Below are 72089 nucleotides of genomic sequence, written 5' to 3'. Positions count from 1 at the left end.
AGGGTGGAGGTGCTGGGGGAAGATGGAGGGGCCAGATGTGAAGACCAAGCAGGAAAGGCAGGATTTGCTTGCAATGTAGTGAGCCTTGCCAGACATTTGGGCTGAGTTTTGTTACAGGGTTGAAGATTCTGTGTTCCCCGTATGGTGATAAACTCACACAAGCAGCAGTGAAGGCACTGGAATATGTCTGCTCTTCTTATTTCCTTTATACTATATGTCCCTTCCCATTAGACATGAGAGGATCCCATTTGCAGCTTAGGATGCATGAGTGAGAACAAGGACAGAAAGATAAGAGAATTGTGCAAAGCCTCATCCCTCTGGTTTTTATTACCCTTGTCATCTATCAAGAGACTGACTGCTTCTCTTGCTTTTGCTTTTTTTTTTTTTTTCCCCTCCAGCATATTTGTAAATGTTATTTACTTATTGTCACTAGCTCCTTTGGGCTGTCTACTTTAATTTTATATCACAAATTGTGACCGGCAGCATTTTGTTGCTGCTGCTTTCTTTATTAATTTGTATCTTACTGCTCCAGCAACAATAAACAGTCTTCAGCCCTCCCATAATTTGCGCTCCATTTTGGACCAAAATCTCACAGGAATATTTATAGTATTCCAACCCCAGCAAGGTTTGGAACGAACCACGGACATTGCTATGGCATATCCACACTTGTGATTCGCAGCCTGGTCCCTTTTACATGGAGGAAAAAATTAGGCAGGAATATCATTATCAGCACTTCCACATTTCTCTTTGCATCACTAAGCATCACCATGAGCCTGCTACTAAAAGATACTACATTTTGCTAGCATTTAGAGTCTCCATGGTTCAGTATGTTATATACAACTAAAAATAATGCTTCACCCTTAAAGCACTTCAAACTCAAAATTTTTTCTGAGTCTTTAGCAGTTCAGCAACTCTTTCTTGAGCCAATTCTACACACAGAATTTCTGCCATCAGAATTAATATTCTACTCATGTGAATGGCCTCGCCAAGTTCCTCTAGAGTCAACATGTCAGTATTTTATGTGCCACTGAATTTGCTATTTTTGATCTGTGAATATTGTAATGGAATTAGAGGCTTGACTCTTTCCCTGTCTACTTAATACTCCCTTTCTGACAGTCATCATTCTCAATTCTCTTAATTTGGACCATCACACTATCTCCAACCAGACTGTAAACCAGAATGTGATGGTCTGATTATTAAAAATTATTGAAATCATCTTCTCTTTCCACACTTGATCTTCTTTAAATACCCATGTCTCACCATAAATAAAATTTGTGAGAACAATTGTTAGTCCAGTCTTTGTGCAATAATGCTAATAAAACCAATAAAAAGTATTTTTTCTGTCATGACAAACTTGTTTATGTGTGCAGAGTAGGTATTTAACTATATTATGGTACATTTAATCATGTTTCTTACCAGGGATGATGCAGAAGCTATATCCTATGAAGGGAAGTTCTCCAGACACATTTGGCTATGGGCATCCCCAGAAGGCACATGGTATTGCAGCAGTTCTGGGTTTCTATTCTTTTTCACTAGCATAAATTGAAACTACTGCCTCTACAGTGCAATATATTACATTAAAATGTAAAACAGATATAACTGAAGGGAATAAGAGGAAGGAAGAAAGGCCAGAAATCTGTGATATTAGCCAGGATGAATAAACTTGTTTTCAAATGTGTTTAATTCCTGTAGGCTTAAGTTACCATGTTTTAAAGCACCACTCATTTTCTTAAAGGTATTAGTTGGGGTACAGCACTGCGAGATAAAAATAAGGTTGGATAAATCTGTGTCTGTGGCTTAGATCAACATCCGTTAAGCAAGAAGCTGCCTGTCATTGTGTCTGCTTTGTATGCCATCACTGTTGATCCCCGAGTGCAAGGATTCATGGCATTATCACAGCTTCCTTCTCTAGACCTAAATGCTGGCTTCAAAACCATTTGGTTTTTTATTATTATATAGTAGGAAAATTGAATGACTCACACTGCCCACACACACTGGCTCGTGCATTTGTACGCAGCGGTCAGAGCCAAGGGTTGTCTAAACGATACACAGAGTGATGCTTTGAAAATTCACGTTAAAATCAGATCCCCCTCTCATTTCTAAATTACTGTTCTTCCTACTTGCAAATGCATATGAAGCATCCACACTAGGAAATGAGCCATTTTGCTATACCAGGGCTGATTATTCGAGTGAGGACTTTTTTTTCCCCCATCAAGTCATCAATTTAAAGAGAAATATATCCCTCTCTGTAGGATTTGTTGCTCTAGAAATATATAGTGAAAACATCATAAAAAGGCTATTAATGACTATTGTTTAATTCTTAGGGGGATTAGAGTAATTTCTGTAAAATGCTATTACATTTTTATTGAACTTGTTCAGGGTTTTTAATAGATTTTAAGGCTAGAAGGGACCACTGAATCATTTAATCTGACCTCCTGTATTGCTGATAAAATAGCATCCAGTTAGTCCTGTCTTGAGCCCTTTGCATTTGTTTGAGTCACACACATCTTTTAGTTTCAGCTCATTCATTCTAACGGATCCCTGGGTAGAATTGCCTTTCAAAAATACGGATGGAAGTCACATTTGAATTGGAAAGAAAGGAATCCTAGCTCTCCTTTCCCAAAGAGAAAAAAAGACAGAACTTGTAAGAAATACAATTCCTGTAAAAAGTACTGCAAAACAGGGGAATATTGATTACCGAGATTCCTCTTAATAAGTAAAGCTATAAATAGCCAACTGTTGTCCCCGAAGCCTAAACAGCCTGTTCCCTGGCCTGAACTAATTTTAGTGACCTAATTAGATCACTGATTTTGAAACTTCCAGGTCTCAACACCTCTTGTATGTTTGAGGTATCTACTCTGGTATAAAATAAATTGCATCCCAGAAGTGCCCAGTTTTCTTCATTAATTAATGAAGGAAGGTGATTAGCTCAGCTACAGACAGCTGCATTTGGACAGATGAGTCTCATTCACAATGACTTGGTATTTAGCTGTCAAAAGAAACAAAAATTAGAAGACCATTATATAGCATTTCTCTGCTTCACATAAAGCTCATAGGATCTTCAATACAGTGAGTATGAGATCCTGGGGTAAGCTCCAAACATAACCTGTTAAAGGGGTCTGACAGGTATTGCTGTCCTGCCTAGAAGAGGAAGTCATCACGAGGAATAGGCTAAAACAGTTGCTTATTTCAGGGTTAGAAGCACCTAACAAGTACTAATGAGAAAAATGCTTGTCCGTCGACAGACTTCTTAAAAACAGAGTTCTGCAAGAAACAATTCTCTCTCAAGGTCTTGTCAGCATCTACACGCAGCCATGAAATGGTGGGGTCAGGTGATACGGACTAAAAAGCCGACAATCCAGCAATGACATACAGCTCTGCATAGTCTTCATTATCCCCCACCTTTGCTCAAATCACAGCTGCACATGAGTGATGGTTGAGCCCACTGACTATCCCCAAAATGGTAATGAGCCACGCATCACCATAAAGTATAAAAGATGCCATAAGTGGCAACGCCTTTGCTACTGTTAAGGCAAAAAGTTGGGGAGAAGGGGAGGGTGAACCTACTGGCATCACCACATGAGCCAAAAGTAGCTCATATTTGAAAAATGACTGCACAACCTGGAACTTGTGAGACACGGAGATTATGTTGGAGGCTCTGCAGCAGACTTCAAAAAGTTTATAGTCACTGTGCAATATCCTTTCTTTGACACTGCATGCCCACAGTATTTAGTTTAGGTTTGGATTTCTCATTCACACCAAGCTCCCAAGGAGCCATATCCATCGCTAATGCTTTCTTTTATCTCTGATTGGTTAAAAGACTCCATCCTAAGCAAGTCCATCTTAGTTATATATGCCATCATTAACTCCCATCTGGATTGTAACAGTGCATTTTATTTGAACATGAAGCAATCAGACCTTCAGAGACACCTACTAGCTGATTACAGTGAACAAATTATATTACTTTCTCCACTGACTCCGCAAAATATTGAATTAAGCTCAAGATTGCAGTGTTTATATTCAAAGTACTCCCCGGACCTTGGAAAGCTCTGTCACAATGAAGCCTTACAGGGTAAGAAGAAAAGTTATTTGCCTGAGGAAGAACTGCCTTGTGATCCAGTGTGCAGCTCCTTAATCCCACAGAGCATCCCACTGCTTCCTCCAAGGTGTGTTTTATACCTATGTAAAAAATTAAAGATTCTACAAAAACCAAAGCTCATGAGCAGCCCCCCCCTCTTCCCCAGGGGCGAACTGGGAGAATAAACCCCAAGTGACAAACAGTACTTGTGGCAGTAAATACTTTATGATTTTGATGGCAGTAAAACTGCTACTACAGTGGACACATTCTAGATGTTGCCATCTCTGATAAAAATTGTCATGTTCAGATGGATTAATAATCATAGGAATTATAATAATTCTCCTGCCTTTGCTACATATTATTCAGCTATTCTTTTCCTGACTTTTATTGCAGTTCCAGCTATGGGGTGGACCAGAGAAAGTATATGCAAAGTAATTCCTTCTTCCCATAATGAAGTAAAAAGGCAATATATACTGTGACTAACTTGCTTCTATCAGAAGTCACAATTCTTCAGGCAGACACATGAAGGGCAGATTTTGCCCAGTTTACCTCTGCTCAGGAAGGACTCACTTCTCCCCTTTCTCCGCCAGACCACTCCTGAGGTTTATTACTAACTGAAAGATTATATCTGTAATAATATTATTTTTCTACAAGGTAGTGCCCACCAGGAATAACAGATTAAATAGTGTTCTAGCTTAGACAATTGTTAACACACACCACATGAATTCTTTCCTGCCAGCTTCAATGATTCTGCCTGAGTGTTTACAGAGCCTGTTTCACAAAAGTGCTTACTTCCTTTGCAAACCTTTCGCATATAGGAAACTGGGGGGGGGGGGGGAGAGAGAGCGAGTGAAAAAATAATTTGCCCTACACAGAAGGATGAAAAAAGACATAAAAATTTTACTGTCTGTAAGGGACTGGTACTAGTTGTGAATAGTGATTTGGGGGAGATCTCAGTGATTTGCAGGATCCTCTCCCCCAAACATAGAATCTGTTTTGGGGGAGATTAAAATCCATGGGTTCTTCTTTAAAGGCTCACTTAAATAACCACCACTTCAAACAATTACTTCTTTCTTTCTCTCTTCATTAGTAATCCCCTCACATGCTCTTTGCTACAGTGTTGTTTCATCTTGTGTTTGTTTGTCCTAACTAATTTAGATATTAAGTCCTTGGTGACTGACAATGTGTCTATCTATGCAAAGCACACTTAAATAAATAAATTTAATAATAATTAATAATAAATATGCCAGCTGAAAGCTGTGCATCTGAGCTAGCAAGGACGACACTGACATTGATGCATTTGGTTTCAGGAGCAGTTCTTGCTGTTCCTCTGCCACGGCTCCTTGGGAAGCGCTGTTAATGGCTGCTGCACTCTCAGGGGTGCCAGGTCCCCCTCTCACAGTCCTCCCCACCGGAGAGTCACTCTGCCTTGACCCTCGTCACTCGCCAATTTGAAATCCAGCCTTCGGAGCTAACAGTCTCCTAAAGATGGTCAATATGACCATTACGATAGTCTAGGCCAACCATTTTATATGATACAAAAAGCAGGCTGCAATGTCAAAACGGACACCCACTGAAATATTTCAGTCTAGGTCTTGAACCCACTTCACAGGTGGGATTCATTTCCAAGTCTTACTGCTTATTTCCCTGATTTTTTTTGCTTCCTCATGAATGGAAAAAAAGATTCAGAAAATGAGGGCAAAGAGGTTTTCCTGATACAGGAGAAGAAGGGATGCAGACAGTGAAGCACAGCAAGGAGAAAGGAGAAGGCGAGGGAACACAGCAAGAAGGGGATGGCCCAGAGGGACCATTCAGAGGGAATCAGAGTATGCACACTCGGGTGAGAAAGATGCAGGGTGTTCCCAGGGTACGTAGCCTTACAGGCTTTTAGTGAGCTTACTATTAAAAGGGCTGCAGGTAGAAAGCTAGTTCCAGAATTAGTAATATATGTTTAGAGTAGCTGAAAAGGATAACACTTGTATCAGCAAAGCACCACTAGATAAAGAGAGAAGGAATGAGTAGGACATGAAGGCCAAATGTGGTCTAAAATGTCTTTGGCTCTTTAATAAAGAAAGGCTTTTACCTGAGGTCTTTTTCATTTCCAGATAGAACAGATCAGCAATTTATATCATTTATTAGATAAACCAGAATCCATTCTTCAGTGGGTGACTAGAATATATGTTTGAATTCTTAAAAAAAAATCATAAAGCAGTAGAAGAGGAAAGTACGTGGACTCCCAAGCTTTGAGGGTCAGCTACTTCACCCCAGGGCATCACATAGACGTACCTGGCAAAAACAACTGACAAAGAAATTACAGGAGAATAAGGGACTTTCCAAAGGTCATTTTCTTGGATCTATTACCTCTTAAGTGCATTCTTAAAAGATTTCTTATAATCTTGATCCTGCTGTCCCCTTTGGTAGGTATCTCAAATTGGTGACCCTTAATTTTCTTTCTGTAATACCAAAGCTGTGCTTTAGTAGAGGTTCCCTAAAGCCCAAAATGGCTCATAAATCACTGGGGTTTCTGGTTGCTTTACATCAGAGTCTGCAGATGTTTCACAGTGCATGTGAGCTAAGTCTGGCCTGTGAAGAGGTGAGTCCAGCTTAACAGTTTCCTTAGGCTTCAGAGAAAGAGCATTTAGGAACAGAAACAAAAGCTGGAAGCCACAGGGCAAATATTTTCAGTGTCTGCTACTCTTTGTGTGATATTCCTCTGCCTTCAGAAGTACAATTCTTAAAATTGTCTTGTATGGCTTCGATTCAATCTCTGAAGTGCATTTTTATAACAAAGAAATACTGTTACCGGGATCCAGTGTCATGGGAAACAAGATTCTCAGTTTATAGGGCATACACACACCTCCCTTTCCCGCTTGTAGCTATGTAGCTCACTTTTCCCCCTGCAAAGATGACTTGTGGCACCAACAGCAAATTCTGACATGGAAAAATGATGTCGGAGAAGCATTTAATCTCTTTTCACCTGTTTTTTATGAACTCTAAGTCCTGGAAACAAGAACCATACCCATGTTACTAAATATCCCTACCAGCCATCCTATCTATGTACTACTGGCAAACCACTTCACTGTCATTCCTTCAAGCATATTTCTCCAATCCTGCAGTCTCAAGAGCCTGCCTAAGACACATGCTTATTCTTCTTTGTTAGATCTCCAACACATTTGAGACATTGCTCCCAGGTCCAGAACACCTTCCCAGGGCATTGGATATATTTTTCTCTCATATAGAATTAATATTCTTAATTATCTCCATCAAGAAAAAAATGGAAATCATGTAAAAGGACCCACAGAAAGTGTAATTTTAGGCATGCACATTTGCAGGAAATTCCCAGGATTCGGGGGACTTCTTTGTAATGGGGGAAAACAGTAGGAAGAAAGAAGCCTTTATCAACAATAATAGATGGAGATTGCCCAAAAGCAGAGCCAAAAGCTGAAGATGCTATTATGTCATTTTCTGGTTAGGGTGTACAGGCATTTAATAGACCATAGCTTTATGCTTTGAGAAGATACAGTCATAGAGAAATTCTTTGCTTGGGATCCGATGCCTAAAGAAAGGGTTCCCATTTGTAGAGTGTACAGAAAGTCTGAGTAGAAGTGTCTTGTGTAGCTCTTCCTATCCCACCCTTATGTTACCACCAGCATAATAATATGACCATAATATTGACAACAGATCCCACTGATCTGCTTTGCAAGCATTACTTGCCAGGTGACTAGTGGCCTTTCGGCTCTTCTCTTAGCCCCTATCTCCTCTTCCCATGCCTCCCACATCCTCACCTCAGTGTTGGGAAGTCACATATTCCTAAAAAGACGAGGATTTTCTGTCCCGTTTTCACCCCAGCAGGACCAGCTCTATCCTCTGACCTAGAGGCCATGAAGGGAACATTAGCAAACAAGGACATTAGCAAACAAGGCCTGCTAGACTGCTTGTGGGCTCAAGGCATTCACTCTGCCTTGATAAAGGATTATATGGTACCACAAGGATGCACCCCCTTACTTTGGGACTTGCTTGGAGTCTCTATCACTTGCCTGATGCACATTGTAGTCCCTGGCCTGCCATGAAACGCAAGAACCTGGAGTGGGATGCTATTTGAAAGGAAGATTTGAAAGGCAATAGCCACACTCAGCTCTCAAATGTATTTCTTCCACTCATGAACAGTATATAGAAAACCTACAAAAAACTAAATAACTTATTTTTTAAAAAGCTATTAGATATCACCAAATAAGGCATAGACTACTGTTTTCTAATGTCATAATTTTTTTAAATAACAGTTAAATGTGAGCCTCCAAATGCATTTAAAAACTTAATTTTATATAACTGGAGCCTATTTTGATGTGTGTTTCCCCCCCCGCTTTTAACTATAGATTGTGACGATGCTTCATATCTTGTATGACCAGCATCTGTACAGTAACTGTTTTTTCAAGCTGTCTATGGTATATCCATGTACATGGGATGAATAGAAACAGCCCACACACAGAAAAATAATGGATGTAAAAGCTAGATCATAAAAATAGGAGTTCATGTTTCTAAAACTGAGCAGCCCCAAACCTACCCAAGTACATGCTTAGCTTTGAGCACAAGCATGACTCAGTGGGTCCTAGTGGCTACACTGATACTGGTGAGTAAAATGGACCAGGGCCTGTCCTCTGGTGTTGAGACCAATAATCACTGCACAGCCTGCATCAATATAGCTTAACTCTCTTCCCTGTAAAGCACAGGCTACGGTCAAACCCTGATAAACTCTGTCTGGGGGAGTACTTGGTGTCCTGGGCCTGCCAAGGACTATGCTGACCATTTAACAGCATGCAAACCCCCAGACTAGTGCTCAGGCCTCTACCGTAGTAGCCTTATTCCATTTCCTAATATAAGCTATAAACTACAGTAGTGTAGTAGTATAGACGCGACCACAAAAGTTATGCAAGTTCTCAAATGTGATGGTGGGTGTACAAACACATGGAGCTGTTCACAATAGATCTTACGCACCTCCGCAAGCGACTGGAAGAACCCCATGTACTGCCACAGTGGTTGATTTAAGCAATTAATTATGTTTTGTTTCTGTGCTTGATAGTGGTTAGGTCTGTTTTCAGGGGGAAAACTGCATTCTCCTGAATATTTAATGTTTTTAATTTATTTTCATTTCTATAATTAGTTGTAGGTGTCTCTTTACCTACATGTAACTAAAGGGGAAAAAATAAATTAATTTCTGAATAAACTTACAACAGCTATTGTTTTAGTTTGAAAAACAAGGGAGTCTGAAATAGACTAATTAGATTTAAAAAATGCAATAAAAGGTGAAAAAGTCCAAACAGCAATAATGGAATTTTTCTGACAATCACAACTTGCAGTAAAATCTATTTTTAATGAGACAAAAAGTTAGGAAAAGAAAGCACACCAAAAAAGAGTCTTACGACCATTCTGCTAAGAAATTTGATTCTAACACTGCAACTGTCTTCTTCGCAGACAAAAATCTGTCTTTAAAACATCTGCAGAGGGTTACAGAAATAAATCAACTATAGCCAAAACAAAAGTTCTATAGTCAGTACGACAGTACCACCTTGTGGGGAAATAAAAATGGCCTCAGTATTGACTTCTTCCACTGCACAGTTTCAGGAAATACCCATCACATAAAAATAAAATTGTAACTAAGACAAATGAAATAGACTCGGGCACCAGCAACATATGCAATGCATGATTTCTTCCAGTGTCAAATTACTTTTTTTGAAGAATCCATGTTCCAGCCAAAATCTTTCAGAAGCCTAATGTAAAAACTTCCTGGAAGAAAAATGTCTCCTTTTACATTTGCTTGCATTCCTTTCTTGACTTCCATTTGCTGCAGATTTATTTCTCTAGTTACACTGACTCAAGAGAACAATTGCATCAGGCATGTCAAATTCCACTCCCACAAAATGCTTCATAAAGTTAAAGGCTATGACATAAACAAACTAATGCCAGGATCTTTGAGATGACTTTTTTTATTGCTTTTCTGTAACTGATGTAGAGATTAGAGACAGTAATATTCCTCAGTACTTTTAAAGAAATAAGGTTATCAAATCTTCTGATGCCCAAAGGGAACTATCACCTGCTTTTCTCCATTTCTTTCACACAGTGAAAGAAATTTGTATGATTAAGTAATTGCTGGCTGTCAGAAGAAACAGTCACCCAGTCGTCATGTTTTAAGAGCTCTATTAAATGCGATTTTCACACTTTCAAATGTAAGTTCTTACAGGCATCTCTGAATTTAATGCCCCTAATAAAGCAGAGTAACTAGTTCTTTCTTCCCTAAGCGGGTTGAGTGTCAGACAAACCAACAGGCAGTCTTCCCTCTCTATTTTACCAGTGGGCAGCACTATTAACATTAGCTCTTCCTGACATTTCATTTTGGGGTATTCTTTGCTGGAGACCAACAGTCGGGTCAAATTGGGATAAACTGTGCCAAAGCATGGATAACAGTCTTTAATATAATGTTGTCAGGGGAGGGTGAGGAGTATTATTTTGGGAGATTTTTGCTTGGTTAGTGGTTGGGGGTTTTTTCCAATACAAAAATAAAGTTTCAACCTGTTTGCATTCATGCTGTGGAAAACCTTCCATTAATGGAAACAGTGCAGGATCAAACCCACAAGAAATAAAACAAATTGTATTCAGGTTTACTCTTCACACAAAGCTAGGCTGTGAATTTAGATGTCGAGTTCAGGGGCTGGTCCACCTGCAGCTGTATTCCACTGAGAGACTGACACTGGCTTTAGCTGGGTGAGGTCAGATCCCAATGCTAGGGTTCCTCTCACCTCACTTGAAGTAACCAGAAATTAGGCAATCAGTCCAATTGCCCATACATACCTATCTAGTGTCATCTTGGATTCCGCAGGATATGCTTCCTGGACCTTCAGCTTGTGACCTATGTCACATTTACCACCCCATGCAGAGGTCTCAGAAATCTTTAGGGGCCTCCAAAGTCACTATATGGCCATGAGTGGGAAGCTGAATCAAGCCCTAGGTGTCTAACTGAAGTTTGTCATATAGGCTCCATCTACAGTCAGTAGAGAAAGAGACATCTCCAACAGTAATTCGCAATGTCCTAACATAAATGTCTATGACAGATGGGAAGAAATACCCTCTGAAGATGCCTATCCCTCCTTACTGACCAATGAAGGCACTTGGAAACCAGATGTCTAACTCTCAGGTGATCACATTCTGCTGAGATGAATCCAAAACCTAATGTACAACAGACTATAGACCTTCTCCCTATTTTTGCCTCCTGATAATACACCCCAGGCTGCACATTGTATATACGACTTGGATAACGTGATCTGAACTATACTGTATACATTGTGCCACAAGCCTCAGAAGAAGGATACCACACAGTCAGCTCAGGTCCCATCGTTAGCGGTGGCAGTGAGTGTGGCTTTCAGCAGCAGCCGGAGCAGCAATTCTGGTCTGATTGCCAGGTAGTGTTCATATCCAGGAGCAAAGCGTCTGCACCCACCTGCTCTTTTAGGATCCCATGCTCTACAGACCCACCTTCCTTCCGCGCTCTCTTCCCAATGCAGGCAGCACCTCTTTTCTCCAAACACGCATTTCAACTGGCAAAAAGACTTCAAAACCAATGCCTGCTGTGTGCTTCCCTCTCGCCACACTCTCCACCTCCACAAGCCAACACCTTGAAGACATGGCCTCCCCCGAATTCCCCAAATTCAACCTTCACATCCCTAGTGTCTATCAGGGTGGATCTGTCACACATCCCAGGAGTAGATATTGTTCTACAAAATGCAGAGCTATGGCTGCTGCCATCACCTGGCACATCTCTGAGTGCTTACTGTGCCACTAGCCATAGATGCTCCAAAGTCTGGGAGGTCAAGAGCGTTTCTCAGAAAGAATACACAAGTCTCAAAGTTCCTGTTTCGGGCTGGCTGTGAATCTAGACATCAGCTATGTTTGGAATTTTCCCCCACAATCATGAGATCTATGTATTTAATTTTTTTACAAAAGTTCATATTCCTTCCTCTTCAAAAGTAGGGGGCAACACATTTATATTCCCAAGAGGGCATAAGCCTCCATGCCTCATCAAAGTAAATGAATTAGATATAAGGAAGCAATTTTTTATGATGAGGGTGGTGAAACACTGGAACAGGTTGCCCAGGGAGGTTGTAGATGCCCCATCCCTGGAAATATTCAGGGTCAGGTTGGTTGGGGTTCTGAGCTGCCTGATCTAATTGAAGGTGTCCCTGCTCACTGCAGGGGGGTGGACTAGATGACCTTTAAGGGTCCCTTCCGACCCAAACCATACTATGATGATTCTATGAATTAGACAATGAAATGCCTTTGAGAATTTGATCTATCTGACTCCAGAAGGAAGTGATGTGGGCAGTGGCATTTTGTTGCATTTCAATGCAGACTCTTCCTAGATGCAAGAGGAGAAGAGCTGCAGAGTGCCACGTAGCCACAGCAGCAGCAAAGGGGCTTTGCAGCTGCACCTCCACTCCTCCATCACACGACACGAAGCAGTACAAGCTTCTCAACTTGACAAATTAGCCACTGATCTGAAATATTTGCATGCGGTGTTATTTTCAGCTTTTAAATTCCTTATCTTTAATGTTCTGGTTTAAGGCTTTTGCAAGAAAATCAAACCAAATTCTGTGCTGGACTGACCAACGGGAGATAGAAGAGAAGCAAGTATCGCTGTTAGAAGCCCTTCTTATCCAATAGTTCAGTCATTGTGCAACAGACCACCATTCACATCCTTCCTCTGCCTGAGGGGATTCAAACATTCATCTCCCAAAGATGTCATTAAATATTATTTTTAGGGCATTATAAATTCAGCGTTCTTCATCTTGTCTTGTTCCGCTTTGCATAAAATACTTAAAAATCAATCAAATCAAGGAGTAACTACACATTCTTTAGACTCCATCCTTTGCTCCAGTGAATGGCAGATTACATGGGGTGGGAGACCATCAAGGGGAATGGCTGTGAGCACCTCCCACATAAAACATTCAGTGTCTTTGGGGCTGGATTCTCCACTAGAAGGCAGCATGTATAGGTTAAAATTCTCTCAAATTTTAAAGAAATTGAGCCTTGTAGCAGGTAGTAAATTTGTGAACTACTAGGTATGAAATATAATACTGATTTTACATTCAGCAGCTTGACCTTCACTGAGAAGAAATTCTCTAAAGTGTCATTAACATCTACCCTAGTGGTCTGATACCAAGAGATAGATATATTTGTGCTCACTGAAGAATGATACGCTTAGATACTAAAACTTGTTGAGGTTATGCCAAAAATTAGGCCTTAGCAAGTTAATTGGCTCAGCTGTTACATTGATCTGGCTGCTGGAAGTAATGGCTACAGTAATGGCCTGAAGAACCACTGCCTTTTTGAAACACTCGGTTACTGACAGTGGTCAAGTACGACCTGACTGGAAGTTTCTAGGGGGGACAGGAAAATTTCTGGTCATTTGTCACTTTCAGCTTTACTGTGACTTTTGGTCCTATCTGATCTCATTTAATTGGGAGCATCACATGTCTTGCACTCCCAGTAAAACAGAAGACAACGTTCATATTTCATTACCAAACAAGTGATACAATGATATAAACCACTTACTTCCTCCTTCTGTAATTGTATTTGCTTTATTCTTCCACTGGTGAGAACATCTTGATTAGATGATTTTGACAGACCATTTTTTAAGATACCTTCTAGAAAAATACACCATCCTAATGACATATGGCAAAGCACATTAACAAGAACCTGGTTAAGAGCCAGATCTTTGTGATTTGTATTCTGCATTACAAAACACTGACTTTCAGCGTACTGGTTATATAACATGTGAATCGGGTATCAATTAGAAATATGACTATTTTGTGGCGTCTTTGGGTCCTCCACATGCACACACAGGCTGTTTGCCAAACGCACATCCACAAGCAACCAGAAGGCAGAGCCATGCACAAGGCACGCCACATTTGGCACTCGTGCCGTTGGCTATTGTGAAGAGCACAAGAATCAGGCTGCCATCTGCGGAGATGTTTCTAGCCTGCTAGCATATTTCCTAGAAACATGGAACAGCCCAGGTTGGAAGGCACCTCACAAGACCATCTGGTTCAACCTTGTGTGGGAAGGGGAGGCTAGATGAGATTAACCAGCACCCTGTTCAGTCACGTCTTGAAAACCTCCAGCGATGGGGACTCCAGCACACCCCTGGGGAGGTTGTTCCAGTCATTGATTACTCTCACTGTAAAGTATTTCTTTCTTATATCAAGATGAAACCTCTCCGGGTGCAACTTGTACCCATCGTTCCTTGTCTTCTCCCTGTGGCTCTTTATAAAGAGAGAGCCTCCATCCTCTTTGTAGCCACCCTTTAAGCACTGGAATACTGTGATGAGGTTCTCTCCTGAACCTTCTTTTCTCCAGGGAGAAAAGACCTAAATCCTTCAGACTTTCCTCACAGGGCAGGTTCTCCATTTGACTTATAGCTCTACATGTTCCTTGTTTCTGTCAGTTCTAGCTGGTATGCAACCAGAAACTAAGCACACAGAGCACATATTCCTGTTTCTCATTTAAATAGCAGAATAGATCTTCTAGAATAGAAAGACTTTGAAGACAAGTTCCCCATCCACTGAAGCCTCAGTGTACATGCACTCAGGCTACATTCATTGTTATCCTCATTATGTGATAAAAAGTCATGAACAGTCTCCCCTCCTACTTCCAGACCACTGCTCCAGCACTTTGTGGTACTCCATCCGCCCATGTGTCTTACGTAAAACATACAAGGCTGTCATCTCCCTTTTCTAATATTGTTTAAAAAATCATACCTGCAAGAATTCCCTCCACTTGCTCCAATTCACAAATGTGAAGCTTTAAAAGATGAAAAGAGATTGATATTCCTTCTCCAAGAAATAAAAAACAAAAATCCCCCCTCCCTCCAAACTTCACCTCATACTTCACAACAAGGCCTTAACTCATGTACTTCTATCAATATAATTTTTACTTCATCTGAAGAACATACCAGTTCATTTCAATATATACTCCGCTAAAGAAAGACCATGATAAGAGGTCATTATATTATTTACACTTTTAATAGCACTTGTTTGGCCAACATACAATTGGAAGAAACCTCCTTAGGCAACAAATACAGTACTATGCTCTCACAGAGAGTTAGGACAAATAAATGATTTATTTCATCAGGCACCATCCAGTGAAGCGACTTTTGCCCTGATGGCAAGAAACCTTTTTCAGGTTTCTAATCTGCATGTGTTAACAGGATTCTTGTGTCGAAAGAAGTTTCCTTTTGCTTGAACATCACTTTTCCATCAGTACTGCCTACCTCCCCAGTATCTTTATCTTTCCAATCTCTTTAAAAAGAGGCAACATATATCCTCTCTGTCTTTGCTTTGCAGGATTAAACATGCCAAGTTTTTTTATTTTCCCTTCTGTGGTAAGCCCTCTCTTATCTTGACCATCTTGGTAGCTTTTCTCTGCAACTAGTTAGGCCTCAATTCATTTTTCTTGGAAAGCAGATAACCAACACTGTAGAGTCTTTCAGATGAGGTCTGCATATAGCTTTATTGAATATATCATACAGGATATATAAGCTTGCACTTTTTTCTAGGCACATTATCTACGAGACTCATAGTCCTCCTAAAACTAGTTAAAACATTCAAGTTGTATTCTTCTTTGTCTCTTCCCAATAAGGCTGTTATAGGATAACAAGACATTATGAGTTCTCAAATTAATTCACGAACTTGCACTCTAATATTTTAAATATTAGCCACTTTATTTCTCTTGTCCTTGGAGTCGTCTAATTTTTCCCATTTGATATTCTTATCCTCCTCTCCATTAACTATGCTGTCTAAACTTGTGTAACCAGAATCACTGTCAGTCTCCTAATTCTCTTATCAAAATCATTAATGAAATTAAGATTAACAAGGTTGCTCTCAAAATTGAATCTTAGAAAAAAAAAACTATTAGTAACTTCATTCCAATACTTCCTTTTTGATAGTCCCCATTGTCCTCTGACTACTCCCCCACTCTCCTTACCCACTTTCAATTTTTTTAATGATTCTTATCATGTCCAACTTAATTAATAATTTCCCACAAGGCAGTATATCAAATACAATCAAGATAGAATAGTTCTATCCATTCCCTTTGCCTAAAAATACCACAGAATTTATCAAAAATGATCTTTCGTTAATCTGAGATAATCTACCTTTGATTAAAAAGATGTGACATTTCATTTACCTCCATGTATTATTCTCTCCACATTTTATTTTAAAGCCTACTGAGAGCAGACCAACACATACTTAGATGCCTGGATCAGTTTTTGTACCTTTCTAGAATACCTTTGCTACTTTATAGTTACCTGGTAACACTTCTGTCTTTCTCTAACACATCTTCTATCAGAAATTTCACATACCATGTTTTTCAGACCTCTCAGTTGAAGATAGGCCAGTCTATTGCCATCTGTCTCTCCTTCTCTCTGTGTTAAATTCTTTAGTATCTTTTTCCCACTGGCCATTTAGTCAGTCAGCCAACCCCAGCTGCTGATAGCTGCAACAGGGGAAACACGTTAGTTTGGTTTCAGGACTGCATCTAGATTCTCTCTCACCTTTACTTTGCCCTTACTGCACAGTGGCTGCATTACATCTCTTTCTTAGCTCTCTTGGGGGTTTAGGCTGCTGGAAAACTTTGAGAGATCTAACATGCCTCAGATTAGGAGGCAAAATAAGGTTCAGAAACAATTCTGACCATTTGAGTTCCTGTAACATTCATACAAAAGAACTTTTTACCGAAATGAATACAGTTCCTTGCATACAGTTGTGTTTGGTATTTAGCAAAGCAGCTCATGCATTTATTTTGCAAGGCTTTTTTTTTTTTTTTAATATATGCATTTTATTACAAATGATAAGGCACACCACAATTGAAGGAATTCATAGCTTTTTAGAAGACTTTATATACTGTGAGGAAGTCTTCCCAGAAAGGGAAAGTAGTAAGAAAGCATGAAGCGTGTTGGGGCTGCTATCTCAGTGTATTTGGCAGAAGACACCCTCATGCTGCTTTGCAGGAGTTTGCAAACCACTAATGCAAGACAGAATTGGTGAAATCATCGAGATTCATAGTGAAATCTGACACACAAAATTTTGCAACCTGCTCTTGGGAAACCTGAACACAAAGAGCCAAAGGAGCTACACGAGAAGAGCGGATTAGGCAACAACTCTGCCATGCTGAGCAACAGAAATCTTTCAGTATCATCATGGTGATTTGTAGTCCGGAGATATTTTCACTGTACCTGCATTGGAAGAAGTGGGCTTCTCCAGGGTCCCTCCTGGCTGGGACCTGAATTTGTATGGCACGTGTTTTATGGTGTGCTCCAAACTACTGGTCACCAGAGACCTGCTCTGGCCTCACCCTTGCAAGGCAATGTACAAGACAGTTCATCCACCAGTTCTTGTCACTCAGTCATCCGGGCTAATTCCTCTCCTTTTAATTCCTGCAGGTTTCCTATGAATAGCGTGCATCCAGACACCTTCCAACACACATGTGAGATGAGGCTGATGACTCACAATCAGTTCTACAGCTAGTATCAAGGTCTTTAATCACACAGGGTTCCCACGAACTGAAGTGACATAACTTCATATTTACAAGACCATATTTAACAAGAAAAAAACAGTCAAGTCTTGTCAGAAGCCTGAACTATTCCTGTGCTTAAAGCTAAAAGGGAACCTTTCTTGTTGTAAGTATGCCAGTTGTTGAGACCATCCAACACCTTCCACCACTACTTTCTAGTATCATTCTTCCATTGCTTAAAATGAGACATTTTAACCAACTTAAAAAAAATTGCGTATACCGAAAATACAACACAAGTTGAAATCTTCTGAGAGAAGAAATCACTTAGCTTTTTCCTAAACTAAGTTAGAGAAGAATAATGCTGGTTTGCTCCTCTTAAAAAACTCCCACAACTGTTACGTGGAGTAATTTTAAGGGAGCTGGACAGAGGGTAGCCAGGATAATATATCCGCACCTTTGTCTGTACTCATGAAAATGTGCCCAAATTCTAAGCTGCAAGATTCTGTATATGTTGGATTAATTCTAGCTAAGATATCTAGATGTTTGGACTAAGTCTCAGGTCTGTTAAGTTGGCCCTGTAAACTTAATTTATATTTCGCATAAGACCTACTGCCTAATCTTTTGAAAAAATATAGCTCTTAAACCTGCTCTATGACACGAGCTCCACAGCAGTTACCTCAGGTTTGAGCATTTGTGTGTGCTCTGACCACAGCATCCTGAGAATTCCAACAATATTTAAGCGCACACCTTCCCAGCAGTGTAACCTCTTTCTGATGTTAGAGACAGGTGAGTGAGAGCCAGAACACGGGCTTCCCAGGTTCTACGTTTTTCTCCTTAACACAAAATCCACTTTCCTCCCAGATAAACACAGCCTGTGGAGGATGCAACTCTTCTTTTCCTTCACCCTTCAAATGTGTTTGTTGAATAAATATTTAAAATGTCCTATTTTGGGGGTGTACAAGTTATACCCAGTCCCCAACACACAGCTAATTAAGACTGTGTCAGTCAGAAAACAAAAAGAAGTAACATCACAATTACCACACCCTTAAAACCCTACCTGATCTTCAAAACAGTGACATTTTGATAATGATGATGACTCTGCCTTCACAAAGAGAGAACTCATTATTTTTGAGATACATATTTCTACATCAATTTCTGAAAGGAAATGAACCCTACAAGCAAATATAATTGGAATGCTCTCCTCTGCGCTCTTAATTCTCATCAACAAAAAAAAAATAAAGGTAACAGAAAAAATCTCACCACTAACATATAAAAGACTGCAACTGTCACTTGCCTGATATATATCCTCAAGAGAGGTCTGTGAAGCCTAACAAAAAGACAAATATTCAGTTATTTTTACTAGAGATCACCAACTGCCACCTAAAGGACCACCAACTCCCTAGCCCGCTTTCCAAAAAGCACTGAGGTAGTTCACCTTCCCCAGTGCAGAGCATATGTGTCCAAATAAAATATTTTTTTTAAAGTTTCAAGTTCAGAATTCTGCCTGACACCACGCTCAGGATTGCAACTAGGTACCAAGACCAGCAGTGACAGATTTTCACACATCCTTTTTTTTCATTCACTCCTGTTCCTTGGCTTGGGTTGACTTTATGTGTTTGCTGTCTTGAATCCCAGTCTTAAAAGTGTTTAGAGAACTGAAGCAATTCATCCAGCACTACGAATTTATCTGAGAGGAGTCTGGTTTTGATCTGATCTGCACCTTCTCAATACCTCAGAAATCCATATTCTTCAACTTCCAAAAACCAATAGATTGCACACTCTGCAGCTGAGGCAGTAGCAGCTGCTTATACAAAAGTGATACACTTTCCTTTAAGATGTTGTCAGGTCCGGGTACAAACGTGATACTTTGTGACTCCATGTCACAGTATGATCAAGATGTGTACTAATGGTGGCTTTCATTAAAACAAAACTCAAATGCACCTCTGGATATATGCCGGCGCTAGATCTGAATCATCTGGAGGCTATGTCTCTGGAGAGCACCAGGGTCAATATGAACATCCAAACCTGTGTACAACCTGAAAAACTAGGGGCTCTGAATAATCCCATTGCTGGATGAAGAAGATATTAGTCAGATTTCGTGATACCTGGAACCCTTCTGTGTCTAGCAAAAGCCTCTTTAGATCCTTCTAGACCAAGTCACATCAGAAAATCAAAAAGCAACAGGAACTCAACCCATTCAGGATACGAGTCTGCTCCCCGCGTGCACACAGATGGCTTGCACAATGTAATCACACCAACCCAACCTGTTCAGGAGGCTAGTTTCAACTTGCATGCCACACAGTCTGCCCGTCCACACACTATGTCTGCTTGACTGGGATTTCTGGATTGCTAGACATCTCGAAATCCTGGACAAATTACTAAGGCTGACAGAAAAGGGCAAGAGGGGAGCAAACAGCCCAAAGTGACAGCCTGTCACAAGGCGCAGTAGCTCTGACAGAGGCACTTTCACTTTAGTTTTTCTAACAACAGCTGAGCCATCGTGACAGTAGGTCACTGCCCATATTCATCCTTGATCCTCCCTCTCCTAGTTAATTGCTTAAGCGGCTTTCTCAGGCTAGCTCTGTAAACCAGCTCTATCTCCTATTTACGAGACTCCACTGTGAGGGACAGACATTCATTAGCATTTTAGCAGAGGAAGATCTAGGAAAGCTTACCAGATCTACTAAAATTACAATACTATTAATAGTAGTGTACAATAACATAACTTTTTATATATAGCCCCGAGGCTAAACATATCAAAACGAAGCACAGCTGTTTCAGTGAAACACAGCAGCTACATCCACTCATCCCAGCACCGATTTCACACTGTGGGTCACCCTGAAGCCTCAGCATGGGAGATTTACCGCCGAAACGCTGATGTGTTGCTCCAGCCAAAAGCAGAAGCAGGCACTAGCTGTCGGAAGAGCGGGCCGAGATTCCCATTAGCTGGGGACTGGAGAGGGAGCGGTTAAGGTATACCTTCACTCCCGAGTCCCCTTATCGCTATATGTTTACATCATTCGCTTAATTACCCCCTGCTCCCCAGCCATCCTCCTACACACACGCTCCCCCCCCCCCCCGCCCGAGAGCACAGCCCAGCCAGCGCTGCGCTTCTGCCTTCAGAGAAAGATGTCCCGGGACGCATGTCCCCCATACGCACACCTCTTCCCCTGGGGAAAAACTACACGTGTTCGGAAAGGGTATAAAAATCCGGCACTCGAGGCACGCTGCCCCGCGCTCGCACGCCGCTAACGCGCGGCGGGCCCGGGCCTGGGCCTAGGCCTCGGCCTCTGCCCCCGCCGGCCCCCTGCGGAGCAGCGGCGCCCCGGGGCGGGGTGCGCGGGGCCTGGCAGCTGCCCGCAGCCCGGAGAGTTCCGCCCGCCCCTGCCCCTCCAGCCGCAGCCGAGACCCGCCGCCGAGACGGCGACGTCGGCGCTGCCCGCCCCGGCCGCCGGCGGCGCCGGCCGCGGCGGCAGGAAGAGGAAGCGGGGCCGGCGCCGCGGCGGCTCCCCCTGGCGGAGGCGGGCGGCGGGGCGGGGCGGGGGCGGGGCCTCGCCTCACGGCCAGGCCGCGGCCCCGCCTCAGCGCCAGGCCGTGGCCCCCGCCGCGGCCGCCCGAGCAGCCGCCGCTGCCGGCGCGTTTCCCCTTCCCGCCCCCTCCCGCGGCGCTGCCTCTCGCCCGCCTCCCCGGCCGGGGCAGCAGGAAGCGGCTCTGATGTCAGCGCCGGCGGCCGCGCCGCGGCTCTGAGCGGCTCCCCACGACCCCGCCGCGGCCCCCCTCGCCCGCCGCCGCCGCCGGGGCTGGCGGAGGCGGCCAGCTTCGGCCCCGGGGGCGCCCCCTCCTCTCCGCCGGGGACGCGCGGCCGAGGCGGCTCCCGGGCTGGGCAGAGGCCGCGGGCCTAGGGCAGCCGGCGCGGCGCTCCGCGGGGGGTGCGGGAGGGCGCGGGATGCGGAGCGGCGCCGCCGCCGCCGCCTTGGCCGGCGGGGCCGCCGCCCGCCGCCGCTGAGGCCCGCGGCCGCCGCGGATGCGGCCTCGCCCCGCGCGGCGGCCCAGGCGGCGCCTCGGCCAGGCCCTCGCCGACCCGCGCCCGCGCGGAGGGCGGGAGCCGCCGCCGCGCCCCGCGTAGCCCCGGCCCAGGCCCTCGGCCGCCCGGCGCCGGGCCCCCCGCCCCCGGCCTGCCCTGGCCTCTCCTCCCCCAGGTGAAAGAGGAGGCATGTCCGCTGCCGCCTCCGCTGAAATGATTGAAACCCCCCCGGTCCTCAACTTCGAAGAAATCGACTACAAAGAGATCGAGGTGGAAGAGGTGAGTGCGGGCCCCGCCGCCGGGCGGCCTCTCCCCCCCCCCCACACACACCCCCGCTCCCCGGGCGCGGCCTGCCGGCGGGCCGGGGGGGAGAGCAGCCTGGCCCCCGCGGGCCGCCGGGGTTGCCGTCCCGGCGCTGGCGGAAGGGGCCGCGGGGGCTTCCAGGGTCTGTCGGGACACCCCCTCCCCACCGCAGTGTACCTGCACCGGGGGTTGTTGCCTTCTCCGCTGGATGCTGCAGCGGCTGGCACCGGAGGACAAAGGCGGTGTGGCTGGGAGCGGAGGTGCCAGCTTACTTCTGCCAACCCTGGTGCTGGTGCTGTACTGGGCGGGGGGGGGGGTACTTAAGCGGGATAGATTTGCTGAGGACTTTAAAGTTTCGCCGCCCATTTTGCCACCCAGCTTTAGTACGGGTGGCAAACACCGTTGTCAAACGCTGTCACAAGAGGCAACTGTTAATTCTGATGTTCCTTTCGGATCTCTGCTTCTGTATGCCGCTGCTTTCTCCATCTGCCACCGAACTGAACCGCCGTATATATAATCATCGTACCAGTGTTAATTATTTGCTAAATTCACAGCTCTGTTAGCTGTAAGGACGTACAGATCTCTCTTTACTATTTTCTCTTAACGTGGGCTAGTGATGTTGCACTCGTGGATCTGTAACATTTCATTTGTGACCTGTGCGTGTTACCCAGGAAGTGACATTCGGTTGTGGTGTAACGTAGCTGGAAGCAAGTATTTCCCCTTCTTCTGTAGAAAGTTATATAGTAAAATGATGTTATTTAAGTTCTTTGAGGCTGGAATGGGATGGATAAAGTACAGAATTTCATATGTACCTTTCGTCTGTCTGGATTTCCTGTAAAAGTAGGATGGGTGTGATCTAGGATAGCTTACGTGCTTTATTAAAGGGCTCAGTAGTATGTATATACCACAGTGTTGTTTAACTCTCAGAATCGCACAAAAATATTGCCACTGTTAGATTATTTTTTTTTTTCCTCCCCTGCTAACGTCTTTACAGGACTGAAGTTGCTTCATGCAGATCCGTGCTGAATTTGATGAGGCCAGCTTGGACCTAGCAGAAACCCAAGACTGTTGAAAACAGTCTTTGTGCTTTTATTCATAAATTAACATCTTTCTCTTTCAGTAATAATTACCCTCCTTTTCTTAAAAAGTTTATGCGGAAGTGAATTTAGTTTTGTGTAGTAGCTTTTATAGATATGACAACCAGTGTCTCACGTTTTTAAAGTGGTTTGCTAGCTACTGGTTTGTTCATAATTATTACGGTGGGCTCACGTGGCCTGGGAGAGTTCACAGAACATAAAACCTGCAGTATTTTCTTAGAACACCAGGGCACTTTCTGCTGTATTCAGGTAGTGTTGTGGTGACTTTGGCTTTCATCATAGCAGAGACTGGAAATTCTCAGAAGATAGTATCTTCCAAAAGATTCCCTTTTCCCCTTTCTCTGAATGTGGCAATCATGAAGATTTTTGACTCTGTAAGTCTAATAGTTCCTCTTCCCTTTATGCATTTAACTGTTCTGAAGTGAGAAAATTTTACGGTGTTTGGGAACTGAAAGTATTTTTGCATCTGATAATATGCTGATGTTTTTCAACACTTACTAATGGACAGGGATCAAATCATCTGCTTGGGGAGAAATAGCTTTTCTCGCCCAAAGAAGACAATAAAGTTGATAGGAATTTATCCATCATAAAAAGGTGTCCTGTGATGGCTCCTAGAAGTGAGTAGCACATCTAATATGTTACACATAGCACTTTGAATTAATAAAATGCTATACAAATCTTTAATCCTCACAACACCCTGGGGAAGGCTGTTAGCAAGGATTATATCGCTATTTTACATATAGGAAATGTGGAGCTGCATAGTGTATAATTGGCGTAACTAGCATTTATCATTCTAAGGTTTAGTGTTCAGAGCTTGTATGTGTCCTGTGTACCTGCCTAGCACCCGCAGAGACAGGACTACATGCAGAAAAACGTATGTAGAGATGATGCCTAAGCAGTAATTTGTGCTTTATTTAATGTAGTTGTTGCATTATCCACAAAGTAGTATCTCTGTTGGAGATGACGAAACTCATGTGATGTAAGCAGGGCAAGCTCTCCTGAAGTCATCTCTCTGTGAGAAAATCTGATGCCGATGACATCTGGTGTAGCATTTTGAGTTACGCTCAGTGTACCTGTCCTACCAGAAATTCTTACAGGCAGTGGGGCTACCATAGTGCTGAACACGGTCTAAATATCATTGCACAGAGGAAGAAATAAGATCTACTTTATGATAACACAGGTGAATTAGAGACCATACTTAGATGTTGCTTTTCTCAACTGTGGGTATTGACCTCTTACTCAGGATGCAGTTTCAGCACAAATAGTCAACTTTGCAGTCGTAACAAAACATACATTGTTACTGAGGATTTTCTGTGCTCTCGCTTCAGGCTCAGAAGTTTTCAAGAATTTTCAAATGGCTGTAAGGACTCAAAATGGTCAGATCTTAATATGCTTGGCAAACTTCACATGTTTCAAAATGGAGTGTCAACAGATCTACACTGGGAACTCAAATGAATGCTTGTATAATCATAGCTTTGCTGTTGTATTATCAAGGCTGTCTTGTCAGCAGATAGCAGTCCCACTCTGCCACTGGTTTATTAATAGATATTGAAGTTCTGGAATACTTGCAGGCCCTGAGTCCTTGCTAATAAATGTGAGATCTATAAGTGTGCTTTCGTTTAGGTTTGGCTGAACTCTACTGGATAATACCAAGAATATACCATATTTTGTTTTAGCTACCACGCACATGACTAACTGTACTGTAGTGTTACTTCCCACCAACATGTCAAACATGTCTCCAACTTCAAACTGCCTTTTCATTATTTAAAGTGATTAGATTGAAGTAAAATATAGAGATAATTATTATGAATGAGTTGGAGTCAAATCAAAATTGATGTGACACAGTGGGAGTATCTGCAAAACTAGATGGGGAAAAACAACGTAAAACTTGGGTTCAACAGAAATGTTCCCTACTTTACCATGCAAATTTTTGGCTGTGAGAATGTCCCTTCTTAAGTTTTCAGGTAGTAGATGGACAAATCATTAGAAACTGAATAAATAAAACTACAGAATTTATCTGAAAACTTAATGTAACTGAAATCAAGTCAACAATAGCCTAATAGCCCTATTTTAAAATCTCATATTTAAATCTAGCCTAAATACTGCTGTCTCTTCTTCCCAGAGGTGCTTTCACATCTAAGCAATCAACAGACCTTGGTTTTGAATTGTTCTGGCAATCTGCTCCCTGCCACTCTTTCCTGAAAATCCCACAGCCCTTCCTCCATCATGTAACTTGATAACAGTCCCATACATGACCAAAACGCAGACCTCTTCATCACATGATGTGTGTATGCCTTGGATTGCACAGCCAAAGGATGCGTGTCTGGTCATGTATGCTGTTGGCCCTGCCCAGTCACTGTCTGATGTAGCCAGGCTGAAAACCTTTGCCGTATTTGCATGGTTGCAAGTTACTGTCAAACAGCCTGAAAGTGTAAATTATTTGGAAACTTGTTTAATGCTCTGCTGGTATACTGTAGTATCCACTGAAGTTTATTTTCAGCGGTCTATTTGGGCAACAGCAGTTAATTCTAAGGGGATTTAGGGTAATGTTTTCTTTAAGATGAACAGGTAAGCTTTCTAAATATTTATTTTTAAAAACCTACTTAAGGTGCCAGCAGCTAAGGAGATGCAATTTATGGCATGTGCACCTACCTTAGACGTTTTTGAAAGAGTTGAATAATGTCATTTACTGTCCGAGAAGTGTGCTGAGAACTGCATGTGTTCCTTGCAGTTATGGAGCAGAGTAGCTCAGAGACAAGAGGATGAGGAATACAGCAAGACAACTGAGTTCTGCTCCCCTTTATAGTAAACTTTTTAAAAGTTAATGAGATGCAGTGACTGATTATGTCTATTACACTACAAGGTAAAGCGGATTTGCATGAGCTCCCACTGAACGTGGAGTTGTTACTACCTCCATTGTTTTTATCTCCTGGGGGATTCTGTCCAATTGTAGAACACCAATCTGCAAAATTGGAAGAAGTTTAGATGACAACTGCAGGTGTGATCTGAGATGTGAACAATATTCTTGGATATCTGACATGAGTACAAAAAGTTTGGTTCTCAAGAGCCAAGGGTGGTAGTTAGGAATCTGTTTGAAGTCAGTCGCATCTACAGTTTCTCTGCCTTTTTCAGAAAGTAAGCCTTCAAGGTGCAAAGCTGGGCATCCAGAAGCAAAGGCAAAAAATTAGTACATGGTGAAAACGTACACCAGAATTTTCTGTGATTTTACTCTAAATACATTTCTGATATAATTCAAATCACTATTTAAATTTTGTTTAGTTATACCAGTGGAAGATTTTCTTCATTCATCTACATAAGAAAATAGCTGAAGTGTCAGCTGGAGTGTGAGTTTATAGTGGAAGTTACACAACACCAATTTCACGTGGATGAAATTTAGGGTGCAGCAAATGTTAGGAGGTGGCTAATAAGCTAGTTAAACTGTTAATGTAAGACTTTACACTTATTTCTACACATGCAGATTTATTTAATGAATCAATTTGCATCCTGTAAAATAAACTTCTATTTTACTCTCCTAAAGAATGCGTGGGAAAGAAACCTCACAGGTTGTTCTATTCCAGTGATGAAAGCAAGATGCGCATTTGAGATAGTAATAAAGTTCCGTGTCTAATGCAGCAGCTAAGGTCACAACTGACAGTGTAACTGCTATCAGGAATTGGGGCGGGGGGAAGGCCTTTCCCAAAGCAAAAGGTGAAAACAACAGAAAAAGCTTCACGTATCCCTTATTTATCCCACCCAGTGGATTCTAGCAGTATTTTACTGACTGCAGAATGATTATTTGTTTTTCAAAGACCAGTAATTTTAGATTGTGCCAGCCCAGCAAGCCCAACTCATGTTGGAGCACTTTACCCCAAGTGCCTCATTTCACAGCATTTTGCTTATAAAACTAGAATCTCCTGTCTGGGGTGCTGGAACAGGACAAACTGATTCATACTAGAACATCAGACAAGTGTTTTGTTAATGTGTTTAAATTACTGGTAATTAAAATGAGTTCAGTTCTTGAGACATGCATAAAAGGCTATCAGTATGTAAAAAGCTGGAATTAAAGTATAACCTGATTAACTGCTATCTTTGCTTGAGATGCACACATTTCTTAGAATGACTGAGCTATCAAAATGCAAAGAGGGTTGGTTGTGCGTTCAGAGCAAAGGAAGAATTTCTGGAAACACCCATAATTTTAGGAACATATGTGATGGTACTTTGATTCTCCATAAACATGTTCTGAAGAAGTTGAAAAGAGAACGATATCTTAAAACGGAACTAAATTCAGAGAGCCGTGTCACTAAATAATAACTGTACAGTGTTGTTCAGCTCTAACAGATGATGCCCTAAATATGAACCAACTATATTAGTTTGTGGCAAGCAGAAGTTATGTGTATTTATTAAGAATTTAAGTTGATTTTTAATAACTGATCTTTTTCATTAAGAAATATCTTTTTCTTACAATATTTTGCATAACTTTAAAGTTGAAACTTGGAAACTAAATCTAAACTAAGTTACTTAGTTCACTTTAAATTAGTGGGATTGCTTATGGGGGGTTTTGGGGAGTGGGGGGTAGGAAGGGGGGGGCGATTTGGGAGTTTGGGTTTTTTTCATTGCTGTGTGAATCCCAGAAAGTGAAAGCAACATTTAGAATTGGGTTGAGCACTTGTACAAATAAACTTAACCAGTCAGAGAACATAGCTGTAAGAATTGGCAGATCTGAACTCCTTCCTAAAAGTACTGCCAGGGTATTGGCCACAGTTATTTGTGGCACAGGGCCGATTTGCTTCAACCTGCTTAATAAAGCATAGCACACACAGAGGAACCAAAGTTGGAATTTGAGGCTGGTTGAATGAATGATAGAAAATGTAGGCATATATTTTTAGGGGCTGTAAACTGTTGTTCATGGCTGCTTTTGGCGCCTTTTTTTTTTTTTTTTTTTTAATCTATATGCTTTCTATGTGTCGTATGGGCAGATGTGTGAAAGTGTCTGAAAGTATTAGTATGCTTTGTTGGTACTGCTGGAACTGTGGTAGATAGAAAGTAGAAGCAACTAAATTTTAAAATGTGTTTCTGTTTTTACAAAGCATTGTAGAACATCTTTTTTTTCTTCCCCCTCCATCTTGCATTGTGTCTGAAGCTTGAGAGATCCAAAAGTTCAGTTTGCATAAACCTTTCATTTGCAAATATACCAGTAACCAAAGGGACATAGATATTAAAGACAATTTAGAGACTGCTGTCTGTTTGGAAGCACGGATTTTGTTGGTGTTGTGTTGGGTTTTTTAACTGCTTGTCTTCCCAAAATCGTAAACAAAAATGTCATGTAGATACTGCAAATTATGAAGACAGTTCTCCAAAGAATACTACATCTGCTAACCAGAGAGCCATTATATTTTATTGCTCTCTTACATATCCAGCAAGGTTTTTTTAGAAAGAAAAGCATTAGGTATCCAGCATGCAGAGCTAACTAACATGGAAACTTCATGGACAGAGATGAAAACTTTGTTTCTTTATATTTTTGAGTGAATAGAAAACCTGTGCAGTTAACACAAAGTTGAAATTAATTCTTCCAAAGTTTTGACATTTGACAGGGGAATAGGGTGCATCTGAATAAACAGAGATGCATTTTTCTTGTTTTACTTGGGCAGGGGGGGTTATTGGTCACATCCCTTAGGGTGAAATACATCCTTGAGAGCTTAACATATCTGCAGTCTCTATTTCCTGCATGATTTCTAGTCTACATACTTACCAGTCAGTATAGTCTACATACTTACAAGTCAGTATCATGTATCTTTGTTTATGTACAGCATTTGATTCTATTTGTACGCAGAGGTAACGTTTGTTCCAGGGAGCTTGCGTGGTTCATATTCTTTAAATAAGACTCCAAATACATTATCTGGAAAACATGCAAACGGCACAGTCTTTCACCATGTCGTTTTGTCGCACAGTAAAACATAGCTTTTTACTGGTATGAATTTCATAGGGAGAGGAATAAATTTGTATATACTTTTCAATCTTTAAAGCTTTTTAAGCATTTCTACCAGTTTAAACCGTGTCTGTGTCATGTACTAACCGAGTGGTTCTTAACAAACTTAATTCTATTATGTGGAAAAGTAGAAGCACTGGTGTTCTATTTCTAAATGTGTCATGCCCTATATTTTCCTTTTTTCTCCTAGAAGATATTTAGAGAGATAAAGTCTTTTACCAAAAGAATGTGTTTATTTTTAGATCATTTTCCAAACATACACAGTGCTACAGATCAACTTCTGTTTATTGATTTGTTGTGTCAATAATTCCATTAACTGTGCTTCATATAATTCAGAATATGCACTACTGCCCAAACATATGGTGTGGCACCAACAGCAGGGGACAAGAAGGAATGAGCGTGTAGAAACTAAAGTTCAGGCAGCGCCTCCCTCCTGTGCTATTAAGTTACTTAGTTCCAGCACACGGTGTTGAAGGAAACTACATAGTATTTAAACTGTTCTGACAAATTCTAATACCTACTCCTTTAAAGTATAAGTTCAGTGAAATCTTAAAGGAAGAAAGTGAAGTGTAAGTGGAATCCACCACAAGCTTCATTCTGTCGATTGTAAAGGATGTTTTTACGATGAGTAAGATATTTTTTCCAGATTAAGTAGGAAAGACATACTGGGCTTTCACATATGGTAAACTTCAAATTTGTATCAGATCCGTCATTGCTTCTGACGGTTGCTCCTTTCGTATGCTGTCCAAGAGGCTGAGCTGCTTTAATGGAGGATCAGCTCCTCTCTGTTTTCCCTGTATCCTAGGTAAATATTCAGTGCATTCGTGTCCTCTTCTCAAGTTCAACCCTCTGCCTAAGCAGGCACCAAGTCACTGATAAATTGTTATGAAACCTTGACGGCATAGTCATTTATCAAACTCTTTTCACCAACCATAAAATTTGTATGTCAGATGGTCTCTCACAGCCTTCTCTTATGTAATTAAGATTTAGATTACCTGGTAAGCTCTTCCTGTTGGTGCCTGACACTCATTTTTTAATTTTTTTTTAATTTATTTTTTTTTATTCCCCCCACCCCAGTCATCATCAGTACTTCATAAAGTGCATCTGATTCATGGAATTTATTCCACTTTTCATCTAGAGCCCAAGTATTGTGACATTCATGGCACAATGTAAAGCATCACATTGGGTGGTACACTTGTTTATCTTAGTTTCTTCATTGAATAGAAATGTTGTAGAAAATACATCAAAATTGAAAAATAGTAGTTTCTCTAGAATGTGAACTGGAAACACATGTACCAATTCTTGGTGTTAAACTTGCAGATAGTCATGGATTTATCTTGAGGGGAACAGTATGCAGTTGTATTGGCTTATGGGCTGAATTTGACCATGTGGAATCAAATGCAAGAGATACTTGGTTGTTCTTTTTTCTGTTATACATGTAATTTTATTTTTATATACATGTGAAAAATAAATATATTTTAATATATAAAATATGTAGTATATATTACATAATCATAATATTAAAACTATATCTGCAATACATCTATTTGTACATATGGACATACACAAGTCTTTTCAGTGAGAAAAGATATGACTAGCCAAAAAAAGTAAGCCTGATCTGTCACAAACTGTTGTAAATTATTCGGGCTAAGTAAAAAAAAAAAAAAAAAAGTTCAAATTGCTTCATTAAATTTTATCAGATCTGTCTGAGACCAATCTTTTAACTGACATATATGCGCTGTTTTCAAATAGCAATTTTTTTTCCATGTTACTGAATTGAACTTGACAGAGCAATAGTCAAAAACCGTGAAAGAGTGTGAGAAAGAGGTATACTGAGAAAAGGAGCCTTCTAAAAGGAGTCTCACTCAGCCTTGTGCCATAAGGCCAGCTGTATCCAGCTAGGAGAAATCATTAAGTGTACATCTCCTTTTCCTAAAGTGAAGAGTTCTTCCCAGTTACTTCACCAGTCTGGGTTCCTTCACACCGTAGGGGAGCAGCAGACCTTGCATTGCTGGTCCCAGTGCAGTTCGTCCTGCCCAAGTTGCTCTGTGGCATCCTTCTCTCGGTAACTGTCTGTCATCAGTACTTCTCGGGAGTGAGCAGGCTGCTATCTGAGTTACGCGGGCTTGCACAGTGTGTGATTTCCATGTGCTCCATACGTCAGCACTTCTGTGAAATGCAGGCTTAATGGCGCGCGCACAGACTGATGAGATTTTTCTTAAACTGTAGGTCTGGTTACGCACTGTGCGAGGTGAGTAGAGGGGTTGTAATGGACAACTCTCTTGTGCCAGTAGAAGAAGGTGGGGGTCCTGCCAACCCTAAGAAATTGGGCGATTTTATTCAAAACGTGGTCCGAGAGAGAATAGGAAATACCAAGGGAGACTGTTCGGGACTTCTAGGTCTTCAGGTGATTCACTGTTTCCAATTTGTTTAGATGTACTATTTTCATAGGCTGCTTGACTATCATTCATATGGGTTGGTGTTTCCAATCTCAGTTGTGGACTGCCAGAAAATAGTTGGTGTGTGTTATATCAAGAGAAGAGTCAAGGCCCTATACTGTAGCTGGGGGAGGAGGTGACAATCAACAGGTCCCTTTTTACATGGGGCAGAATGGGACACGTTCTGTGGATCTGCTGTGGATACCTTGTGGTAGACTCAGTCTATGAACCACTGTTGTGGAGGGTAAAGGTGAGAAACCAGGAACTCCTGGAAGGGTAAGTGTGTGCTGTAACGTAAAAGAGAAGAATACTTCTTTGTGTGTATTAAGGAAACCAGAAGAGGAAAATGCTGTTGATCACCACTGCTGGGCAGCTGTCTCTCATATCCATATGTAACCTTTCAAAAATACTGAGCATAATTCCCCTTTTCTCATCTTCTTAATGCAAAATCTTGATTATTTTTTAATTATATTTCTCCCCTCTTCAAATCGGGCCCTTGATTCCAGACTTTCTCATATTCATCATGAAAGTTTAGCAGGTCTTGAGCTGTGCACCTGCAGCCTTTTCCACCCCATTCTCAGGGGAAATCAGCTTCACTATTTATTTATTTATGAGGAAATCATGTAGCGAGAACCTAACCCAAGTATGGTTTACATAAATGATAGTCAGTTTGCTTTGAGATGGAGCCTTGACAAGTACAGTCTAGTGCTTGTACATTCCTGGCTACCAAGTTGCCTTCTCTGGATCAGCACTCTTAATTTATGTTCTGGATTATTACTGGGGGGGAGGGGCATCTAAAAAAAGAAAAAAAGGAAGGTAAAATTATTAAATGTTATTTTCTCAAAGGATGAGCATTCAGGCAGCAGGCAGTTTACATTGTTTCAGCATTGGGAATGTGTGGTTATTCACACTTTTCTCTTAAGAAATCATCCTGTTAAGGAGTGAATTTACTAGTGAACCTATAAGAATTGGTGTGCTGTTTATAATGTGGATGTAATATTATGTTTGAACATTTAATTATGATGCATCTCTGTATTTTAATTTTAAATATTCCTTCCCATCCCCTTTTCTGTTTTTTGGGGGTTTGGTTGTGTTTTTTTTTTTATAAAGTCATAAATAACTATGCGTTTCTAGTGAAGAACTTTGTAATTTTGGGAAGTGTGTTTTTCCATCCAAAATAATATTCTTTTGTGTGCATTACCCATTTAAGGAAGACAGAAAAATTAAATTCTGCCATAATAAACTGCTATGATAATCACATTTGTAAATGCTTCTAGTCCACCTTCTCCTTACTTCCCTTCCTTTCCCTTCTCTTCTCGTTCACCTCCCAAAAAAGTGTTTATTTCATTAGAAGTGTCTGCTTTGTTCCTCAGGATACATATGATATTACTTGAAATCAAGGACTAGGAAGACAAGCACGGAATGCTGTTAAAACCAACAGTGAAGAAAGGCTGCTAGGGCCAAATACAGAATCTGAGACCCCCCCTACCTAGCCCCTTGTTTGTTCCCCCGTCCCCATCCTTCTCATCTGCCCTGCCTTGCATTTTTTGGAGTTGGAGGAGCTCCTATCCTTTAGCTTCTTCTCTGCCTTTGTGTGCCTTCCATTTCTTCCTCCTCTCCGCCTTTCTCTTTGGCATATGTGTAACAGCTTGCTTGTCTGTGCTTTCTTGTAGCAGCTAGAGTCACTTTTGGTGACACGCTAGTTTCAACTTTACATTGCATATGCATGTTTTGTTGTTATTTCTGTATGTTGCCATTTTTCCCCTGAAGAGCACAATTAAAAAGTGAAATTTCAATTTACCATAGTTTGTAACTCACCAGTAACTGAAAGTGACCTCATAGTAAAAGGACACTTCTATCTTGCTTTCATTTGCATGCTTGGTTTCAAAGAACTACTCCAAATAATGGTGGTGGTAGGGCTTCTTCACACCAAAAGTAAGAGGATTCTTGAATAATGCAGTATGCAGAAGCTGCTGCTACTGCTTCTGTAAAGTTACAGTGAAGAGTTATGACTCTTGTCTGATTTTGTATATTTTTAGACAATGTTAATTCCAAATAAACTAGAAAGCAGACTTCAACAAAACCAGAGAAAGCATAGTTTATACAGACGCTGTGCTTATTTGGAGGACTTTCAGGAGAATTTGCTACTCTCACACTATTGAGGCATCCGTGAGAAAATGAAAGGGTAACTTTGAGCACGTTGAACACCTCATCCTGACTTCATCATAGTCTTGTGCAATTGTTTGCATATGCATTTAAATTTCAGAAGTTTGAATTCCTGTTACTAGCAAGAACAAATACCAGCAGATAGATATCATTTCACTGGTCAAATCTATAAAAATAAATTTGCCATCATTCCCCTAATTTTCTTCTGAGCAAATCTTGTTTGAAATAATTAAGATCATACTTTTCTGAAATACTGTTACTGCATGTTAAAATATTTGTATGTGTATTTTCCAGTTCTTCTGTGAGGAAGCTTAGCTAAGGACCAGTTATGCTTTGATGGCGTAATATTAAATTGCTGCTGCAAAACTTGATTCTGCATTTCTTCAATTTTCTAGGTTAAATTTCTTTTCTGTTTGTGAAGTCCTGCACAGCAAATGAAACCATTTCAAGTTTTAACTCAAGTGTTTCGTATTTTGTTCTAGGTTGTTGGAAGAGGAGCTTTTGGTGTGGTGTGCAAGGCAAAATGGCGAGCTAAAGATGTAGCCATTAAACAAATAGAAAGTGAATCTGAAAGAAAAGCCTTCATTGTAGAGGTACAGTAAGTTTGCTGGAAAATATGGGTTTTGATAGAGCTTGTTTTCTTAAAATCACGGGTGCATTTAGTGTACTAAAAGCTATGTCTGTATTACAAGGTAAATGCAGCCTGTAGTACCCAGTATAAGCCTGGACTCCTTGTCTTGCAGAACAGGACATCTGTCAGAGCACATTGCAGCTCCTTTAGTTCACTTACCATAAAAACTGGAAGCAAGGTGGAGAAAGGAGAGCACACAGTCAGGGAAACACCAGTGTCTAGATTCTGTCCCAGTGTCGAGTTGGGGTGCAGCTGAAATAAATACCCACCAAAGAGCTGATTTACACTTCCAGGGACTACAGCATAGGTTCTTCAAAGGATCAGGTCCATACTTGAAATGGTTTCTTAGGTTTTTTAGCGGTTCTAATAATTTGGGGTTTTTTTCTTAGACATCAATTTATTATTACTATGTAACTCATTTAAGGGCAGTCACTCTTTCCGTTCAATGTCTACTTCTTCATAAAGATCTTGAGTAGTTCAGATAAACTGATAAACTTCCAAAGATACGTAACATTTTCTAGAAACAAAAGCTAGTCATGTAATTTAAGTGAGATATTTTGTGACATGCTGCTTAGTGTTTAGTCAGTAAGAATCTAGGATGTTCAAGATATACAAAATATGCTAAAAATAAATCTCTTAATTTTGGAACTAAAAATTTGACACACTGAACATTTAAAGGAAGCATATTTGTAATAAGCCCCTCTGTGTAAATATTTACATGTTGTTCATTACCATGGAAAGTTTTTAATGTTATTAATCTGAGTCTAGTTTAATACTGAGTAGATCTGATCAGTCTCTTAGAATTTTTGTGTTCCAAAGAGATCTGAGAAGATAATGCCAGAAGTACTTCAGTAATTACTGGGATTCAGGAAACCCTACACAGTGCAAGCATCAGTTGTAATACTTCATTCTGTTTTTTTAGAACTTCTGAAGTGTACAGAAAACATAACATTGGCTCCCTAGACAATGAACAGCATAGGCTGCCTCAGAAGTCTGTATAAAGGGAAAAAAACTCATTTTTCCTTCCCTTCTACTACCTCCTGATAAAGAAAAATTCAGTGCAAAATAGTCTGATCACCAGTTAGTGCAAGCAGTGGTAGGTTCTTGGAACTATGTCACATTAATATTAAACTGGCTGGCTTATTTTATAGGGTTGTGGGGTTTTGCCTTTTTTTTTTTTTTTTTTTTTAACAGTAATTTTCTATATTGTGAATAAAGCCAATATGATTCAGAGTGTTTATGTAGTCAGACAATTGAGATTCCAAAATTGTAGGCTCTAGGAAGAGCACCAAACCTATAGAGGTCGTAGTTGCACAGTGCTTATGACTTGAGTGATTTTACTACACCATGAAAAAAATACTTTCTTTAAATTTAATTTCCTCAAAATTTCTTTGAAAATACAGTTCCAGTTAGACACAAACCTAATGAAATAAATTAAAATGCAAACAGGGCCATCAATCTTGTGATTCCTAAAGTCACCGTCTAGGGTTATGCAGACAGAAAATTGTAATTGCTGTTGTGGTTTATGAATTATAGATGTGAAAATAAAGCATTAGCCTTTTTTTTCCCATGGTTTGAAATTAAGTGTGATTTGTATTGCAGCTTCGACAACTGTCACGAGTAAACCATCCCAATATTGTCAAGTTGTATGGAGCCTGTCTAAACCCAGTAAGTTATAGCTTTGTCAGTATGACAAAAGGTGACTAGCTTAACATATGCAAGCATCAATGCACAAAATGAGTATTTTATGTACAAAAATGTGTATTTTATATATATTGTATGTTTTAGCCATAATAAGGAAATATACAGATATGTGGGTTGGTTGATATTTTCAGGTTTTTGTTTTTTCTTTCCCCTGCTATGAGAAATGAATTCTTTCAAGAAAACCTCAAAGCTCTTTCTTAACACCGATTATACTTCAGTTTGTCAGAATGGCATCTGGTGTGTTACATGTGTAGCGTCATTCATATCTACAGTCCTATTAATTGCAAATCTGCAATATGAAAAGAAAATACATTAGCAACACATGATTCATAGCTTGTAAATCAGTTCCTATTCTCATATATGCAATTTTCAGGATTTGCTTTCTTTCTGCCACAGCTGCAAACAGTCCCACAAATTCTCAAAGCAGAAAAGCAAGTACTGTGACAGGACAGATGTATCCTTAGCTAATTCTACTATGGGCTATTTAATTGGTTAAAATAATGCTGCATCCCTATTTTTCTTAGTACTAGTGAAGTTCTTTTGACATGGTGTCCTGGTTTCAGCTGGGATAGAGTTAATTGTCTTCCTGGTAGCTGGTACAGTGCTATGTTTTGAGTTCAGTATGCAAAGAATGTTGATAACACACTGATGTTTTCAGTTGTTGCTAAGTAGTGTTTAGACTAAAGTCAAGGATTTTTCAGCTTCTCACGCCCAGCCAGTGAGAAAGCTGGAGGGGCACAAGAAGTTGGCACAGGACACAGCCAGGGCACCTGACCCAAACTGGACAACGGGGTATTCCATACCATGGGACGTCCCATCTAGTATAGGAACTGGGAAGGGGGAGTGGGGAATCACCACTCGGGGACTAGCTGGGTGTCGGTCGGCGGGTGGTGAGCAATTGCACTGCGCATCATTTGTACATTTCAAATCCTTTTATTACTACTGTTGTCATTTTATTAGTGTTATCATTATCATTATTAGTTTCTTCTTTTCTGTTTTATTAAACCGTTCTTATCTCAACCCACGAGTTTTACTTCTTTTCCTGATTTTCTCCCCCATCCCACTGGGTGGGGGGGAAGTGAGTGAGCGGCTGCGTGGTGCTTAGTTGCTGGCTGGGGTTAAACCACAACACATAGTATTTAAAATTTTTTGTAAGTCACTAAAAAAAAAAAAAAGGCAAATGAATTGCAGTTTGAAGACAGCATTTGCTTTTCAAGACTGGGGGAGGGAGGTCATTCTCTTGTTTCCTAACTTACAGTGGGAACTAAGTGTAAAACTGATGTCTGTTTCTTAAATATGTACCATTCAGACTGACTCTTTACCTCATAGATAAATTTTCCATTAGCTTAGGTATGGAGACTTTGCAGTTCCTCTCAAAGAACTTTCCTTTCAGTTTACAAAAGTTGTTTTCCGCCCCTACGTTTAAAACATCCCTATTTTTTGTCCCCTCCCCCCCAAAGGTGTGTCTTGTTATGGAGTATGCTGAAGGAGGTTCTCTATACAATGGTGAGTATCATTTCAACATAGTGTCTTCCTGGAGCTGAAGTGCTAGTGTTAGGGCAAACATGATCTAAAATATAAAGTTGTTTCGTACATGCGTCTCCATCCTTGGAGATACGTGGAAGGCACCTGGACACAGTCCTGGGCAACCAGCTGTATGTAGGTGGCCTGCTTGACCTTGCTTGGTAGACCTCCAGAGGTCCTTTCCAACCCCAACCATTCTGTGGTTCTTTGAAATTCTTAAAATAATTTTAAGGAGAAAGGAGTGTGCTTTTAAAAACCGCTGTTCAGTCCACTGGTTTGTTTCTTGATATTAGTTTGTTACGTTTTATAGAAGTCATTTCAGGTTTTCCAGTGGAACATCTGAAAGGATTGTTCCTTACCTTGTAAATTCCCTGAGCATTTGTTTAACATATACTTTACCAGGGATAGCTGAGAACAAGCAACACCTTTCATATTGAATTTTAACATCAAAAATTATGAAAACCATACTAAAAAAAATGGAAAATATTTTGACATTTCCATTTTTTTAACAGTCTGCAGAAGGATATTTTCAGTTGCGGTAATGAAGCATTGATAATGACTTAGATTCCATAGAGCTTTCTGACTGGTATGTTGTTAACTCTGTTGTATCTGTTGTAATATGCAATAAAGTTCTTTTTAGTTTGTGCCTCTGTTTTCCAGTGCTGCATGGTGCTGAACCTCTGCCTCATTATACTGCTGCACATGCCATGAGTTGGTGTTTACAGTGTTCCCAAGGAGTAGCATATCTCCACAGTATGAAACCAAAGGCTCTAATTCACAGAGACCTGAAACCACCAAAGTAGGTTTATGGCTCATATTTCATATTTTCTTAAAATTTGAATTTAAGATAATTTGTAATAATTTCATTACATTTGAACGAAATACCTTTAATTCATACTAACTTTATTGGATGCACTGTATTCTAAATGAAAGCTCTGCATTTGAAACTTCAGTTACAGAATGATGGTGCATAGTACAGGAAATGAACTGTACTCAGTTACTTTCTGTTAAACTGGAAAAACATCCTGCTCCTGCCTTGCATCATGGAAGAGGGTTTTGTTAGGGATGTGGCTTCTAATCAGAGGCATTTAAAATGCCCCAATTCTACAATGGGTTGTACTATTCAGTAAGAGAACATTATGTGGGAGGTTGTTTGGTTGCTTGGTTTTAACATCATATTTAATCTGATACATCAGAGCTCTTTCCCCACATAGCCATCCTCCTCTTCCACTACCCCTGCCAGAATCTCCCATCACTTTCCACTGAAACAAAAATGGATAGTTTTCTGCCCAGTCAGTTTGTTATCTGACTCATTTCACAACTTCAGATCTGGCTCCACAGATTAGGTGGAAACAGATTAGGGGATCAGCAGGATCATCCCCTTTTGGTGGTAGCCTGCAGTTACTACCAGATAAAATTATAATGTGAAGCCACACTTTAAATCTTGAATTCTTTCTTGTATCCCCAGTCTTGATTTAGAGAGCTGTTAACATGTAACTTCGAGTGCTTTCATTTAAATAAATAGCTACATTGACTGACATTAATGGGAGTCTTGATCATTCTTCTTTTGGTAAAATTTTTACAGCACTTGGTTTTCAACCTCTGGCATCTGAAAGACTAATTTTGTCAATATATGCTTAGTGGTTTGTTATGGCTAAAGATATTTATTTAAAATTAGCATGTAGAAATAGTAATAAATTATATATTTGATTATTTATAAATATTTCTTATGTTCAGATTAGGCAAAAGTGACTTTACTTATTTCTCAAATTATAAAACTAAAGCACTAAGAAGCAAAGCCTTAGATACTCAACTATATTAGAATGATAGTTGTTGGGGTAAAAAAAATCAGTGGTTTATTACCAGAGTATTTCATCCTGCAATTTTATTTTTTTTTCTTTGACAGTTTGCTCTTGGTAGCTGGGGGGACAGTTCTAAAAATCTGTGATTTTGGTACAGCTTGTGATATTCAAACACACATGACCAACAATAAGGGAAGTGCTGCTTGGATGGCACCTGAAGTTTTTGAAGGTAACAATAATTTACAGTGTCAATATTATGTGTTCTTTCCAGGGATGCAACTGTGAATGAATTTGGTGTAGGAAGTAAGAGCATCATGTAATCTTACTTTACGTCAGTCAGTGTATTAAAGTTTGAGGTAACAGTTGAAAGAGTCTTGGCAGAAGTCTAACATTTATTTAAAAATCTGTATGATTGTATATCGCCAAATAATTATGCGGAGTTTCCAAAACCAGCACAGAACTGACTCTGTTGTGTTAGTATTAGACCGTTAATTACATGAAGATGTGGAACCTTTATTTGTGTCATTGCTGAGATTTACATAAGGAGTACCTTTAGACAGCTGCTGTTTCTTATTTTGTAAGTAGAACACAGCCAGAGGGCTATTTCCCCAGGATTATTCTGTTTCTGAGATTAAGTAATTTCAAACTCTTCTGACATTTAAATACACTGTCATTTCTTTCACTCCCTATTCTGATCAGCTTGTGTCTTTAGGATTTCCCTGTTAGTATCTCCAAGTTGAACATAATTGCCTTCATTTTCAATCCCCCACTTTCTTGTTAACTCCATCTTTGTCTGCTCTTTGCGTAATCTAGAGATTTGATGTACTTCCTCTTTCCTACATACTGAGGAACTGGTTATTAACAGTTAATTAAGTAGGAAAACAAGCTATTTCTTGGAGTGTAGCTGGGGAAGACTGATGACACTTGATAATTAGATAGGTATGATTATCAGAGAAACAATCCAGTCAATATTAGATTGCAAATTAAACACCTTTTAGCCAGTCAGTGCCTTAAATTATCATTGCGATTAGCAGAGTGGTCTGGAGAAGTCATCTTCCTGCTTTAGGAAGCAGGTGTCCTAGCCTTGATATATTTGGCAAGTGCCTATGTGCAGCAGTGGTTTCCCAGATTCTGGACCCAAGTGGCCTCTTTTCTTTCACTGTCCTTATTCCAGAGAGGAGCAGCAAATTATATATGCCCATATATAGTTTTAGGAGGTGTTTCCTCCCAAACACCACCTTTGGAGCTTTTGTTTTGAAGGTACCATTTTCTCCTACATATTGCTTAGAGGAGCCACCCAAGGATGATCTGTTTCACTCTGGTGCCTAAAAATTTTCCATTATGTCACTTTATATAGAGGCACCTACTCCATTTCATTAACTCTAGCTAGGAATGCTTCTTTTCTTAACATTTTTTAATTATTAAATGAAATTGTATAAATGAGAGAGAACTTCTTCTTCTAGACATAATCAGTTGGACAATCAGTGTTAAAGGTAGATTTTTTTGAGTGAAAAATCTTTATCTAAAATGGATTTTTAAATGAGTATATTGTAGTAGGGATTTGAGCATACTGTAGTAGGGATTTACAGTGCATATCTTAATTCCTCTGGTGCATGAATTCAGCAAGGCAAAACAAAGAAATCTTGTATTGCAAATTTATTGTTGGACAGCAGCAGAAGCCTTCAGTTTACAGGTGGTTCTATGTACTTTTGTCTGAAAGCATTTACTGATAACGACAAAAATCTTTATACAAGAACAAGTATCAAGGAAAGAAAGGAATCTAGTAGCCTCTATGATGCGGCATATCAAATTACTCTTGAAACAGTCATTAAACTACTAAAATAATCATGTCAAATGTCAAAATTGTTAAAAATTTATTTGCTTATGCTACTGCATCAGAATTCAACAATGGAATAAATGCTAATATTATTTTAGTACTGTTCTAGTACTAGCATTTTTAGATGAGAATAAAGGCACAAGAAGTATCTGTTGTAGGTGGCAGAGTGCTCACTGAAGTAGTTGCCCTAATATTAAGATTTTCCCCCTATTTTAAACATTAGGACACCTAAAACCTTGTGCAGATCAAACAACCTAAATGAAAATAATACCAATTTGATCAGGGTAAGGTGAAAGAGAGCAAGTGCTCTAATCTCAGAACTCCCTTTAGAAGAAACTATTTCAAAATTGCTTTGGGATGATTGGATAAATCGAGGAACGATTGTGTCTATCCTACCTTGGTCTTGTTACATAATGAAACAATACAGAATACTCTCTCACTTCTTTTGGACTCTCAGTTTTCAGAATTAGTCGAAGATTTCTCAGCCACAAAACAGAATTAACACTACTTCCCTGTCATGGGCTGTGTGTCACGGAAATGCAGTGGCTGCATTGATGAGAGAGATTATTTTGCTTCCCTAGCAATCTGCCATTGGTTACAGATACTTTTTTTCCCAGCATCTTTGAAAATAAGCTGACTGATAAAGCTATTTTGTCGTTCCCCTTCAGTAACTTTTGAACTCGTTAGCCACATTCAGCTACTTTGGTACAGGTGTAAAGAGTTTTGGAGATGCCAAGTTCTTAGAGAGTTTTGTGAAATCGGTAGCTGTGAGAAGACTGAACTAGTGCCGTCACTTAGAGAGGAGTTGCGGTTCGTGCTGCAGCCTGTCTCTCATGTCTGCCTTGCAAACTGGCTGGTCTGCAAGCCCTGGCCTGAGAACATGCTGCTTTCCTTGCACAGTTTGTCAGAGGTGTGGGGGCAGAGGAGGATGGCTCATAGGCAGAGTGGAGGCTATTGCAACTGGATGCTATATGATGGGTATCCACATGGAAATAGGCTTCTTTAATTTCACTGTTTATGAAATGATCTGTCTCAGTGATACTTTCTGATTACATATTAACAAAAAAATCTCTTGGCCACTTGATGTCAATTTTGATCCTTGTTTGAAGACAGATGAGCAAATCTCTATCGCTTATATTCCTGCATTTATTATCATGTCATTAGCTATTCACATTTCTTTTTAGTATTTGCATGAGTTATGGTTACAGAGCATACATTCTTTCTTTGCAGTCTCTGAATATTTTTATTAATTATTCTATATCACCTATGTGTCTCTGCACCTTTATCAGGAGTCTTGGAAATATTGAACTTGCGGTCAAAGAACTTCAATTAAGTAATGACATGACAAAAAGAGTAAGAATAATAAACAGGGAGGAAATAAGATGGTGAGGAACTGAGGAATCTGCTGATCTGTTCATATGGTAACTTAGTAGTTTTGCTAGAAACCTGTAATTAATAAAGAGCAATGGATATGACAAATGTTATTGGCTGGCATATTGCCACTAACATGGAAGAAGTGAGTTGAAGAAGAATATTTAGAGGAGGCAAGCATAGTCAGTTAAATCCTGAATGCAAGAGATCTTTGAAACTTAATGTTTGCGGTTTACATTATATACTATAAATATTATATAAGAAAACAGACACATTTTATCATTTCAGGATGACTTCAAGTGAAAAGGATTGATTTCCAGAGAGAGGCATTCCTAACGATCCTACTGTCAAATTATTTCAGACTTAAGTTAGTGTGAATCAGCCAGCTTTAGAAAACTGTTTTTTCTCAGTAAAACAAATGTGAAGTGAAAGAAAGCATATAGAGCTATTTATCAGCTCAAACTGTACTTCTTTTTAATGTGTTATATAGAAAAGAGACAAATTACATTGATGGCTTTCTTCCAGGTAGCAATTACAGTGAAAAATGTGACGTTTTCAGCTGGGGTATTATTCTCTGGGAGGTAATCACCCGTAGGAAACCTTTTGATGAGATTGGTGGTCCAGCTTTCCGCATAATGTGGGCAGTTCACAATGGTGAGTTGAAAATACTTTATTGTATTTGAAGTTGTGGACTTGACCTATAAATTTGTTAAACAGTTGTAACTGCGCGGCTTTAAATTACTAGTTTTTCTGTTTTATACTTCATTAAATATCGTTTTTTGTCATAAAGACTTAATAGTTAGATACTGCCACTTTTGTGTAGTGTGGGTTTTGTGTTACTTGGCTGCTACAGTGCTTGCATTTCCTGCTACATGTAACTAGTGTATGAACAAACAAGGGAAGAGCCATGTCCTTTTTGTTATGACACTCCATTTTAAAAGTGATCTCAATCATCTGCTACAAAAAAAAACAGAACCCCTCTGTCTGGATGAATTTTATTAGCCAAGTTGTCTCTCTCTCTCTCCTCTCTCTCTCTCTCTCTCTCTAATTGGGAATCTACAGTAAATGTGTGAGTTTAAGTAACTTGACTGTCTTTAGAAATGCTAGAAACTGTCAAACTCCTGCAGGACCGTTAGGCGTTAAAAATGTTACTTTGGTTTTCATCTGCTTTATTTGTTGTTGTCGTTGTTCTGCTGTTTGAATTGTTTTACCTTTATATCTAGGTATGTGCAGTCATGGAGCGGGATTCTACTGTGCTAGGTACTATACAGAACAGATTCTCAGGAGCTTAGAATATAAACAGGAGACAATAGTTGGATTCAAATGGACAAAAGAAAGCAGTAGAACAACATTGGTCAGAATAATAGACTGTAGTATCTTCATGCTAGTGGTGTAACTCTTCTAACAGTGTGGGTTTAGGTACCATGGCAAAGCAGAGTTTTAAGAAGAATTAAGTAATGATAGTGAAGTAGTTCAGTGAATGTCTGCAAAGAGTTTCTGCCATTTGTGAAAGACAACATCAAAGAAAGCATGAACTTTTTTGGAAGATGTAATTAACAAACAAGCAACGAAGGCCGGTACTCTGCCTGAGTGTCATTGCTTCAGTACTAAATGATAGAAGCTTAGGTGAGCACAGGCATCCTATTCGATGAAGAGAAAGGGGCAGACAGTGATAGAATGGATGAGCATTGTAGTCATAATAATGCCCAAAGATAGATGTTTGTAAATGGCATTTTTGAATGAAGAAAGAGATTCTCTGTTTCAGTTTTTCAAGGACACGAGTCATTGAGATTAGGAGTGATGAGTGCCTTGCATAAAAGCTTTAACTGTAAAAGTAAGTGTAAATGTAATAGTCAAATCAGAAAGCCTTGGTAAGGTGTGAGAGTATCCTTTAGGGGAAGACAAATTCCCTATCTGACCCTACTTTTGCTTTAAAAACTTCTCTTTTTTTTTTTTTATTTTTCTCTTTTTTTTTTCCCCCCCCTTTTCTTCTTTTCCTTCTTAAGAAGGAAGTGTTAGTGCGCTTCATCTCACTTGAAACCATTGTGACACCCTTACTTCATGTATTACTTGTTATGGTTAATACATTTTTAAATACTTGCTGCTTTCTATGCAAAATGTCACTACATCTCATGGATTAAACACAACTGGATGTCCGTTAATTTTAGTCATTGGTGAAATAGTAAAAAGAGTAGAACTTGAACCAAAAACCAGCTGAATACTTACACAATAGTTGAAGTAAAATACGTAATTAAAAATGTGTATAGGCTGTGAAAAAGTCACCCAAAATTGGTACTTCCAGTGTTTAATAATTTTTCAAGAAGTTCTTAAGAGGAAAATCAGCCCTCAAAAAGACTTTTTTTTCCTTTCTTCCCCACCTCCCCCACCCCCTTGTGAGTATAGCATTAGAAATCAAAGGCTGTTACTGCTTGCTTCCTAATTTGGTCTAGAACTTTATTCTTCAGAAAGTGGTAACACATTCATTAGCCATTGTAATATGTTATGCTTGGTCAGTCACTGAATATATTCAAACTGCTACTGAATGAAAAGTTTAATTTTCTTTCTACTTGTTTGTATGTAATTGTATGTCCTGCAAAGGAACTTTTTTTTGTCAGTTTTTTGTTTGTAAGAGAGAAGAGTAAGTACAGGCCAGTTCTTTCAGACTACAATTAATTATACGTTTTCCTGTATTTATTTAGCAAAATACCAGAGAGACATCAGTCGCTGTCAGTCATCTTATAGTCTGTTTAACAAATTAAGGGTTTTTTCTAATTTCCATTATAGGTACTCGGCCACCACTGATCAAAAACTTACCTAAACCAATTGAGAGTTTAATGACCCGTTGTTGGTCCAAGGATCCCTCACAACGACCATCCATGGAGGAAATTGTTAAAATAATGACACACTTGATGCGGGTATAAAAATTTATTTTAGTGTCTTAATTATTTCTTAACCTGTTAAGTTGGGAAATTGAATTATAAAAGGTATGCCTTTTATCACACTCCAAAGGCAGGCTTGCATGTTTTCTCTCTCCTTCTCTCTCTTTTTGATAAAAATTATCAAATTATTACAACAGAGAAGGGAAACCATTCCTCGTCTTATGGGAGAGGCATACTAATTCAGAACAAATTTGGGGAAATAAATAAAATAGTCATAGATGTATTTAATGTATTACTAAAACTAATTGCATTTATTTCTCTTCTAAATAAATTATTATAAACGTATTTATAAATTATTTTATGAGGTACAATTTAAATAATTTTAAAACAATTGTTAATTACTTTGTCAAATCATTGCTGTTTTTTCACAGTACTTTCCAGGAGCTGATGAACCTCTGCAGTATCCTTGCCAGTATTCAGATGAAGGCCAAAGCAACTCTGCCACTAGTACAGGTACGCTTGTATAAATAAGAGAAAAGAACAGTAACATGAAATGATGCAGATGGATTATAAAGCACATTCTCATACTGATCTTGAACTCAAATTGGGAAAGGTAACCTTTCCAAAACCTTAAGCCTTGGCAGGAATCTATTTTTTTGTTAAGACTTCGTACCACATCATATTTGGTGTTCTCAGCCAAATGGTTTTGCTGAAGTGTACCTCTAACAGAGTACAAGCATACAATAAAAGCTGTCTCCAAATATCCAGCTTTAAGGTCTTCTCCTTGAAGGTTGCTAGCAATTGACACTCTTTCACTCAAATGTAATGTTTAGGATTTGGCATTTTTAAATTTCTGACTATTCTGGAAAGCTGCACCTGCTTTCAGTTATGATCTCCACAATTTAAACTTGCAGTTGTTTTATGTTAAGATGCAGTAAATACAGTAATTTAAATTAAGTTTGAGGAAATAACTAGAAAGGAGAATGGAACAAAATGTGGGCTAGGCTTTCAGGTAGTCTTGCCTTTGGAGAAATCCTTTTAATAATAAAAAAAAAAGATAATTGGTGTTCTCATTCTTTAGAGTACAGTTTTCCCGCTTCAGTTGTTTTTAATCTTAGGTGTCTTCATCTTCCACTGCTTTGTTCGTTTGTTTTCTATCTCCAAACAAATTGCTGTTATTTTGGATAAAGTTTGCTTGGCTACTTTGCAACTTAGTTATGTGTATATTACAAAATCTTTTCAGCTGTAGCATTGTACTGACTTTATTAGCTGTTCTCCACCCCTCAGCACAGGATTTTAAGATATGATTTATCACTTTAAACTGTGAACATAAAATGTCTGTTATTTTTCAGGTATTTGTGCTCCTCTGTGGTTAATGATGGACTTTGTCATTAATTGTGAATGAGGTTGCTGGTTGCGTTGTTAATATAACATCTATCCCAACAATTTCTCAGGAAGCTAAAGATCGACTTCAGAATGTCATCGTAGTACTTAGTTGTGTATTCTGTCTTTTTCACTCCTTTTGCTTCTTACATTAATGGATCTGTTGCAATCTTGCAGCTTGCCTTTCATTAAAAGTTTTCAAAAGTGTAGCTTTAAAGCAAAGTTAGGCTTCTGAGAATGCTCAAGTGAAGAGATGCATTTCAGTATTTTTAATGGAAATTCTCAAATGTTTTTCCTTATTACTGATTTCTAGGTTCATTCATGGACATCACTTCTACAAACACAAGTAACAAGAGTGATGCTAACATGGAACCAAGTGACTTCCAAGGAGCTTCTACCAATGACACTATTAAACGTTTAGAGTCAAAATTGGCACAGCAAATGAAAAATACAGCCAAGCAACCGGTAAGCCAATGTGTGCAATTTTGAACCATAATAATGAAATGGACAAAGATGGACAGAAGTGTTGTAACTGCTACGAAACATTAGTGTCTTCTTTCAAAAACAGTACAAAATTGGAGCCAGTTAGTTATAGAAAGGAACATGAAAGGGGATAGAAGAATATTGAATTATTTCAAAAAGGTAAACTGGAAGGCTCTAATAAGATCTCCAATGAAATAAAAAATTCATTTTATATAAAGGGATTCATTAGGCTAAAAAAATTTATATTTGAAAATCACTGCCTTAATTTAGAACTGAAATGTTAGTATAGCATAAAAGGATTAAACATCTATGTGAATTTTGAAAATACTATGTTTTACTTCAAGCAGATGAAAAAATAAAAGATTCTCTTGTGACAATATTGGCCTAATTTACTCAATTTTTATCTATATAAAGTTACATTATTTTGAAAGTTACAAATATTTGGTACTTGTATGCCAATAATAGCTAAATTATTACCATTTATGGAATTACAAATTTTAAATTGTCACTTTTAAAATGCACATTATAGAAATGTATTTTAACTTACATACTGTGCATATCATGGAGGGGCTTCTGCAGAATTTTTTTTCTTTTTAAAAATGTTACTGTTGAAACAGGGTGATCCTGGCCGTTTGAGCTTACCCCCATCTCGTGGGAGCAGCGTGGAGAGCTTATCAGATGTTCGCGCGCGACCACAGTCAGCCCTTGTTTCAGGAGAAGCCAAAAGGATGAGTGCTGACATGTCTGAAATAGAAGCAAGAATAGCTTCCATCACAGGTAAAATTAAAGGATGTTTGGGGGATAGACTAAGGAATTGGAAGGAAGGAAAGGTGGAAGGAAGATGTAAAACATGCGTAGTCGTACGAAAGGTTAATACCACTAGCCGTATGAAAATCCTTTAACTTTCCATGTAGTCTTTATTGTCCTGTATTAATTGTGGGGGGGAAATGGCTTCATTCACAGTTGTACGCTCAAGAAAGTTGAGTATTTTAATTGAGTACTTTTAAGGTTGCGGAAGAGACTACTTTTGTTGAATTAGACTTTTACCTTTTTAAGAAATCATTATGAGACACCTAAATATCAGTCTCATTCCAAATGCACAACTTTCTCCTTTGCATCTGAAATAATGTTATTCCATCTCTGGTAGCATAATTATTTCTAAAATAACATTTCCTTCAAGGTTATTCCTATAATATTTTGAAATTAAGAGGAGGGTTTAAAGTTCAGCATGTTACCAAGTAAGTTTTAAAATCCACTGTGACAGATTTCAGAAAGAGAAACATAGTTAGATTTTATTCATCAGATTAACAAAGCATTGGTGTCTTTTGTGGTTTTTTTAAAAAAAAAAAAAAAAAAGCTACAGGTGTTTTGCTAGGTTTGCTTCAGGTAGCTATAAACTGTTGTGTCTAAACACTGAATCCTTGAGTGAATTGGAGTTTATGTGTAAGTATAAATACATAATTTTATGGTGAAAGCAATCTTTATTCTTCCCAGAAGAGCGAATTAATAAAAATGTGTATACTTGGAAAACACTTTCTTGTCTCTTTTGTTCATCAAAGACATTGTTTGTTAATCTGTGCGAAGTTCAGGTTTTAAGTTTCATATGTGAAACTTTTTTTTGTTATGGTATATAACCACAGATTTAAATAATCAGACAAAATTACTTTGGTTAGTCCAGGGTTATTTAGCTGTTCTAGTATTTTTCTACCAATCTGAAAATTAGGGTAATAGAGTAGCTGTAATTAATAAAGAAATACGCATCATGTTCTGGCTGTCTTGTGCACCATGACTATTTCATTTTTGTTCTTCATTGTATTATGATTACTCCAGGATTTTGTTTTACTAAATACTGAAGTTACTCATGAAATAATATTTATCTTGCCCTAAACACTTTTTAGTTTTATGTTCTTATTTTAAAGTCTTATTCCAAGATTTGTCTTTTGTATTGTCAGTCTTTGACTGGATGATTGTGTAGCACATCTCACCCTGAGTATCTCTAAAGGTTTCCTAACACAGAAGGCAGCTGTGTACTTACCTGATAATAACAATATGCTGGTTTTATTTTAAAATATGTCAGGACACACTTTGGTCACTGACACTCTAAAGTCAATTTAAGTTTTTTACATTAGTGGAGATAACCTGGCCATCCTTTGTGCGAGTTTTTAATTTTCCTGTTCTCTCTTCCTTAAGTACATTGCTCTGAATAGTAATTATTATTTCAGAATATTCTAAGATTTTTGTTGTTGTTGTTGTTGTCATGACTGTAGGGTTTCTTTTTCTTGAAAAAAAAGTATATATTGAACATACTAGGTTTTGGGTTTGTTTGGTTGTTTTTTTTTTTAAGAAATTACTTCAGGCAGTAGTGGACTACTAGAAATGAGGTCAAGCCCATCTGACTGTAACTTTTTCAAAAAAGAGCTGAAACAGCCCTGTATTGGTTTTGCTTTGTTTTTTAATCCCGTTAAGTTTGTGACAGAAATAATATGCTATGAACCTAAAAAAATTGTGTGGCTGGGTGAGAATTGGGCTGTTGTTAAGAGTAAATCAGGTCAAGAATTATTTAATCTTCTTGTTTCATCTATTGCTAGATTAAGTGTAAGAGTAAATCGCATAATGCACATCACCATTACTTGCTAAGTTTGAGATATATATGCTGCAATGTTCTACCCTTAGGAGATAGATGTATTCAGACTTTCCTTTAAATGGGAACTATTTATCTTAAATTACACAAGTAGTAAAACAAAAATAGTATGATTAGATTTTATTCCATAGTATATGTTTCCTGAACATTATTTAAAAATGAAAAGGTTGGTAGTGATACCCAGTTTGCGAAACAAAAAATCTTCACTAATAGGACAGAAGAATGGAAGGCAGGAATGATTGTCACATGTAACAAGAGTAAGCATTTTTCAGAGACAGATGAGATTTTCTTTAAAAGGAGGCGATTTAAAGAAACAGAAGTACACAACTATTAATCTTGTTTATAAAATAGTTTGTACCCAACACTAAAGAGAAAATGTTAAGTATGTTCAGGCTATCAAGAATTTATTCTGAATATACAGGTAATCTGAAATAAATTGTTCTCTGTTTCGATAATTACATTTGGTTTTCCCTTCCTTGTTGCCATGCTGCTTTCTGTGTTTGACTTTTGTGTTGCTAACTATAACTAATTACACGGTGTTGTAATGACAGCTAGTTCTGCATTTTTTGCTTTTTAACAGTTGCTTTACTATGTGTAAGCATGAGTGGAAGGCAATGCAGTTTATTCTGCATGACACATTTTTGCATGAACTATAGTTTAACCAAGTTTATGAAAAATGCAATATTAGGAATTTAATAATTTTGCTATTGCCATTTTAGTGTTTTGCATGTGTATTGTATATGTGTATTTTTTCAGCCTATTCCAAGCCTAAACGAGGCCATCGTAAAACTGCTTCATTTGGCAACATTCTGGATGTCCCTGAGATCATCATACCAGGTATCGCAGACCAGGTGAACGGGTCAATTGGTTAAGATGCCGGAATAATGATCAGACTGCTAAAAATACTTCTTGCTCCAGTTGCTCTAGGGCAGAACTAGAAATTATCCCAATAATTTTTGTAATATCTCTGTAAAGAGGGACATGATATTTTAGTACAAAATTACTTTTATCAGTAAATTATTTGATCTTCTAGTTCAAATTTACTTTTATTGATAAAGGATGTTTTCCTTTATGATCTGATGTTCAGAGTCTTCTTACAGAGCAAAACTATATATGCAGTCTTTTATTACAATACCTCATTTGGTGAAAATGCACTTAAGTTGAAAAATTCCTGTCTAGGTAATTATCTTGCCCCGATCTTTGTTGTGTTTGAGCATTCATTTTTAATCTAATCAAATATTAGTAGAAAAAAAACTTAAGTACATTACATACAGAACTTCAAATCCACATGATACTTGTGATTAAAAAAATTAACGCTTAATCTATGTAATTCTTCTATGTGACTACAGTTTTCTAGAGCTAAAATGTGTCTGCACGAGGTATTTGTTGTGTTTAAGTTAATGCAAACTAAAATGATTAGGAAAGGCTTCTGACAGGAAGAAAATCAGTATAATCAGGCACCATAGCTGGTAATTTCAGTTGGGACTTTAATGAATAATTCTCATCTATCCCAAGTCTATATTTAGTTAGCAGCATATCGTTTTCCTTTCCCATTCCTTTTTTGGCAATCAAAGTGGATTTCTTTCTTTCGTTTTATACTTCTCAAAGCCTAAAAAACAAGTCTAATCAATCCCAAACTGTGATGGGTATACCATTAGCGGTGTGCAAGTTGCTTCAAAATGATTTGTCAGAGGCAGGAGATGCAAGTAATAGCATCTACCGCTAATGTAGAGATCCATTAAAAACTGTGGACACCCCTACTCTAAGTTTGTGTCATCTGAGGAAGTTTCCTTGTAAATCTTGACATTGTTTGGTATTTTAAAGTTGAATGCAAAAGATAATTTTGTACAAAAGTTTCTTTCAAATAACTTTATTGAAGTTTACATATAAAAATACAGAATGTCAAAAAGTAGATTCCAAAGAACAATAGCACTACCCATGAAAAGAAAACCTATTTGGCATTGAGGCTAACAAGTCAGCAAGGAAGTTTACTAGCATAGCTTTCCACTGTAATTTTCAAATGGTCCTGGCCTGCCATAACATAAATGAAACCCTGAGAGAGCAAGGAAAGAGCAAGTGAAGAGAACTGTCAAGTTTTGCAATGTCAGCATGTGATGAGAGCCTGGAAAATAAGCTCTAGAAGCTGAGTGCCTCTTGTCTGCACACTGTCTGCGCATAACAGCACTAAGGCTTCCATGAAACCTTGAAACTTTTAGAGAATAATTAAAAAGTCAGTGAGATAAAATGCTGTGTTGTTTTCACAAAATAGATTGTACTGGTCTATTGGGTTTACTTGTTTAGGCAGAGGAAGCAGATATTCTTCACCTAGACTATGTTAGTTGAACTTGACAGGATGGGAATTCCAAGCTGAATTTGGAATAGATACGAGAGAAATTGCAACTTGTAGAAAAGAAAGAAGGTATAGGATTGGTCCAAGCATACTAATGAATTCTCTCAAAATTTAGTCTTAAGGTATGTAAGTCTTAAATAAGCGATAATGAAATTCACTGTTAATGCTTTATCAGAAGCGACTATTCGTAAAGAGGAAGATTAGAGTATCACATAGGGTGAATTTTGTTGTGACTGGGGGAAAAAATAGAAATAGGGTAAAAGCCAGGGCCACGCACTGAGGGGTCATGCACTAGCAACAGTTTCTTTTAATAAGATGACATGGGACCATAGCAGATGCATGCAGATTAATCCCAGATAGTATAAGCCATAGATGTAATGCAGTTGTGAAAAACTCTGAAATCTCAGGGTTCATTTCCAGGAAAGATAAGGAAGCACTAACACTATTTACAGGCCCTAGTTGGGGTTTAATCAGGAATTTAACATACTGTTCTGGGCAGCCATATAAAAGAAACATACGCGCGTTCTGAAATAATAGTAAGAAAAGCTACTAGGATGGTATGGAGAGTATAAAGGAGAATCTGAAAGCCTGGGGGTTTTAGCCCACAAAATGAAAGCTGAGAAATGAGTAATTATTTTCTATAGATGAATCTGCAGCTAAGGTCTAGGAAGAGAGAACTACTTAAGCTAAAAGACAGTATTGGCACTATGGAAAAAAAGATGTGAATTGTCTGCAAATAAGTCTGGGCTGTATATCAAAAGTTTTCTGGTTGTCAGAACAGCTTTTCCATAAGAATCCCAAGGCCAGAAAAAGATTAATTGTTAGATGACAGGGATGTGATCATCTGCCCAGTAAACTAATTATAATTGGCTGTATACTTAAAGCAGTTATTCAAAGGTACCTTGCTCAGTTATTCTTTTAAAGACAATATAACGTGGTCTATTTCTCACCTCTTTCCTTTCCTTACCCTCTCAAGCACAAGGCTTTCAGTCCTGGCCTCATAACACGCTTTTCCCCTTCTAGTTATGTTTCCAAGACCCCCAAACTGGCATCTCCATCTCAATCCCACCCCATTACATTCCTCAGCACTTCTGCCACGTACCCAGCTCCTCTGAACTTCCCTGGACGTGTCGGTGGGGCGAGCACCCTCTCTCCGTCCTTGGGCAGCGCGAGTGCCGCCCCAGTCTGTGCTGCTGCCCGGAGTTCTGCTGAGCCCATGGGAAAGCAGCTGCTTTCCAGAGAGGGGAGGCACCACGCAGGCATGTTACCGTGAGTCAGCTGCTTTGGGGCAGGGCTATTTTAGAAGTATGAGTACTACATCTGCTGTCATTGGGGTTTTTCATAATGCGTTGCCTCAGCTGCTTTTCAGCCATGAACTGATTATGCTGCCGAGGTCATAAAATACAAATTTTTATCAGTTGAAGGTACAATGTTGGCAGAAGTGGCGGTTTTTCATACATATTTGCTATTCTTTCTGAATAGGTTTAAATAAGGGTGAATAGAACTTTCTTTCATTTAAGATGCTATTTGGTGTTACTAGCTTACAAAACTTAGAAACTGAAAAATGGATCAGCTAATTCCTTTTTTGTTTAACGACTTCGCAAATGAATTTTCAGTGGTGGTATCCTGCAACCAGATAGCCAAGTGAACTACCAGTATTTTTTTTTTCCAGTTTATAGTACATGTAATATATAGTATAGATAATAAACAACATTTTATTATTTTATATATATATGAAAAATAAAAACCCTAGTAAGTACAAAAGGCTTAAGTAGCTATGTGTTTAAAGAAACAAAAAAAATTCTAAGTATAATTTGTAATATGATAAAAAAAATAATCAGAACACCTTTTTGATACAAACCAGTCAAGCAGCATCTAGCAAACATACCTTCAAGTATGGACTTCACTGGCAACGTTAGACATCTCATACATATAGCATGCATGCATTTGGCTTTGTAATTTTGGCGTCTGAAACTGTGCCACAGCGTTAAGATTTTTATAGCATTGACACTGCATGAATGATTACTCAGGATAGACACATTTTGTTGAGTGTCTTTAGAAAGTGGATAGGAAATAGAGATGCTTTAGGTCTGTAACTTTTCCATCTACTTTTAAAATGAATATAAGCCAGAAATCCCACACGTGTCTCCCCAGATCACTTCATTCTTCTGGAATTCAGATCAATGTTTTAACTTCTTTAAAATGTCTTCTAGCACTGTTATATTCACTGATCATCCTGCACTGTGAGAGAGGTTTGGGTCTTGTAGGTTTGTAAGGAAAAGAGAGTACTGTGTGCAAATAAGAAAGTGTAAAAGGAGACACAAGTATCTGCTAAAGGGCAGGGAGAAGAGTTCATAGCTGGTCTGGATATTTGACTGGAGGGGGAAGGGTGATCAAAAGCCTTAATAAGCTGTAGAATTTGTTTTTGCTGGAGTATGTGGGGCAGGACATGATGGAAGTTTCCTTTTTCATTTAATTTTGGAAAATAAAACAACAGTATGTGAAATGGGTTTTTTGAGGCCAGGAAGTATGTTTGTGATGACTGATTTTTGGTCTTAAAATTCTGTAAACGACTGAAATCCTGACATAGTGCATCAAGCTACTGTACATTAACTTCTGTGCATTTACAGATCTCTTAGTTTTTGTAATGAGAAAAATTAGTTTTAAATGGATGTAGAGTTAAAAACAAGATCAAAACTGTGAGAGGAAAGCATAGAGGAGTAGCAGAGATCATTTCAAACAAATATTATATGTTGTATATTTTTCAGTTGAAATTTGTCTTGAATCTGGAGCAATAAGTATTTGTTGATTTGTAGTCTGTTTCTGCTTTGTCTAAGCTATTTGCCAGATGTCTGCAGTAGTTATACTAATTAAAATGGCATTGCCTAGTAGAGCTTGCTCTTCCCTCATGCTACTAACTTGAAGATATTTCATTTAAAGGTGCTCATTTATTACAACACAGTAGTTTTGGCCCCTTTTTCTCTCCCCAAGGCATTTTCTTTTCTTTCTTGCACCCCGCCCTGATTATTTTAATGTTTTGGCAGCCATGTTCTAATATTTCAGCAACACATGTGCCAGGTTCTTTAAATTCACAAATGTTGCTAATCTGAAATGAGAATTTCAGATATTTTTGCAAGCCTATTTCAGCTAAGCTAATTTTATAACAGTGTTGTTGAATGAAATGTGCGCATAATTTTGTATCAGTCGTGGGTGGATCGCCCATATCTTGAATATTGAGATGAGCTGTGGCAGCCAGATGAAGTATCCACAGCATAGAATTCTATTAATCGTATAGTCTTGTTTGCTAAATGATTAGGCAGTGAAAAAGTTCACTGCAAATGAATGAGTTCAGAAATTTTGACATAGATTTGTCATTCACATGATCTCTAATGTTGAAGTATTAAACGTAATATAGCCATTGTTCCTTGGTAAGTATATACCTTCCTGAATTTCAGAAGTAAAAGATCAAGACCACAAAAAAAGTTGCAATTCAAGTTTATTTGTAGCCAGAGCACAGAATATATTCCCATTCTAGAATCCTTCTTGATTTTCTTATATGCTTGTTTCTCATAACACTTTCTATAAATTTCAGACTATAAAATGTCATGACAAATTGGTAAAGTGACACTGAGAATTTTGTATTGCTGTTTTGTGGTAATGTGTTCCTACATGTAATAGTACCTATATTTAAAAATGTAATATACGATACCAGGAAATGTATTCATTAATATTAAATAGTCTTACATTTTTGTAGTAACTGTTGCAAATCAAAACACCTGTCGAGGTAGGCTGTGGAGCCATATGGAAATGATGCTGAATAAGAAGTATCTAAAAGGTTAAAAAGTGCGACGCCTCTTCCAGGGCTTTGAGTGAGCTGGGTTGGCTGTTGCACGCAGGGTCACTGGGCAAGGGGCTGCCAGGGCTGCAGGACGTGTTTCGGACGCTCCCCTCCAGTAGAAAAGTTACGTAATGCAGAGCTAAGAGCAAGAATTTTGAGCATTGTCAGCTGTTACTCAGGACATTTTGGTGTTTCCTTTTGGACAGCTGACCTGCTCTCAAGAGGCAATATAAACAATCACCCTAATAAAAATCAAAGTAGCCAGGGAGATTCCGTTGCATAATCTCCTCTTATTTTTACGGAGACTTTGTTTCCTGGAAATGCCTTTGATTGTGTGTCAGTGTTAAAATTTAAACTGTTTTATGTAGCTGTCACTGGTGGATAATTGCTAACAGGTGGAAGGAGAAGAGGAAAAGATTACAGCATTGTGCTCAGTAGGTTGATGGTGAGATGTGATTTAGCTGAACGGTCCCCTTTTCACACTTCTCAGAGCATGAGAATAGGACATAGTTGCGTTCATCCGAAGGAGACAAAGACCAGAAGGAAGCGCTTTCGCTTCTTAATTTTCACGAGGGGAGCGGCGCGCGGGCAGAAGTCCTTGCCGTGTTCCTTGAGCATGCCAAAGAGCAGCAGGTTAAAGCTGGCAGCCTGTTATCTTCGCGGTCTAGCTTTTAGAAATCCCCATAACGTAACGCACTTGAAATAGATGTCGTCATCAGCTCCTGCCCCGAGCACTAAGCCTGACCAAATACATGTGACAGAAGATGGTGGAGTAGAGTGCAGCAGCTATTCATGTGGTAGGAGTGGTTATTGTATTAGGGTATACTTTTTGTTGACAGGCCAGCATGTTTTGAGTTAAAATTCTGCAGCTGTCTCTCTCTCCCCCTCTCTCACTTTCTCTCTGTGGATTTGTACAAATTCCAAGCTCCTCTGCAACAGTCGCACCCTTCTTATTTTGTTCTGAATAGATTTCACTGGTTTGTTTTTGTTTTGTTTTTTTTCCCAGCAGGAAACGGACAGCAGAGGCGCAGATCCATTCAAGATCTTAGTGTTGCTGGAACAGAGTCCAGTCAGGTAACGTCTTTCTCGTCTCTTCTTTATCTTTCAGTAAAGTCAACGCCGAATCTATACAGGGAAACTGGTCTGGAAGTCTTCACCTTTGATGCTTTCGTAGAAATGATGTGGAAGTTTGGCAGACTGTAGTGTCATTTCTACTGCATTTAAATGAGGTTACACAAGGGTAATCTATGAATGAGCTCTAGATGAGAAGTGTTTTCTGTATAGCTCATGCAGCATTTATCATTTTTATGTACACATAGTTTTCGTGTACCACTTAATTTGGCTGAGGGCAGATGTTAGGCAGGAAAGCCTTTTCATCTCTCTAGATGTAGAAAACAATTCTAATTACCACATAAGATTGTCTGAAGCAGTTATACGTACATTAGACTCACTTTTTGCATAAAAATAAAAAGCATGTGCATCAGTATTATAAATGTATTTATTATCAGTCTCTGAACCCTGAATAGTAACTTACAGTAGCATCTCTCCATTTCTTGTGAAAGGTTTACAGGAGGGTGCTGTCGCAAAGTTTTGTTTAAAAACAGACTATCTCGATAAGATATTTTATAATAACATAGCTTCTTATCTGGTATTGTAAGTGCCATGTTAACAGACACAGTGGTATGCTACATTAAATTGAAATTAAACTAAGAACAAATTAAACTAAAAACATATTAAATGAGAAAAGTACAGCTAATGCTTCATTCAGATGTGTTTATTTTGTGTTTTTAATTGCTTCATTGTTTGTTTCAGTAATTCACAAAGGCTATTTGGACGTTAGTGTGAATTGGCAATTTTGATATCCCTGCTATTCTTTGGATGTGGGAAACTGGAGCTTAGCATATTCACTGGGTTAATCAGGTTTCCATCCTAAACAACCTACTGCAATAATGTAAAATAGGGGGTAATTTGGGGGCTGTATAGTTATCAGGGAAATCAATATTTGATCCTTCTTTAATTCTGTAGAGTGTGATAGCCACAGAAACCTCATCAATCCCCCAGGTATTATTAGTAGAATTTACTATGTACATCTATCAGAAAATAACAAATGAGTCTTCAATACATTTTAATATCTTCAGAGAAGACGGGTTTGTTAGAAAGAAATTAATCTGCAAAATTTAGTAAAGAAATAGATTAGCCTATTCAGTTAACTGTAGAACTAAAAATTATGAAAGACTTGGGGGGAAAAAAAATTAAGTGACAGTACATCAGTTATCCCAAATTGCACTGATTGATATATGAATATATTTAATTATAGCTTTTTTTTTTTACTTAAAATTTTTCATTCTGTTCATTTTAATGAATGGTTAATATTTAAAAATATAGAATTTCAGCATTTACTTCATATCTTAATAACTACTATAATAATCTTTCTTTGAAAGCTGCTCTACTGCTTATATGGATGTTCTAGCTAAGTTGTCCTTGTGACTGGGAGGATACAGAAAAGTGGTTTTGTTTACCTCACCAATTTTGGATGAGGATCTGTAGAAGTACCAGTATCACCTTTTACTTTCTTGCTTCTGAGAGTGTACATATTGGAAATCTAAGTGGAAGAATTACAGTTATCTGCTTCTATCTTGCGGTTTGGGGCAACTTTATAATAAAACCTGGAAAACATACTATATTAACAGGCATGAAAAATGCATTTTGGAAGAAATTTTTGCACTGTCCATACAAACAAATAATGAATTTTCACCCCCTTTCTGGTTGAGAAGAGATAGCATTAGTTTCAGCAGACTTTTCTGACTTTTGACATATGTATGCTTGTATATTTTTAAAAAAAATAAATTGGAAAACAATGAAGAAAGCAAGCACAGTGTAATTATGGCAAAAGACTTAAGATTACTCTTTATGGGTTTCTATAGCTCTGGACCTCACTGCCTTGAATTTTTATTAAAAATCCCAAACTGCTATCCATATAAGCAATCTACTAGCCAAAGCAGAAAAAACATCTGTGACTAGCATAGCTCTGGTCAGTTTATCGTCTCTCCCCATATGCACCATACCATATATAGGTTATCCTTTCTAATGTGAAAATCCCCTTCCCCCCTCCTTTCATTGCAAACATCCTTCTTCCCTGCATTCCATTCTGCTTTACACCCACCCTGCGGCACAGCCTTCTTCACCGAGCAGCCGTGGCACTGCGTGCCTCCGCTCCCGCACCCAGCCCTTGTAAGCCCCTATCCCGCTCAAAATTGAAGGATTGCCACGGTGCTGCTTTTCCTTTTTTTTAACTATTTGACTGACACACTAAAGCTGATCAGAAGTTGTTTTTTATTAAACGTGTGTTTCCTGAAAATTGCCACTGTGTCAATAGAAAATTATTCTAACTGTTTTTTTCAATCAGGAAGGTTTGTCCAATTCAGAATGGAATTTCTGTTAAGGTGAAGGAAAACACTGGGCTTGATAATAATAAGTATACCAAAGTTTGGGGTGCTTACTGGAAAGGGTAGACCACGACTCTTGTCTCCCTGTTTAACTGCTGGTCTGTTTTAATCTGACCTTCTTGTATGTTTTTGTGATTGTATGTATATTTTATTTCCGCGTACTGTTAGAAGAATTTTTTGTGTGGTTTGTATGGCTGATGATTACTATTTTTATGTTGTTGAGACACTTAAGGCGTTTTCCAGTATTGCTTTTACTGATGTTATCAACAGCACAGTAATAGTGCTTTGCAGATGATTTTGCTACTCAACTGACCCTTTTACATCAACAGTTTAGATAGGAAAATATGCTAAGCCAAAGGTTTTCTGTCATTGGATCAGCTGTTAGAGTGGTTTGGTGTTGAGAACCTGTGTTCAATTTTTCACAGATTTCTCAAGTGCTTGGTGACCTTAGACTGGACCTTACTCCAAGTGACATGAGCAGCACTGATGCAACCCTCTCTGTACAGTCAAATGCTACGTTTCCATTCGTTTCCATCCATATACTATGATGCTCTATTCTTTTTTCCACATAAATTTTTTTTGCACTGAATTGTTTCTTCTGCCTTTCCATTTCCCTGTAACATGCATTTTAAAACATTGTATTGTGCCATCTCTCCATCACTACTGCTCTTGCCTAAACACCTTTGTAACACAGAAACAGATGTGCAGACTCTGAACTGCAGCCATAAAAACTCGTGGCAGCTTGAAGGAACACAGTGATCCTGCTATTTACACTGGATAGAGTCTTTACAGAATTTGATATTTTATACAGATACTGAGAAACATATTTCGCATAATCACTCAAGAACTGCAGGCTGTGGTCAGATGCCTAGTAAGGTGTCCACGTCCTTGCCTGTGTATCTTTTATTGGGTTGGTTGTGTTGGTATATCATCCTTCACAGTGCTATTGTAGTATCAAAACTACCTAAATAACTGTTGCTGGGCCTTCATAACTCCTACAGTTTACTTTCAAGGGGGGAAAAATAATTTAATATATTAAAACCATGTACTGTATTGAACAGTTGAAAAGCAAGATCAGAATGTACATGCCCGCATGCATGCAAGCTAAGTGTGATAATTTGGGGGAACTGATATTGTACAGATGAATCATTCTATCCGTGAGATTGTGAAATTGGTCACGGATACACTTTTTTTTTTCTCCCCGTTCACAGGGAGATAAAATCCACAGATGAGGAGACAGGGTTAGTAATGATGTTTTCTTTAAATTGGGTTTCCCATTTAAATTAAACTTGAGGGGGGCATTATTCCTCAGAGCACGCCAGCTTTTCAAGACTGCAAATCTTTGAGAAATGGAAGCTAAGAAGCTAAAAATGCCATGTGGTTTTTGCCACCTGGCAAAGATGATTTGAGAGTAACCTGATAACAAGTTTGTTGAGCGTACTGAGATACCTGTGAAAGGGCAGCAGAAACTGATGGCTAAAGAACAGTCACTGCCTTACCTGTCAGAGGGGCTGGTGTCCAGGCAGCCTGAAGCATCTCACTCAACACACACTCAGATGCTGTAATCTAACAGGTGTTCAGTTTTGGGAACTTCCCTGGGACTTTTCGATGCTTTTTAGATAAGAATCCTTCTTTTCTATCTCTACTAATTTTGTCTAAATAATGTTATCAAGGAAATGTTGGGGTTTTTTTCTGTTGATGGATCAAAACAATCTGGTACAGCAAGCAATTTAGTACAGCATTGAGAACTTACTGTAACTAGAGTACATCTCAGGTGCCCTTTGGTATCAACTGTAGATACTCAAATCTATTTTTGCTTAAAGGACTTAGACACTGTTAAAAGTGCTTTCTCTGTCTTCTGACCTTTCACATGAGCAGAGCGTGCTTATCATTCATATTTGAGGACACTGACAGTAAGCAGTAAGCTCGACAACTTAAACCTTGCTTAATGTCAACAAATACTCCAACGCAAAAGCGTTTTCAAAATCTCTGATGCCATCCATCATCCTGATAGTATCATCCATCGGATTATTTCTATAATAGTTTATTGCCTTGTTTCTGGCTACTAACGTAAACCACTAAATGGTTAATAAAAATTACAAGAGAAACATAATGCAGTTGAAATAACGGATATTTCAGTGTGTAGAATCTTGTTACTCTTTGGATTGTTACCTTACTGAAATCCTAGCTTTTAAGATAGGATATTTGGAAATCAGAGTCATAAAGAAATACAGTTCCCGGGTAATCCATATTTCAGTACTTCTTTTGAAAAATAGAGACATTTAATTATTTCATGATAAATACACCATACTGAAAATAGTTGTATTTTAATAGCTTGTTTTCTTTTTACTTCATTTTTTTTCCTGCAAAACTCGCTGGGGTTTATAGTCTTAAGTCCTTTACTGTGTTACTTTTATGTCAGTGAGGGGGTGTATGAAATACAAGAATATATATTGTAAATAATAATTCTGAAAAAGAAGCTCAGTAGAATAATGAAGTCTGTAGTATGTTTTTGCGCTTTGGTGAACAAAAGGATTGGAGGAGTCATGCTGTATATAATGGAACTTCCTAAAGACTTCTGGTTTAGTTCTTAATTTGCTTTGTGAGAGAGAATGTACTCATTTTTTAATTGTTTTGCTTTAATTGATTGATCCTTTGGGGTTAAACACTTTTTTCATGTTTTCTGAAGATGGATCACATAACCTCCGAGTTAACTTAAGAACCACAAGAAAACTGTAGATTAACACAGCACAGTCTAGTGTATTTACTAAGCTGCATTCCTTTAGTTGAATGTAGTTCCATTCATTGATTAAACATTGGAAACAAACTTTTATTTCCTCCTTAAGTTACAGAGGTGCTAGATTTCACTGAATGGTGGTGTGAAAATTACTCAACATAGTGTCATGCTTTTATATAAAGATCTTGAATACATTGTTCAGCACTGCTTTTTATTATGCTGAATAGCCAAATTATATCCATTTCTTTTTATATGGGGAAGATGGAGTAGAAATGGGGATGGAATTATGCCTGCAATGCATGTAAAGTTTATCAAACTATCTGGAGAGTTTTCAGGGTAAAAGCTTGGGGAGGAGGATATTTGGGAGGATTATAAGTTCAGATTTCTTCACACTACTTTTCTTTTTAATAATGTTTTTTAAAATGAACCCTTCAAAAAATCTTCTGTTAACTTTTCTTGTCATTTTATTTTGTTTTATTTTATCATTTCAGGAGAGTAGAAACAGCAGTAGATCATCTAGTCCTAGTGTGAGAATGATCACTACCTCGGGACCAACCTCCGAAAAGCCAACTCGTAATCCATGGACACCTGATGATGCAGGTAATCCTTTGTTCATTAGTTAACTTTTTGCCTGTAAAAAATGTAAAATATTTATTTGATTATGCAGTGCCTAGACATTAACAAAACTAAGCAGTGAAAGTCACAGTCCATTCTACTTCTGCTTAAATTAAATCATTACATTACTGCTTTGTTTTGCACAGTGACTTTAAGAACTTTTTTATATAGAGATTATATTAAGTTACATAAACTTGTAAGCATTTTGCTTGTAAGATAGTACTGTACATATGCAGTGATAGTAGCATATAATGCAGATCTTTTAGCACCAGTTTTTGACTGTAGTGTGGTTTGGGGGAATTAGGGAAGTAGACATCTTGGAGCATTTTAGTCTTGTGAATTTGTATTATGAATGCACAGTTGAAGCTTTCATTGCTCTGACTTTTGCAATGAACTGTTATGTAGGTGAGTATCAGCTAAAATACGTTAATTCTATTTTTTATCTGTGCTGTAATTTTGCTTATGCAGAATGTACATGTGCACACAGTCTTTCTGTTTTTAAATGAACTAACATAAGTGTGTCTGCAGAAGTGTTGTAAATACTTCTACTGTAGCATCACTGTTCTTTTGTTATGGAATAGGATTAAGAATGAACATAATTTAGTAGTTACATTCAATTTTAAAAGTCATAATGCACTCCATTATGAAAAGAATCAGTACTGGACTGCATGAAAGCAATGGATCCCCACAAATTCCTTTTTAGAACATAAATAAGAATTACATTTTGTTACCAAAATGTAAGTGTTGAATCTTAAAAGTAGTCTCGAGCTGGTACCTCATAGTGCCTCAAATTCTGAAATCTTTTTCTTGTGATCTGTTCCATCTTTGGCTGATCAGACTCTTTCATTCTTTTCCTGTAACCAACTGCAAAATGGAAACTCACATGTGGACTGACTCTTGCACAAGCATATATATATATGTGTGTGTGTGTGTGTGTGTATATATATATATATGCACACTTGTATTTTACCAAATATAAGGTGATTCTGTATGTAAGATGTGTACTTTTTCTTTTTTCCCCCTGTTTTAGTGGGAGGAGGGCAACATACTCTTGTATTTTGCTTCTGTGCTTTCTTCTTTCTGTCCATTGTTGCTTTGCCTGATCACAGTCTGTGCGTTGTCACTCATAATGTCCCAAAGCTCTTTCCCACTGCCACAGCCCACCCTGTGCCCTCTTTTGTGTAGCATGGGTCCTGAGTTGCTTTAGGCAGTGAGCACTTACAGGAATTGCTGCCTCACACGGAAGCAAGCTCTTACCCAATCAATAGTTCATTGGGTACTGAAAGTTGCTGATCGTGTGCCAGTGCAAAGGCAGTTTGTCCCAAGTCTTTGGCCATAAATGCAGCACAGCACTAGAGCTAAAAGTCAAGTCTGTTTTCTAGCACACAGAAATCCCTCACCTTATATACTCAGGTAAATACAGAATGTACCACATGTATATTTTTTCTTTTTAGGTTTATGCAGTCCATGAACAAAGATTTTTTTTAATTTCTAAAGGGAGAAATAATTGTAGTGTTTTGTAAAAGAGGGTATGTTTTTCAGTTAATGAGGCAAAATGGTAAAACGAGGATGCAGCTGAATCTGGTCAGTCACAGGAAAATTTCTAGTTCTGTGACAGTGCTGAAATGCTCAGGAATGTAATCTGAAGTATTTCGCATGTATCGATGTATTTGAAACATTGCAATAATTCCTTTGTTGTAGCAGTATTCCATATATGGCAATAGTCTGATGTAGGGAAGGACTTTTTTATTGTTCTCATTTAAGATACTGTGGTGATTAAGTTGGTTTTAGGGTTGCTTTCTTTTTCTTTTTTCTTTTTTCTTTTTTTTTTTTACCACCTTCCAGTTTCCTTACAAGCATACACTTAACCACTTTTTCTCCATTCCCACCCTCTTATTTCTGTTTCCTTTTGAAGCTGCTCTTGGAGATAGCATAGTCTTTGAGGGCAACACCTTAGTTTCTCTACCACGACTACTCTGTGGCAGGTGCTTTTGGGGTATGGGTAAGCAGCCCCTTTTTTTTCCCACCTACCCTCCTCCATATAATCCTCTAGTAGCAATAATGCAGCTATAAAATCAGTAGTTTCTCCATGTGTCTTTACTCCTATGTCTCTTAAAGCTTAACAGTAACCTTTGTGATCCCCAGATTGCGGGCTACCAAAAGATAGGATGTATAAGAATTCAGAAACATGTTAAATCTGGAATGAAAGCACTAGAGAAATCCAGAGTAATTGCAGCGTAAGAAGAGAGCAGCCAGGCCCAGGAGATAGATTGGTTATTGGGTTCCTTGCTACCCACAAAGTATCTCTACAGAGCAGAGAAGATGCCCTAGAGCATGTTGTGAGGAAGATACAGACCTCGCTGGGAGCAGATTTCAAAACTGAGCAGGAGGTTGTGCTTATTTTATTCTGGCAGAGCTGGTTTGCACAGCTTCTAATTTTAAAATCATTAGATGCATGGGCTGGCTGGCTGATCCTTCATAAACAAGAATGAAATGGCAATATTTTTATAAATAGAGAACGTGATTGCAAACTGCACAAAAATAGTATTTTTAAAATCTGTATGCTGCTACATGGCTTCTATAAGTGTAGGATGATAACCTTAATCTTTATTTCTTCTTGGTGTGATAGACCATACTTTTGAAATTCTTAACTTTATCAGAAAAACAAAATGATTCATCTGCCTTGGGATTGGAACGCTGCTATTTCCATTTGCCTTTCCACATTCAGATTGTGTATTGTGAAATGATTTAGAATTCTTGTTTTTGTCCTATAAGAATAGAATTAACTGAAAATACATGAAAATTTTCTTGGTGTTGTTACAGAGACCAATGGGTCAGATAACTCCATCCCAATGGCATATCTTACATTAGATCATCAGTTACAGGTAATAAATATATGCTTTATTAGATTGTTTATCTTGTATTTCATTCTAATGTGTGAATTTGGGGCTGCAAAATACAGTGCCACATATTTACCTGTGTTTATATTCTGTCTAACTTTTGACCAAGGCTAAAAAAATATATTATGTAATCTGAGATTGGTTGACTCAGATTTGATCAAGCTATTAAAAACAAGCCCTGGGAAACATGATCCCTGATACCAAATGTAAGCTGAGTTTGACTGTCAAAATAAGACATTATTTGCTTGAGTGTTACTGAGTTAAATTGTCATATTCACTTTATTTGTTGTGTGGGGGATTAAACACTACTTTGATTTTTGTGATAGAGAGAGTGTCAGATTAATAACTGCAGATTTGAGGTTTGAGTCAACCTTGACATCAGTGCAGTAACATTTTTCAGGGCATGGTTTAACACTTATTTTTAAAAGCTTACTGGTTTTTAAAAGATGTTATAAATACACTGCAGAGACATTCTAACACACTATATACTAAGATATCAGTTCATTAGTTTTTAACATGTCTGATTTATTTTCAGCCTCTAGCACCATGCCCAAACTCCAAAGAATCTATGGCTGTGTTTGAACAGCACTGCAAAATGGCACAAGAATATATGAAAGTTCAGACAGAAATTGCATTGCTGTTGCAGAGGAAGTAAGTGAAACGTGTTTAACGTTTTCTGTTCTTTTGTCTGTTTCTTTTACACAAAGTCTGTTATCTGTGACTATTATTTCTGGCTTTATGAAGTTACATTTCATAGGGCATAATTATTTTCCAGCCTTACTCTCAGAAATACTGAGCTGCTCAGTACAGGTGAGATATTTAGAGCAGGTAACTGAAAGTTTTCATCATTATCAAGACTCTTCTTCTGGACAAGTCCTACTTTAAAGCGTGTGGCACATCGGTGTATGTAGTATACTAGTAATGTTTGCATCATCTTAAATGAAAGACCTGCACTGTTGAGGATGAGGAACCTTGGAATTTTACTTACAACGCCTGTCCAGTAAAAGACTTCCAATTGTAATTTATAGACAATCACTTGGATAATGGATTATAGAATTTTGAGTAATATGTCAATGTTACTCATTTTGTGGTTAGTTTTTATCTTACATCTGACTTTTGCAGATCATTGCATTTACAACAGTTTTATCAACACACATCTTGTGTTTTTCTACCAGGGATCTAGGACCTAATGCTTAAAAGCTGTTATATACGTTCTTATCCTTGTGCACTAAAATAAACTCTTTCATCTTACATAGTGTATACATATAAGTGAAGCAACTGCATGTATTGTTGGATTAGGGCCAAAGTTATTGCTGATGTAGAACTTCAGTTTGCTATAAGTTCTGTTGTGTTCTGCTTCTCATCGCTCGTTTCCTGATGCTGGGGAGCAGTTCTGAGAGGCCATCTATACTCCCATATAGCTAGGCCAAGCAACCACCTTGTGACCCACTAGTTGTCTGGGTCACTGCAGGCAAGCGGTTGTTAATGAGGAGCTTGCCTTGGTGTTTGTGGAATAGTTAGTGAGAACAATGTGTGTATAAACCTTTTGGACATTAGAAATAACATACAGAAAGGGGGGAAAAAAGCTACTGTAAGATTGACCTCCTGTCATCTATTCACTTGTGGCTTAGCATCCTGAGAACAATTTTTTTTCAAGTGCAACTAGAATTTTTAGACTTCATGAGGAGATACTGAGGCTAGCATGAAGATCTTAATTTTGGCTTTATTTCTGTTGTCCCTAAGGGTCAATAAATTATATAAAAATGTGTTTCTGTTTAAAAACTGTTAATTCTGTAACTTTAGATTCCTACTTTATCTTTTTTTTCTAGGAAGTTTGCGTACACATTTCTCCCAAACTGTTTTTTCTTAGTCAGAACAGAATTGCGCATAGGTATTAAAACAAAAAATGGTATTGTGATTGAATTTAATGCTGGTTAAGGTAGTTATTAGTTCAGCCTTTATAGAATGATTAAGTTTTCTTTAACTGTAATTATAAACCATATGGCAACAATTAATTAACGTGAACTTTCTCCTCCACTATTTTGTTGCTAAAATATTGCTGGCAGCTTGCCTTCTTGTCACCTCATAAACAAATAGTAAAACAAACTGCTACATCAGTTTTGCAGGATAATTTATAGCAAGTTTATCAGTGTGTTTGTTCCTCTAAAATTGTTGCTAAAAAACAAATTGAACACTTATGGCATAAATTAAGTGAAATGACAGTTACCGAAATAATTGGCTTAATTCTACTTATCCACTGCTTTAAGAAGTTCTAGTCCAAATAGAAAACAGCACGTCACTAAAAAGTTACCAAAATTATTGCAATTTTTTCTTTTAAGTTGCCTTTTGAGTTTTTAAATGTACATACAGTTAAGCAAAATTAGAGTTGAATATATTTATGAAATTCTGTGTAGATCCTTAGATGTTTTACTGTGACCTGTAGAACTACATCTGAAAGACATTATATAAAGGACAATTTTAGAGATTGAGTCTATGGCTTGCTGCTCTTTTAAAGTTTAAATGTGGATTTGATTTGGAAGAGAATTTCTCCCCAGACTAAAGAGTAAGATTTCTTTGGGGCAACATTTTTCTTTCCCCACAAAATATCACCAGCCGTGAGTTCAGACTGATAATCAAATACTGATTTGAAACATGTGAAGTCACCTACACACAAATAGAAGTAGATTATAAATGGCAATTACTTTTTTTTTTTTTTTTTTTAATTTTAGACAAGAACTAATAGCAGAACTGGACCAGGATGAAAAAGACCAGCAAAACACATCCCGTCTGGTACAAGAACATAAAAAGCTGTTAGATGAAAACAAAAGTCTCTCCACTTACTATCAGCAGTGCAAAAAACAATTAGAGGTCATCAGAAATCAGCAACAGAAACGGCCAGGCACATCATGATCTCCTGGGACCTTTCAAATGAAAAATATGCACAGAAAAGACTGATTTTTTTTTTTTATGATTATTATTATTATTGTTATTATTATCCCTTATTATGACAACTCATGAGTGTTAGCTTCTTGGTGTGATCTGTATTTGTCTGCTACACTTAACATCATTTAATTTTCTTTTTCCTATGGTGGACATCCAGTTCAACAGGTTAATCAAATAAGGTGAGAAAACAGTGACTTGAATTAACCAACAGCCCTCAGTTTAAAGTAAGAACAGTGGCTGTATGCATGCTCCTTGTGTGAAGGCTAGCCTAACAAGTTGTAAAGTGGCTGCTAAATTGTAAGATCTTGGTTTTCGTTTTTGGTGTTACCTCGATAAGAGCGAAACAAAAACTTTCCTGTTTAAGAATGGTTTTGTTCCAGTGTCTCATCTCAAACTATTAATATGACAGTTATTTTCAGGACTTAAACATGCACCAAGCTGCAGAGGTGATGTTGGCTGACCAGAATAATTCATGATGCATTAGCGATGCCTTTTACCTGTAGATGTAGTGTATTTTTTCCACGTGCAAAATGGTAGGCAAACTGATGCCAGCATCCTTGGTTCAGTGCTTGATAGCCCTGCATTTTGACTAATACATTTCTTGTAATCTTGCATTCATAAAATATTTGAAGTAAAAGGCTGTATTTTCTTTACTTTCTTGGGGGGAATGACATGCAGTTTCATTTAGTTACTGGGCAAAACTTATGAACGTGATTCACTGGGCAAAGTTGGTCCCTTGTATAAAAGAGAGAAAGAATCAGTGTGTTTTAAACCTTTAAAGCTTTTGTTCCTGTAGCATCTTTGGAATGAAATTCAGAAAGCAAATTAATACAAAACTTTAAATATTTGGTCCCTTTATACCACTTCTTGGATTTTTTTTTTTCTTACAACTTAAATGCTTTTCAGCAAATACCATAAATGTAAATAAGTTTGTTTTAGATATGGAGACAATAGGTTGGGGAAATGAATTTATTTTAAATAGCAAATCATGAAATGGAGTTGAGTATGCAAATAGCGGAAGCTATTAAGAAAATGAGGGAAATGTCTTAGATCTCCATGAGGAATCTCAGTTATTCCACTCACTTGAACATAGTTCAAAGGAAGTCCACCACAGAATGCCTGCTGCCTTTGTGACTGAAGAATTGCGTTTAATGAACTCAAACAGAATATGTAATGATCAGTGTCATTATTTACCATTATTACATGGGAGAAAATAACTACTTGTTTACATTGCAGATTGATTATTTGGATTATGAATTGACTTTTAACTGGTACAAAAATGAGGCACTTCAAAATATAATGAGAAATTATTCCTTACATAAGCTCTTGGTATACTCGGTTGTGGGCAGGGTTTTAATAACACTCTTTCGAAAAAGGAAGTTAGAAAATTGAAGTTTAGCTCCGGAGCCATCAAAATAGAAGTAATCTGAAATTTGACTTACGCTCATTTCAAATGAATAATTATTCATAAAAGCCCATGAGCAGAACTTGGAAAAACATTAAGGGTAAAAACCTCACAGTATTTTCTCTTCCCCTTCCTGCCTACCTGATAAAAAACATTAATACTATTGTGCTTATCTGTGAATAACAAAGATGACAAACAGTTTACTGAACAGTGTCATCCTGTCTTGAAAATAAATCTATTGTTAGTGAACCTTTGGGAGTTAGAAACCCTTCCCTTTTATTTAAATAAAGGAAGGGTTATCATTCCCAAAACCTTAGCAGATAATTTGATTAGTTAGCTGAAACTGATATTGGGATCAACTTAAGGGCACACATATTTATAGCAAAATGTAATTGGCAGAGAAAATAACTGTAGTATTAGGAATAGCACAAGTTATCCAAAGCATTGCTGTTAACATACATCTGTCCATCTACAAAAATGGGCACACTCGGTGATCAGCAGCTTACTTAACATATGCTGAAGCATGAAGTAGAACAGCATAAATACTAATGCTCAACTTCAGATGCATGGTTGGTAATTACATACACAAAATCATTTCCCAGGACAGTTTTTACAGTTTGCCTTGTCATAAAACAGATACGTTCAAGGTAAATCAGTATTGTATATGAAAAGTCACTTTATGGCAAAGTTGGAATATGAAAGTGAATGCAATGCTAACTTAATGGTACATAATACAGAAGTCTGTTCTAACAGTAGCTTATGACTTTTCAGTGTTTATGTTAAAAAGAGTCTCAGATGGCAAAATAAGTACTGTGCTACCATGCACTGTTGAACTCAGCTCCATTCAATAGTTAGGTTATATTGCTCTTGTAATTTTCAAAGGGAATTTGGAGTTTGACCTTTTGTCTTCAAACTGTCCCTTTCTTAATTCCACCAAAAATTTAAAAAGTATTTGCCCAGATTTCTCAGTGAAGTGTTCTGTGTGGCAAAATCTGTGTATCATAAAAAAAAAAACAACCTGTAAGGGTAAAATATAGTGGTTTGGGCTAAGAAGAGTTTAACAGCTTAACTTTCAGTGACCTTTATTATTTTCATAAGACTCTTGTTTTAAAGTTGTTTACAAATGTACCTTTATTTTTCTCTTAAACTATCTGGAATTTTCAGGAATTTTTTCATGTACTCTTTTGTCCAGTTAAAGCTGTTCCTCTAGTAACGGAGGTGAAACATCTAGTTTTGTCTGGGCACTGCCTTCTCAGAAAAGGTAACAGGCTCTGCTTTTTGTAACAGTATGTGTTCTGTAAGATGTTGTGTAATTGAAAGTATGCTTCTGTACACTGTGCAGTTCTGCCAAAAATGGCTTTTTTTAGGCTTTTGGGGTTTTTTTCTGATGAGAAGTTGAAGATTGTAATTCAAAACTTGTACATAAAATGGTGAATGATTTCATATGATTCAGAAATGAGCAGTGTGGCTTTCTGCTACAGGGTTTTATTGCGTTGTCAGGAATCTAATTAATAAAAGCTGAGAGACTTCCACAAACATGTAGTAATGCCCCAACACTTGCCAGGGCATCCTTGATCTCTGATGGAATCCCACATGGGGTGGGGGATAATCATCATGCAGTTGTTCCCACTGCCGAAAGAAAATTCTTCTGCTATTAGCTCTTCCCTTCCTGTGTGCAGAAGTAGGGTGTAGGATGAATAGTCCTACTCATAACTGAGTATCAAGATATTTTAAGAATGCGACATCTTTCATACGGATGTTCTGCAAAAAGATAAGCACTCGTCTTTTGTTGCTCGCTTTGGACAAATTCCATTCCCTGGAACTTCTCTATTTTGTTCATAATGGATTTTACTGCTTGAGAGTTTCCGTTACCATACCACAGACAGAGACAATCCATTAACTGTCTCTTTGCCCATGAAGAAAACACAATCGTGCTTCAGAGCTGTTCTGA

At 38.4% G+C, this 72089-nt stretch overlaps 1 protein-coding gene across 9 annotated transcripts; it reads left to right on the top strand.

The window, feature by feature from the left end:
• The first annotated feature begins 21229 nt into the window (after window positions 1–21229).
• On the top strand, window positions 21230–71586 carry MAP3K7 (mitogen-activated protein kinase kinase kinase 7). 9 transcript variants are annotated; one of them, XM_075046628.1, is made up of 18 exons: window positions 21230–21938; window positions 34132–34242; window positions 35883–35948; window positions 37445–37490; window positions 38169–38307; window positions 39415–39539; window positions 43044–43172; window positions 45303–45433; window positions 45829–45910; window positions 47094–47245; window positions 47881–48040; window positions 50661–50741; window positions 57099–57166; window positions 62767–62875; window positions 64806–64892; window positions 65714–65775; window positions 66326–66441; window positions 68520–71586. In XM_075046628.1, the coding sequence occupies exons 1-18, from the start codon at window positions 21849–21851 to the stop codon at window positions 68698–68700; spliced, it is 1935 nt and encodes a 644-aa protein (XP_074902729.1). In that variant the 5' UTR covers window positions 21230–21848; the 3' UTR covers window positions 68701–71586. The 9 variants fall into 9 exon arrangements, with proteins under 9 accessions (XP_074902729.1, XP_074902722.1, XP_074902721.1 ...); XM_075046621.1 differs by lacking the exon at window positions 64806–64892 and having other exon boundaries at window positions 21233–21938; window positions 57102–57166; XM_075046620.1 differs by lacking the exon at window positions 64806–64892 and having other exon boundaries at window positions 21233–21938.
• Window positions 71587–72089: the final 503 nt, after the last annotated feature.

Source organism: Buteo buteo, chromosome 15 (genome assembly GCF_964188355.1).
Source record: "Buteo buteo chromosome 15, bButBut1.hap1.1, whole genome shotgun sequence".
Taxonomy (NCBI): Eukaryota; Metazoa; Chordata; class Aves; order Accipitriformes; family Accipitridae; genus Buteo; species Buteo buteo.
This window is presented reverse-complemented; position numbering and strand designations above follow the sequence as displayed.

Coding starts and splice junctions, on each gene's coding strand:
- MAP3K7 (XM_075046628.1), top strand. CDS start 21,849: ATGTCCGCTGCCGCCTCCGCTGAAATGATTGAAACCCCCCCGGTCCTC. Junction 38,308..39,414: donor AGAGACCTGAAACCACCAAA/GTAGGTTTATGG, acceptor TTTCTTTGACAG/TTTGCTCTTGGTAGCTGGGG. Junction 39,540..43,043: donor GGCACCTGAAGTTTTTGAAG/GTAACAATAATT, acceptor GCTTTCTTCCAG/GTAGCAATTACAGTGAAAAA.